This window comes from Hylobates moloch, unplaced genomic scaffold (genome assembly GCF_009828535.3).
Source record: "Hylobates moloch isolate HMO894 unplaced genomic scaffold, HMol_V3 SCAFFOLD_16, whole genome shotgun sequence".
Classification (NCBI taxonomy): Eukaryota; Metazoa; Chordata; class Mammalia; order Primates; family Hylobatidae; genus Hylobates; species Hylobates moloch.
The window spans coordinates 28,337,824-28,408,230 of NW_026652291.1; the positions used below are offsets into that span (position 1 = coordinate 28,337,824).

Here is a 70,407-nt window from a genome sequence, read left to right on the forward strand (position 1 = left end):
CTATATTGGTTGGAAAAGGGGATTGGGGGACCCCTGACCATAATTTATTAATAATAGAGCCCAACACCTCCTGCCTCTTCCCATCCCCTCTCTCCTTGTTCCCACTAGGACAGCCTCTCTGACCACGCCTCAGTATCTTTGAATTTGCCATTTCCTCTGCCTGGAACGCTCTTCTACCAAATAGCTTCATAGCTCACTCTCTCATCTCGTTTTGGTCTTTATTTAAATGTTACCTTTTCAATGAGACGTTTCCTGACCACCCCATTTAAAATCCCCCACTTTGGCCGGGCGCGGTGGCTCACGCTTGTAATCCCAGCACTTTGGGAAGCCGAGGCGGGTGGATCACGAGGTCAGGAGATCGAGACCACGGTGAAACCCCGTCTCTACTAAAAAATACAAAAAAATTAGCCAGGCGTGGTGGCAGGCGCCTGTAGTTCCAGCTACTCGGAGAGGCTGAGGCAGGAGAATGGCGTGAACCCGGGAGGCGGAGCTTGCAGTGAGCCGAGATTGCACCACTGCACTCCAGCCTGGGCGACAGAGCGAGACTTTGTCTCAAAAAAAAATAAAAATAAAAATAAAAAATAAATAAAATCCCCCACTTGGCCGGGCGCGGTGGCTCCTGCCTGTAATCCCAGCACTTAGGGAGGCCGAGGCGGGTGGATCACGAGGTCAGGGGTTCGAGACCAGCCTGACCAACATGGTGAAACCCCGTCTCTACTAAAAATACAAAAATTAGCTGGGTGTGGTGGCGGGCGCCTGTAATCCCAGCTACTCAGGAGGCTGAGGCAGGAAAATTGCTTGAACCTGGGAGGCGGAGGTTGCAGTGAGCCGAGATGGCATCACTGCACTCCAGCCTGGGCGACAGGGTGAGGCTCTGTCTCAAATAAATAAATAAATAAATAAAATAAAATTCCCCACTCATTTTGGGGCACCCTCTTTTTTGCTTTGGTTTTCTCCATAGCACATATTACCCTCAAGCATCATGTTTATGTTACTTGCTTATTTACTTTTCTATCCCAGACTCCACCCTGCTCCCCCACACAAATGTATGCTCCAGTGGGGCAGGATTTTGTGTTAGTGTCTGTCTATTTTGTTTGCTAATAGTGCCCTAGTACCTGGCCATAGCTCAAAGTTTGTTATATGAGTGTGTACAAAAGCACACACACCCACACATATCCTGAGCGTGGGGTGATACTATGGACATCTTGAAAGAATAAGCTGGACCCGACTTGGGTTGTGTGTTGATAGGGGTGTTAAAGCATTCCTCTAGCATCAACTGGCTTCCAATCCTCACCTTTGCTGTGTGTGTGTGTGTGTGTGTGTGTGTGTGCGCGCGCGCATGTGCAATGAAGGCCATGGGGAGTAGAAAATTGGATGTTAATAAAAAGTCATCAAGAACATATTTCCTATCCTCTTCAAGCCCTTAAAGCCCTACCAACTGTGAAGGATTTGCCCAGTGGTCTGGGGAAGAACAGGAATCTGGGCAGGCAATGCTTCCTACCAGGTTGGCACTGGGGCTAACCAGTCCAATTAATTTAAGGAGAAATACCCATGTGTCACCTGGAGAGAAAGTTGCAGGGTAACTGCACGATCCTCCCACATCCACTCTGATGACCTCTCATTAGAGGTAAGGGCTCTATCATTGCCCTGGAGCAGAATGGTTTGGGGCAGGGGTCTTCTGGGGTTCCTGGTAGATGGAGAGCTTGGGGAGATTGGCATGACAGGGTCCCTTCAGAATGAACCAAATGAATGACAGCCCAGGCTCAGAGGGATGAGGTTTCCTTTGAGAAGAGATGGCTGTTGGTGGTGACTGTTAGCTCCCTACTAATGACAGCGACCTTGAAATCCATACCCAGGGTCTCTACCCTCTGGTTTGAGGGGAAGGAGTAGAGAAGTCTTCCATGCTACAGATGAGAACCTGAAACTCTGAGGGATTATGTTCTCTGTCTAAGATTACTGCAAGTCCACGATGCCGGGACCTTTGTTCATTGCTATATCCCGATGCAGAACCATTTCTGTTGAATGAATGAACATTCAAGCAGATATTGATAGTCTCTGGGCTTGAACCCATGCGTGGTCGACACCAAAACTAGCTGGCTCCAAAAACCTAGCTTATCTTTCACTCATTTTGCATCCCTCCCAAAGCCTGGCGGGGTACCTGACACCTGGGGGGTGCTCTGTGAATATTGGGTCAATTGACCCGGCAGCAGCAGGTGGTGCTAACATGAACCACCTGAAGACCCCCGGCGGACATGCGGGACCTCTGCTTGCAGCCAGCAGGGGGCGCGCACACATTGTTTTCCAGTGGGCTCACCTCCCCAGGCCCCCTTTGCAATCCTGTCCCGACGAGTGGTGTGTTAGACAGAAAGGGCCCTCCCTCAACCAGCCTGTTTTATGTCGGGAAGCTTCAAATTATGCGGTCTTCCCCAGCAGGCAGCCCTCTGGGACGTGTGGCTCCTACACCAGGCGCTGTGCTAGGCCCTTGACACACATTATCTCATTTAATCATCTGAGGTACTGATATCAATTTTACAAATGAGACTACTAAAGTGCTATTTTTACCCATTTTACAAATGAGAATACTGAGGCTTGGGGCTGTTCAGGGACTCGTACCCCTCTACCCTTGAGGCCTCACCTCTTTGGGGTGGTGGGACCCTAACAGGTCCTGGCAGAGGCCTGAGCTTCTGGAGAGGGCCAGATGGGAAAGACCACTTCTCAGAAGAGGAATGGCTCCTGCCCGGGTTCTTCTCCAGTTCCTGCCTCCTCATGGTTTGTCACTGTTTCCCAGAGCTCTGGGCAGACACCTTGGGCAGGCCTGCCAGCTCCATGCTGTGCCACAGGGCACCCAGGGACACTCCCTCCTGGTGTCAATTCCAGACACCTGGCACACACTAGGGAGTGTTCTGGATGGTGTCGTTGGTGGTGGGAGGAGAGAAGGCTTCCCAGCATGTCACAGTAGGGCCAACTAGCCCACCCTCTTTGCCATTTTACATGCAAGGAAACCGGCCCAAAGGGGAGGCCCCTGGCCCAGGGTCCCTTAGCTTGTCACGGCAGAGCCAGGGCTGGAACCCAGCTCTCTGGATTGCCAGTCTTTCTTCAGGCGCTAGCAGACCATGTTCTCTGAGGCCTGGAATTGCCTCCTTCCTCACATCCACCTCTCTCCCCACCCCTGCCATGTGCCATCCCGCCCATGCTGCCCTAGGCCCGGCCCCCTGCCCCTCTTCCGGGGAGTCTTTGCCATCCTGAGTTAGAACCACTTGTTCTCTTTAGTCTGTAGCAAGTGTGTCTGTCTGTTCCTGGGTGAATTGCCCCATCTCCCCAGCTGATCTCTGAAACAAGTGCCAAGGGGTAGGGCAGTACAATGGACGAGGCACTGGGCTTGACTTTGAACCTGACTGGGCCTCCAACTTGCTGTGGGACTGGGGGAGGTCATTTCACCTCTCTGGGCTGCTATATCCCCCCCTGGTCTGGGTCAGGGCTGTTTGGATGCTGTCCATGGAGTCTCTGACTCAAGGCAGAGTGGACAGGACCCTATCCCTGCCCTAGATTAAACTGCAGCAGTCTAACTTTTTTTTCTTTCTTAAATACTTGGGCTTTGGAGTTCTGAGGCACACAAGTTTAAAGGCCATTCTGAGGTCCTTTCTACTCTGATCTTGCTCTCCCTATCTCTCACCCCACCCCACCATTAGCCAGGAGGAATATGGCATCTTACATAAAGTATTCTCAGTAAAGATTTGGTGAACAGACTTGAGCGTCAGTGGCCAGGCGTGGTGGCTTATGCCTGTAATCCCAGCACTTTGGGAGGCTGAGGTGGGTGGATCACCTGAGGTCGGGAGTTTGAGACCAGCCTGGCCAACATGGTGAAACCCCGTCTCTACTAAAATTACAAAATTGGCCGGGTGTGGTGGTGCATGCCTGTAGTCCCAGCTACTTGGGAGGCTGAGGCAGGAGAATCACTTGAACCCAGGGGGCAGAGGTTGCAGTGAGATGAGATCATGCCACTTCACTCCAGCCTGGGCAAAAGAGCGAAACTCTGTCTCCAAAAAAAAAAAGAATTGAGCATCAAAGCAGGGCTGTGCTGAACCCAGCTCAACAGGGGAGGGGCAAGCAGGAAAGGAGACCCTGGAACAAGCTTCTAAGGTGAAGGCGGCCTTTGAGAAGGCGGCTGAGGCTGCCTTGAGTTTGTGGCTTCTGCTCCCCATCTCCTCCACGTTCCTTCCTGACTCGTCCCTGAAGTGAGCCACCGCCTCTCCCACGCCCTGCTGTGGGTGCCACAATGTCCTTGCACAAACCCTGCCCTGTCCCCTGCTGCCAGGGCCGCCCACACGGCTGGACGGACATGAGTCTGGCAGACACTGGTGTGGCTGAGCTCTCCTGGAACGAGGTTCGAAAGGGCCGTGGGGCTGGCAGGGAGCAAAACTCCGTGGCCTGGTCAGCTGGCCAAAAGCCAGGCAGCCCCACCCGAGCTGGAGAGGTCTGCTGGGCTTCTCTGGGCCTCTCAGGGAGGACGGACTTGGTGTGCTTTTGGCAAGTCAAAGGCCCTGCTTTACGTTGTGTGGGTATGATGGTTCTGCTTTCAAATCTTGGCTCCTCCTGGAGCTACAAATTATACTCTAGAGTCTGGGCGCAGTGGCTCATGCCTGTAATCCCAGCACTTTGGGAGGATGAGGTGGGTGGATCACTTGAGGCCAGGAGTTCGAGACCAGCCTGGCCAACATAGCAAAATCCCGTCTCTGCTAAAAATACAAAAATTAGCCTGGCATGGTGTCACACGCCTGTAATCCCAGCTACTTGGGAGTCTGAGGCACAACAATCGCTTGAGCCTGGGAGGTGGAGGTTGCAGTGAGCAGAGATCGTGCCACTACACTCTAGCCTGGGTGACACAGCGAGACTCTGTCTCAAAAAAAAAAAAAAAGTACACTCTTGCCTTTATCCTGCAGCAGGGCTTCCATGCCCCAGGGTAATTAAGGACCACCCTGATTGTACAAGTGTGGCCACTTACAATTAGAAAAGCCTATACATGCAATGTCTAATTCTGAGCCGGGTAAGAAAAGGCATGAGAAGTAAAAAGGAGAACAATTGTTACAGCCCCAAGAAGTTCCATTAGGACATTTACTAACATAATGTTTGAATTTCATCGTCATTGTCATCTTCGTCATTCTAGCACCCACCCACTTCTGAACTGCTCTAACCTTTATTACCATCTGCCATGTTCTCTGGACTACTCTTCACAGTCATTTGTGCATTCCAGAACATCTCAGCAGGAAAGGCTTTAATCTTTGAGAATCTCAGGAGGAAAGTCTTTAATCTTTGAGAACCTACTATGTGCCAGACCCTGTCAGGCACTTTTTCAATTTTTTTTCAATTTTTTTTTTTTTTTTTTTAGACAGAGTTTTCCTCTTATTGCCCAGGCTGGAGTGCAATGGTGTGGTCTCTGCTCACTGCAACCTCTGCCTCCCAGGTTCAAGTGATTCTCCTGCCTCAGCCTCCCAAGTAGCTGGGATTACAGGTGCCCATCAGCATGCTCAGCTAATTTTTATATTTTTAGTAGAGACGGGGTTTCACCATGTTGGCCAGGCTGGTCTAGAACTCCCGACCTCAGGTGATCCACCCATCTCGGCCTCCCAGAGTGCTGGGATTATAGGCGTGAGCTACCTCGCCTGGCCAATTTTATTTTATTTAGTCATCACAGCAACCCTGCGAAGTTTATCGTTAGGATGCTTTTGGCTGCAAGTCACAGAAACCTTGGTTCCACTGGATCGAGCCAGGGGTCCCTCATTGAACAATGAAGGAATTGATGGAAATAGTCCAGATGTGGGTGGCTCCAGGACAGAGTAATCCAGCTGCCGAACTGTGCCACCAGACTAACGTTCTTTCCACATTTCCTTCCATTCTATCATCATTTTTTTTTTTTTTTTTTTTTGAGATGGAGTCTCGCTCTGTTGCCTAGGTTGCAGTGCAGTAGCGAGATCTCGGCTCACTGCAAGCTCCGCCTCCAGGGTTCACGCCATTCTCCTGCCTCAGCCTCAGCTGGGACCACAGGCGCCCACCACCATGCCCGGCTAATTTTTTGTATTTTTAGTAGAGACGGGGTTTCACCGTGTTAGCCAGGATGGTCTCGATCTCCTGACCTCGTGATCCGCCCACCTCGGCCTCCCAAAGTGCTGGGATTACAGGCGTGAGCCACCGCACCCGGCCTCCATTCTGTCATCTTTAGTGTGTTGACTTAGTTCTCTGAATGGCTGCCTTCATCATAGCAAGATGGCTGCTGTAGCCCTAGCCATCATCACTGCAGACACACATACAGTTACAGAAAGACAATTGTTGGGCTGGGCGCGGTGGCTCATGCCTGTAATCCCAGCATTTTGGGAGGCCGAGGCAGGTGGATTACCTGAGGTCGGGAATTCGAGACCAGCCTGGCCAACATGGTAAAACCCTGTCTCTACTAAAAATACAAAAATTAGCTGGGCATGGTGGCAGGCGCCTGTAATCCCAGCTACTTGGGAGCCTGAGGCAGAAGAATCGCTTGAGCCCCAGAGGCGGAGGTTGCAGTGAGCTGAGATCGTGCCACTGCACTCCAGCCTGGGTAACAGAGTGAGACTGTGTCTCAAAAAAAAAAAAAAAAAAAAGACTGAGAAAATATTCCCTAAAACAAGCCCCCAACCCCCATGTCTTATTCACCAGAACTGGGTCACAGATCCATCCCCAAACAAAGTGTTAGCAAGGGGGATGGGATGCTAAGATTAGCTCAGACTAATTGGGATTTCTCCCCATGTCACGTGGAACTGAGGGGTGTGGGACTCCTGAAACAAATTCAGGGCACTAAGGAAGAAAGCAGCAGTGACTACTTTTTAACAATCAACAGTGTCTGCCTCATGGGTAATTAATGTTATCTTCATTTTACAGGTGGGAAAACTGAGGCTGAGATAAAGTAATGACTTAATGGCACAGTAAGAGACCAAATTATGATTTCAACCCAGAAATACTTGATTCCAAAGCCTCAACTCTTTCTACTGCATGATATACTAAGCACTATTCTATCTCTACTTCTGAGTAGAATGCTCCAAGATTTTGCTGGGACAGGAAGGGTATAAATAGTACATACATACATACACTTCCATATTATTTTGGTGACAATAAAATTACGTCATAAAAATGTATATTTAGGCATGTTTATTTGACTAGCCTTTATTTAGGATGGAAGGCCCACCTTGAACATGATCCCCAAGGCACTGTGAAAGATAATACAATCTTTTTTTTTTTTGAGACAGATCTCACTCACATGCCTGGCTAATTTTTGTATTTTTAGTAGACACGGGGTTTTACCATGTTGGCCAGGCTGGTCTCGAACTCTTGACCTCAGGTGATCCATCCGCCTCAGCCTCCCAAAGTGCTAGGATTACAGGCGTGAGCCACCGCGCCCAGCCAACTACAGCTCTTTGTGATAAATGCAGATTGCAATTGAAGCACAGAGCTGGGAAATGCCAGAGACTATTTTCACAAGAAAGGTAAAAACCGAGCTGGGTTTTGAAGGATGCATAGAAGTTTGCTCAAAAAACAAGAGGGAGAAAACATTATTTGTAGGTAGAGAAAAGACCCCCGTAAAGGCATGGGGCTTCAAAGTTCATATTGTGTTTAAGGAACAAGAGGAATTTAATGTGGTTAGAAATTAAGGAGAAGGAAGAGGCAAAAAGAGGAACGGAGGCAACTTCCCAGAGGCCTTCTGTTCCAAGCTAAGGAGTTTGTCTTGATCCTGTAAGGCGCCTGGAAGATTTTTATTTATTTATTTTTATTTTTTATTTTTTTGAGATGTAGTCTCGCTCTGTCACCCAGGCTGGAGTGCAGTGGCGTGATCTCAGCTCACTGCAACCTCTGCCTCCTGGGTTCAAGTGATTCTCCTGTCTCAGCCTCCCAAGTAGCTGGGATTACAGGTGCCCACCACCACGCCCGGCTAATTTTTGTATTTTTAGTAGAGATGGGGTTTTACCATATCGGCCAGGCTGGTCTCGAACTCCTGACCCTGTGATCCTCCCGCCTTGGCTTCCCAAAATGCTGGGATTACAGGTGTGACACAACCGCTCGAGGCTTGGAAGATTTTTAAGCAGGAAAGTAAAATGATCATACTCGAATGATTTAGAAAAACTTGGAACACCCTAAGGAATCTAATTGAACGTGAGTGGGCAACATAGAAAGGAGGACTTGTTGACTCAGATGCAGATGCGGCTGCTCAGGACATGTGAATTCTGGCATAAGTTAAGAGAAGTCACAGAGAAAGAAGGAGAAGGTATTTTCCCCAACATCAGTGCCACGCCCAACTGTACTTGGAGCCAATATACCTGTATAGGGATGTATGGGCCTTTCCAAGGGTTTGAGAAGATCCACAAAAATGGTGACTAACTTGATCAATGTATCTGTGCTGAAGAAACACAAAGCTATCGGCTGGGCACAGTGGTTCAGACCTGTAATCCCAGCACTTTGGGAGGCCGAGGCAGGAGGATCGCTTGAGTCCAGGAGTTCAAGACCAGCCTGGGCAACATGGCAAAACCCCGTCTCTACTAAAAGTATAAAAAATTAGCCCAGTGTGGTGGCATGCACCTGTAGTCCTAGTTACTCAGAAGGTTGAGGTGTGAGAATCACCTGAGCCCAGGAGGTTGAGGCTGCAGTGAGCCGTGACTGCATCACTGCACTCCAGCCTGAGAAACAGAGTGAGAACCTGTCTCAAAATAATAATAATAATAATGATAATGATAAATAAAATAAAAGCTAGCATCCATTGAGTACTTACTATATTTTGGGCACTCTGCTAAGTATTCTAAATGCACTATCTTATTTAATTCTTAAAGCAATCTTTTTCTTTTTTTTTTTGAGACAGAGTCTTGCTCTGTCGCCCAGGCTGGAGTGCAGTGGTGCGATCTCAGCTCACTGCAACCTCTGCCTCCTGGGTTCAAGCGATTCTCCTGCCTCAGCCTCCTCAGAGGCTGAAATTACAGGTGCACGCCACCACACCCAGCTAATTTTTGTATTTTTAGTAGAGACGGGGTTTCACCATGTTGGTCAGGCTGGTCTCAAACTCCTGACCTCGTGATCCACCCTCCTTAGCCTCCCAAAGTGCTAGGATTAGGCCGGGCGCCGTGGCTCACGCCTGTAATCCCAGCACTTTGGGAGGCCGAGGCGGGCGGATCACGAGGTCAGAAGATGGAGACCATCCTGGCTAACACAGTGAAACCCCGTCTCTACTAAAAATACAAAAAATTAGCTGGGCGAGGTGGCGGGCGCCTGTAGTCCCTGCTACTCGGGAGGCTGAGGCAGGAGAATGGTGTGAACCCTGGTGGGCGGAGCCTGCAGTGAGCCGAGATCGCGCCACTGCACTCCAGCCTGGGCAACAGCGAGACTCTGTCTCAAAAAAAAAAAAAAAAAAAAAAAAAAGTGCTAGGATTACAGGCGTGAGCCACCACACCCTGCCTTAAAGCAATGTTGTAAGGCAGGTTTAGGCTAAATTACATGAAATTGCCAATATTTGATGTGTCTAACAATGAAAACAGATGAGGAAGCCTGGAGGTGCAGAAACTTGGCACAGGTCACACAGTCTCATGAGTCAAGATTCAAACCCAGATCTGTCTGATAAGGCCTCTAGAGTCAGGGAACCCTGAGTTCAAACTTCAGCCACCACTTACTAGCTGTGTGTCCTAAGATACGTTATTTAACCTTTCTGAGTTTCAGTTGCTTCATCTATAAAATGGGGACGATAACTGAATCCACTTCATTAAGTGTGGATTAGAAGAGATAATGCATTAAAACACCCAGCACAATGTCCAACACATAAGAGGTGCCCAATATTTGCTATTAATATCCTAAAGTCTGGGCTGTTAAGCACCTTCCCAACCTGCTGTAGGAAAGATGCTTTCCGGAGTCAGTATGTCCCTGGGTAGAAAGGAAGGAGATTTTACTGCCAGAACCACCACAGTGCTGCTGGTAACAGTCTTCAAACTAATGGGGCGAGGAGAGCTGGGAGCTGTGTCCTCTAGTTTCTATCACCACAAGCTTCTGATTGTTGCACCTCTCCTGAGGTTCTCCTGGCCCCAGGGGGTGCAGCAGCCCTACCACTGCAGAGTGGCTGGCAGCTGTGCCTTCACCCACGGCATTCTCCTTAAGGAGCATGCCTTTGCTGTCTCCTTTGCCTGTGAACCAACCTGAATGAAGTGTATTTCTAGGAAATATAAGCTGCCTTTGCTTTCAAGAGTCACATCTGGCCAGGTGCAATGGCTCACGCCTATAATCCCAGTACTTTGGGAGACCGAGGTGGGCAGATCACCTGAGGTCAGGAGTTTGAGACCAGCCTGGCCCAATGGTGAAACCCCGTCTTTACTAAAAATACAAAAATTAGCTGGGCATGGTGGCATGCACCTGTAATCCCAACTACTCGGGAGGCTGAAACAGGAGTATCACTTACGCCCAGAAGGTGGAGATTGCAATGAGCCAGATCATGCCACTGCACTCCAGCCTGGGCGACAGAGCAAGACCCTGTCTCAAAAAAAAAAAACACATCTATCAGTGATGGGTCCTGCGGGTCCCCTTTGCTCTTGTACCTCATCTATGCACACCTCCCCAGCAGCTTTTTGGTTTTGTGTACAGACAGATGTTTCTGATATATGTGTGCATGAAGCTCTGTGTGTGTTTTCTGGGCTCAAAAGCATCTGCACTGGCACAGGCTGAAGGTTGGCACCACCCTTGGCAGCAATAGCCCAAGGACACTTTTTTGTCCATTGCATTCCATGTCTGGGTGGGGCCCCTGCCTGCTGGGTAAGTATTGACTCCCTGCACTTTTCCAACTATATCTTGGAGTGTTCTTTTGGCAGAAATTACAAGTGCTGCTAACTTGAGAATGAAGTCCAAACCCCAGCACCCAGCTGTTCTCAGCATATCTCCCTGAGATGGGGTGCTTCGGCTCACAGACTGACATCATGGCAGCTGCCATAATAAAACGCTGAAGGGGTGGGGAACAGGCAGGATCACTAAGCCACACCTTGCTTTCAGAACTTTTGGATGCCCACAGATCTTTTTAGCACTGTCTGCCCTCTTTTGTGGCTGCATTCTTGCACAAGACCTGGTTGCCCCTAGCTTCGTCTCTCTGAAAAACATGTTCAGCTCCCTCCAGAGAAAACTCAGAAACTCCTATACATTTTCCTGGAATCATTCTATAGCTCCAGCCTGGGAAAGCTTCCAAAAGTTTCCTGAACCAAAGATAATAATAATAAAAGAGGTGAGGGAGGGGAGAATCGTGGGCACACAATTCTGTTGATTAATGTGCAAGGGAACAGACTTGGATTGTAGGGAAAGGAAAAAGAAAGGCTTTTCCAGGTCAGTTTAAACATTTGTGTTGTCTTCTTTAAAGGCAGTTTCAAAATAGTTGGCCTCCCCAAAGCAATTTTTTGGAATCTACCCAGAGGGCAGAAAATGAACCCTTCCTTCCCCCATCTGGAAAGTCTTCACACCAGAGGCCCCACTCATTCCTGAGCTCAGGCTTTAGAAGGACTTTCCCAACCTTCCAAGATTCCCTGCCCTCCCTCACCCGCTGACCTATAGGGAGTTATGTTTGCTCCACCCCAAGCAGCTGCATTCCAGCTGTGGAGCTATTATGAAACATTTAGGAATCCTCTGGCTACAAAGGTAAATGAGGAATATGTCCTAATGACAGCTGAAGGCTGGCTAAAATCTGTAAACAGAGAAGCAGCAAGGAACAAATGCTTGACATAGGATTCCCTTTACAATTCTATTGTGTAGAAGAGTCAGCTGTTAACTTACAGAAAACCTTCTAGATGGTCTCACCGATAAAAGTGCTGATCAGCCTGAGCCCCTACTGTGAATCGCAAGAAATGAAATTCAAACCTATTTGTGAAGATTCAAAAATATTTTCACTTACTCGTGATCTCTAATCTTTTTAATTAAAGCACAACATCTTGCTCAAAACAAGCCTTTGGAACAACAAAATAAACAGAACCTTAATTTAGGGATTTGCCAACTGATCTTGACTACTGCTGGCAGGTTATAGCAGCCAGTTAGAAGCAGAAGATGGGGTTCCCTGCCCTTCCGAAGATGGTGTCTGCCTCAGGATTCAGAAAAGAGGGGGGCCACAGAGACCCATGAGGATCCATGAAATACACAGAAGTTGGCCAGACAGGGCAAGGCTGAGCAAATGGCTTTTTAGGCAGCTGAAGCCCTCTGCAGCTGTCAGAACAACTGCCACCAAGCTCTCCTGGTTGAGGTTGCAGCAAGTGCTGCAGTGTTGACCTTATCTTCCGAGACTGCGTTGTGGACACTCAGGTTAACGGCAGTCCACCTTACTATCTAGTTCTAGAACAGTCAGCGGCACCTGCCTAGCTACACACTGTCTTGCCCAAACCATTTCCTGGGTCTTGCGATTCTGGACTTTTCCTCTAGCAACAACTGCCATCTAGCCAGACAGCAACAATGAACCACCACGAGTATGCTTTGAGAATCCAGTATCCAGGGTGGGGAACTCCATGTAATTCTCCATTCACGCATGGTGCTAAAAGCAGATATGGAGAATTAGTAGAAGCTGTGCCCTGTGTCCCAGGGGGCCGCCCAGCTATCTCTCTCTCCCCACTTCTTCCTGCTCCAGTTGTTCTACCTCAAACACTCCCTACAGAGCACCTTTTAACACCTCTGGAGCCACCACTGCCACGTCACCCCTCACCCCCACCCACTGGCCTAACCACCCAATTCTCAGCCAGGTCTTTTGCAGAGCACAGCCTCCGTGGTTGCCATGGAGAGTTCCTCCCCCCAGCAGTACCCCTTGGGGCTTTGAGACCCTATAAGGAAAGCACCAGGAAACCCCAAAACGTTCTCCCTCCTGAAAACAATTGTTCCCAGTGTCTATGCCAGACACACTCACACCACCCAAAATAGACTCATTGTCCTCTTGCACAACATCCAGGAATTTGGTGAAACTCATCATTTTTCAGGTTACCGATAATGCAAGTTTGGAAACTGAAACAGGAAGGAACACAGGCTGAAAAGCTTTTATCCAGCCCACAGCATTTCTCTCTCCAGATGCAAGATAGTTTTTTCTTTTTTTTTTTTTCCAGCAGTACTTTGGTGGGGTTAAAATTAGCTGGCAGCATTCTGGTCACATGCTAGACAACAAAACAAAAGGGAGTTGTTCCCGCTGCCGCTCCTGAACTGGCCCACGACAGAGCTTCCTAATCCATGGATTTCTGGGAAGCTGGCTCTCCGGGCCCTGGTATGGAGGGGCTACACCGAGGACTCCCCTCCGGTTATCATCCCTGCTATAAGGGGGCGACACAGACGAGGTCAAGGCTGTTTGGAATCTTGGGGTTTGCCTCGATCTGGGAAGGCACTCAAGGGTCCAAAATGGCTTTTGTAAATCTTCTCACCAAAGCCAACAAAGAAGCAAACACTACAAAAACACTAAGAGAGAGAAGGGTAACATCTGACATATGAACACGGGCATCCATTGACTTGTGGGGTGGTGGCTGCTCTTGGCATGATTTAAAAAAAATAGCCGGGCCGGGCGCGGTGGCTCACGCTTGTAATCCCAGCACTTTGGGAGGCCGAGGCGGGCGGATCACGAGGTCAGACGATGGAGACCACGGTGAAACCCCGCCTCTACTAAAAATACAAAAAATTAGCCAGGCGTGGTGGCGGGCGCCTGTAGTCCCAGCTACTCGGAGAGGCTGAGGCAGGAGAATGGCGTGAACCCGGGAGGCGGAGCTTGCAGTGAGCCGAGATTGCGCCACTGCACTCCAGCCTGGGCGACAGAGCGAGACTCCGTCTCAAGAAAAAAAAGCCGGGTGTGGTGGCTCACGCCTGTAATCCCAGAAACTTTGGGAAGCTGAGGAGGGCAGATCGCCTGAGCTCAGGAGTTCGAGACCAGCCTGGTCAACATGGCAAAACCCTGTCTCTGTCTCTACTAAAAATACAAAAAGTAGCCAGGCGTGGTAGCACACGCCTGTAATCCCAGCTACTCGGGAGGCTGAGGCAGGAGAATTGCTTGAACCCGGGAGGCGAAGGTTGCAGTGAGCTGAGACTGCCCCACTGCACTCCAGCCTGGGCTACAGAGCAAGACTCCACCTCAAAAAACAAAACAAAACAAAAATAAATAAATAAATATAATACATCTGGGCTAGAGGTGGCAAACATTTAGGATAGATTCTTTATCTCTTGACCTTGATGATAGGGACATGTCAGGGTCTGCTTTGTTCATCCAGCTTAAAACTGTCACCAGAAGCCCTGGATTAAAATGCAGCCTCTGATTCACACACCGTCAGGAAACATGGCTTGTGCTCAGTACAGAAACATGTCCGTCAACCTGGGAAAGGAATCACCACCACAAAATATGCTTTTGGCTTGCCAAAGCTTAGCAGCTGCGAGAGCCAAAAACCCAGCTGCCTGGACTGTCTGGGGAAGTTGGCGGGGGGGAGGGGGGGTTGCTTTCTGAATCACCTGATTTCTGCCTCTAACTCTAGTTTAATTCCAAGCTGAAACCTATCTTGAAATGTCTCAAGGGCCTACTGCTCCTAAAAATTGTAGGTTTTAGCTAACCCTTCAGCTCTGTGCCTGCTGGCAAGGTGAAGCAGATGGCGTTTGTTGATTATTTATTTGGAAGGGGCTACTTTGGAATCAGGAAATTCCAGCGAGACAGAGTGCATCGCCTTGGCCAGAGCTGCCGTGACAATCATGAGCAGACACCCAGAGACAGTCAAATTCAAAGAAATTGCAGCTAAGCCCCAGGAACTTGAGGCATTTTCAGTCTTTCTCCTCTCCTGGCCTCCATGTTCACCACGCACTTAGGCAGAAATGTTTCGTTCAGTTCAACATTCTGTGGTCTTCAAGGGTTTGAATACAAGGGCCCACATTCAAGGTCCCGCTTTGTCAAAAGGGCTTCACGAAGCTAACAGGCCTCTGACTTGTGTTTCATCCTGAAGCCCCTCATTATACAGACAGATCAAAACAGAAATCCCCCCTGCCTTAATGCCCAGCACATAAAGTCCTCTTTAATTAACATACACCATTTTTCAGTGAAACAGCCTCAAGGTGTTAAAAGTGCATAAAGGTCTGAAAGCTGAAGCCCAAGATAAACAGTGTGCCGAAATATATTTAGCAGAAAATATTGAAAGCCACAGGAAAAATAAGTTCCCTTCCTGGGATGTTAACAAAGGTTTAGGTTCAGGAAACCTTCAGGAAGTAGTGAGCCGAGAAGGAATACTGCTCACCGTTTTTACCCCCAATGTAAATAAATCACTAAACCTCTTTGGTTTCCATAGGCCTGGGCTGGAGTGGAATATTTCATTTTTTCCCCATTAAACAGGCCACCCGGAGTGTTGGCATTACAGGCCTGAAAATATACCAAATCTGAATGTGCTATTTTGTTTCTGTACATTAAATCAGACTGTGTTTCAAATGGCAGTTTGCGCTAAATGGGGGCCGATGATCCAGACTGTGCACCCTCACACACCTGAAATCGGCGCTGCGTAAATGATAGATCTGTTTCACCTTGGATCTCCCCGTGTCTTGTCTCCTACAGGAACACACCCTCTGTCGTTGTTGCCCAAGGTGATGTCATGGTCATTCTAAAGGCCGCGGTTCCAAGGGGACTACACCACAAGAAGATGCCTTCAGAAAGACCCAGATTTCCTGCGGTCTCAGGTAGGCGGCAGGGAGCAAGAGAACAAGGAAAGGACCCGCCACCACTCTCCCCAAGATGGATGCTGCATGATGTAAGTGGCTGGCTAAAATATCTGGCATCCTTGCAGTTTTAAGTTGCCAGCTAAATATTATTAAAAAGATAAAATACACGCAAACTGTGCAGAATGCAGGGCTGCTGTGTTTACATCCGGGTTTTGATGACTCAAAGACTTACACTTGGGCTTGCTGAAAAGCTCTATTAAAAACACCGCTTTGTGAAAGCCCCCAGGGAGCAGGAAGAAAGCTGGGGGTGTGAAAGAGGAGAGCGGGAGGATGGTGACCCACCCAAGGACGGCGCTGAGACCTGTGCTCTGGGCTGGCACTTAAGGCCAAGGAAGTGTTTAGAGGTTAACCTCCTCTCAGCCTCGGAACCAGAGCGGGGAGGGTTAACCTTTTTCCAGAACATTTATTTCACCATCTCACTGACTAGAAGGAGGAGGGGCGGGAGGGGGAGAACGAGAGCCTGCCGCGCAGAGAGGCTGCGGATCACAAGGCCATTCTGATAGCCTCCTGTCCCCATGGCAACTGCAACGGCATTTATCAGTTCCTTCTGCGCACAGGCACAGCAAATCTGCATTGCACATGGCAGGCTTCCAGCATTTCAAATGAAAGAGCACTTTGAACGGCTGCCAAGTTTGGAAGGAGCAGAACTGTCAGGGCTGCTTAAAGCTGGCAGTTTATACTGGGGAGGTTTTCGCTTCCCAGAATCCTCCGGGCCTGGCGAGCCGCCAAGTACTTAGCGGAAGCTAAAAAGTAACTCGCTCCCCTCCCTCCCCTCCCCTCCCCTCCCCCTGCTCACGCTCCCCCTCCACACTATTCACCGCAGTGCTCTCAAAATTTTCCACATGTCCTGTGTCACCAGTGCAGACTGTACAATGAAAACCAGAACGCCGGCTGCCCACGACCAGGCTTTTATTAATAAATAACGGAGGGAGGGGGAGGAGGGGTTGGGATCAGACACTGACAGCTGGGGCACCGGGTCTCCGCGTACCTGCCAAAACCCCATAACCACTGGGTGTGAATGCGTGTGGTGTGTGTGCCTTTCAGCCTTAAAAATACATTAATAAAAATAAAAATAAAGGGAGCCTCAGAGCTGTAGACACCCTGAGTACCGGGCGAGGAGGGGTGGGTTTCGGTTGGATGGTTTGGCGCTTTATTTAGGGTGGGAATGGAGGTCTTGCAGGCAGCGTTGTTCAGATCCAGCCTTTCTAAGATCTGTAGGGAAGAGGGTTGTTATTGAGAGCTAAGCCTGTTTCTGGAGCTTTCCTTGAATCTCTCAGATGTCACGGTGAAAGCTCTGAGGCCATAGATGGGGAGGGAGTTCGGAGATGGTTTTCAATGCAAAGTTTACCAGATAACTTCTGACCGTCACGCACAGCCCAGGGCACAAGGGCTTCTATGGGCAGAAAGTGGAAATTGGCGTAGTATTCACTGTACTGTTGTTTTTTTTTAAATGAAAATCTACACTAAGATCAAGGGCTTGGGCTTTATTTTCCAGCACAAATAGAATGAAAATTGTCTGCCGCTTAGGCGGTTGGATAGAGTTCAGGAAAACTATGTCTGGCATTAATTCCAAAGTGGAGGTTTTGGTTCAAGCGAGGCCCATTAATTTCAGTAAACTGTTTTCACTAGTCCAGACCCTGCTGTGCGAGGACTATTTATTACCTTTTGCTAACCTGATGTCTGCAGAGTTGTAAAGCAAAGGGGAAAAAAATCCAGGGTGAAGATATCTATATTTTGCATCAAATGGGTTTTGCACTTCCCTTTGGGGGCCGTGTTTTATGGGGAGTTTTCTATCCCTGGCTTTTCTTTATCAGTGCCAATTTTTTTTTTTTTTTAAAAAAAGCTCCATCTTGCAATGAATTAGAAAAAAAAAAAAATCCTGATGGAGAGGAGCCTGATGAGAGCAAATACCCATCTCCTGCCTCCTTCAGAAGGGCACCTCCCAGCCACAGGGATGTTTCATGTCCCTGTCTTCAGCTCCCAGGCTGCAGGTCCACTGCAAAGCCCTGACATGATTCACCCTGACGATCGGGTCTAAAATACACCAAGACAGTCAATTTTGGCATTTGTTCTCCCTTAGGAATTTTACTAGCTGCCTTAGAAAAGCACATAAATTACTTCCCCCTCCCTCTCTTTTTTCCGTGCCTCCTCTCTTCATCCCTCCCCCCTACAAGTCCATCTTGATGTCATTTCAAAGAGAAGGATGAAAAGGGGGGATTTGTCAGGCAGTCCGGTTTGAGTGTGTCTTGCCAGGCCCCAACGCGTGCTCGCGGGCGCGCGCGCACACACACACACACACACACACACACACACACGCACCACCAGCTGAGAATGTTAATCAGAATTAAAAGCCAGTCAGTACTATTAAAGCATCAAACATGAAGCCCTAGAGAAGGAGGAAGGTAATTGGGGGTGGGGGTAGAGGGAGTGGGAATGAAGTAGAATTCCGTCTTCTGCACTGACTTACTAAAATAAAGGAGGGGAGAGGCAGCGGTAACCCCGATTTGGTCACCTTGTCAAATTTATTGGTCTTTCCTTTTAACTACCCCCCCACCCCACGTCTCCCTACCTCCCTACCCCCTACGCCTCACCCCGCCCCAACACAGTCAAGTTTTGTGCCATTCCCAAGTGTGATTAATCTCTGGCAGAGGCCAGAAACAGGAGTAGGTTTCTTGGCTGCCCGTTCTGATAAACAATCTGTTCTTGGGAAGAGTAGGTGAAGGGGACTGGCGGGGGAAGTGGGGGCGGTAATCTGCGGGCATGATGTGGGGTGGGGGTAGGAGAAGGAGGAAAAGGAGGGGGTAGCCTCCAGGCCGGCCCCAGCTAACCCTAGTAGAGGCCCGCCCCTCCTGCCCCGGGAAGTGCCCGTGCCCCTCCTTGGGGCGCGTGGTCTGGGGGTGGGTCAGGTTTCCTGCCCTTAAAAGTGTGAGCAGACAGTATATCCTTTCTTGCTTGTCACTTCACAACGTCCAGGGAACGTCGGAGGGACACCAAGGGCCCAGGCAGAGGGAAGGAAGAGGAGGGGAGGAGACAGGAGCCCGCGCATCCCTAGGCTTTGAACCCCTTTCAAACGCTCTGGGCTTTGCAAACCAGGTGCGCTGGTGCACAGACTGCTTGTCCCAAAAGGAAACCGAGGCAACCACGGGGGAGGCTGGGTAGGGATGGTGGTGGTAAGAAGTATTTTAAAGCGGAACAAGGAAAGCCAGAAGATGTTTAAAACAAAAGGAGAGACTATTGTTCAGCGTCGGAGGTCGCTGGCATGGAAGCTGTAGGCAAGAAAGCTGGCTGTGGATTTTGCAGTGGGTTTATTGTGTGGGCAACCAGGCAGAAAGCGGGAATATGAAAAAGTGGGGAGGGGGAGAGTTGGCGCGAAAGGAAAATCAGTGCCTAGAAAGCTGCGCACGCTGAAAATGTCACCAAGGAGAGGGCAGTGGCACCAAATAAAAGATGAATAATCGGCTACCTTTTGGAAAAAGCAATGTAAAAATATTAATAAAGGCGAGAAGCCCGCTTCTTCTCAGCCTGAAAAGCAAATCCATTTCTCACCTCCTGCCTCTCCTCCCCATCCCAACACACACAAAACACACACATACACACAGCTCTTGTCTGCCCTGCATCCAAGAAGCCTCGGCTAGGCTCGCTTTCCTTTGGATTTAATTACTTGAAAATGCTGAACAAAAACCTGTAATTACACCCTTAGTCCCTGCCACTCAGGCCCAGTACACTTCCTGCCTAGTTTTGTTTTTTAAAGAAGAGGTCATTGCCTCTTTTCTTTCCAAATTGGCCAAAATAAAAAAAAAAGTAAAAGCCCCAAATAAATCCAACTGCTCCGAGCTTCACTGCCACCACTAGGGATTTGGGGAGGGGATATCCTTGTCTCTCTAGGAGCGATGAGAAAAAAACAGCCTAACCTTGCTATTGTCTTTCTCCAGCTCTTAGGCCTAGAGCCTGTCATTGCTTGTTTGTCTGTCAGCCCAGAAGGACACGGACATGCTAGATAGGCCCCCAAGAGGAGGCCCTCCAAGGGCAAGATGAAGAGAGTGGACAAGGCTTAGCAACAGGCCTGGCTTTCCACCCATTTTACCTCGAAGGGCTTAGCGCTGGAAAAAAGATTTGTCACAGTGTCTCGCCTTTCTACAGCCCTAGGCATTAACATGCAGAATTTCATAGCAAACCCCTGAAGTAGGGAGAACAGGTTTTAATATCAACCTTTGACAGGTGAAGAAATGGAGTCCCAGAGAGAATAAATAGATTGCTCTAAGTCAGTCATGTGGCTGGTGGGAGTATTGAACAAGTTCTGCCTCTTATGACTTTTGGGCTATTGCATCAGGAAAGTAGGACACCTAGGAGGAAATGGAAGCTTCTAGATTCTGGGCTACAGCCAGTCTGGCTTGGTTCATCCAGCACTGAGATAGAAAGTGCTCCCTAAATAGTTGAGTAACTGAATGAATGGTAAATGGAAGGGCACTGGCTAAGGAGTTGGGGAACAGAAACCCACCAGGCCATCTGGTAGCCAAGTTTCAGCTTCGAAACAAAATATAAGTACTGAGAATAGTTTCACACCAGGGACCTATCAAGCTTACTCTTCTGTGTACGGCCAGAGAGGGGAGTTCAGGTTAAAGTATGGTGGTCCTCTAGATGTGATGGAGGGGTCACTTTGTTTCCTGGCTTTCTTGCTCCAGTGATGCCTAGGCCAGGTTTTATGTCAGGGCTATACACCTACCCTTGGCTAGAAGTGCTTTTCCTTTTTTTTTTCTCTTAAGAGATGAAGGCTGGGTGTGGTGGCTCACACCTGTAATCTCAGCACTTTGGGAGGCTGAGGTAGATCACCTGAGGTCTGGAGTTCGAGACCAGCCTGGCCAACAGGGGTGAAACCCCATGAAACAATATATACAAAAATTAGCCAGGCATGGTGGCAGGCACCTGTAATTCCAGCTACTTGGGAGGCTGAGACAGGAGAATCGCTTGAACCCAGGAGGTGGAGGTTGCAGTGAGCCGAGATCGCGCCACTGCACTCCAGCCTGGGCGTAGAGTGAGACTCCATCTCAAAAAAAAAGGTCTTGCTCTGTCACCCAGGGTGGAATAGTGGAATGCAGTGGTGTGATCATAGTTCACTGCAGTCTCGAACTACTCCTGGGCTCAAGTGATCCTCCCACCTCAGCCTCCCAAGTAGCTGGCACTACGGGTGTGCACAACTGCACTGCACCTGGTGGCCAGAAGTGCTTTTGAGGACTGTAGCCTGCCACAATCAAGTGGCCCCTAGCCTAAGGACAGGACGGTACATGTTGGGTGAGTGTCTATACAGCTGGTGTGAGCCATATAAGGTGGCGCACGTTACTTGTGTGATATGACTTTTGGGTATGAGAAGAGGCTCCTTCCACTATAAAATGCACTCTCTTCATTTTCCTCCTTGTTCTTTATTGTTCAGCCTGGGGTCTTTCTCAGGAGTGCACAATTAAAATGCTGCTGTCCTTGGTAAGGGTATCTCAGTAAATTCCTAAATGCTTCAGTGAGTTCTAGAACTTCAGATTTTCCTCCATCACCTCTGCCAAGGACTAGGGTATAGAAAAGGCAGGAAGAGACCAGATGTGGTGGTAATCCCTGTACTTTGGGAGGCTGAGGTGGGAGAACTGCCTGAGCCCAGAAGAGACAGGCCTGGGCAACATAGTGAGATCCCCGTGTCTACAAAAAATAAAAAACTAAGCTAGGTATGGGGTGGTGCATGCCTGTAGTCCCAGCTACTCTGGAGGCTGAGGTGAGAGATCGTACCACTGCACTCCAGCATGGGTGACAGTGAGACCCTGTCTCAAAATAAATAAATAACGTGTTTTTGTTTTTGTTTTGGCAGGGGCTCAGCACAGTTGCTCACGCCTGTAATCTCAGCACTTTGGGAGGCGCAAGCAGGTGGATTGCTTGAGTCCAGGAGTTTGAGACCAGCCTGGGCAACATGGCAAAACCCCATCTCTTTTTTTCTTTAATACTAAAAATTAAAAAAATAAAAAATGAGTTAGGCGTGGCGGCACGCACCTGTAGTCCCATCTACTTGGGAGGCTGAGGTGCGAGAATCATCCGAGCCAGGGAGGTTGAGGCTGCAGTGGGCTGAGATGGCACCACTGCACTCAGCCTAGGCAACTGAAGTGAGACCCCCTCAAAAAAAAAAAAAGAAAGAAAGAAAAAGAAAAAAAAAGGCAGGAAGAAAGAGAATGGTCTTACAGGATGCCAGGAAAGCATAACTACTCAATTTTGCTTCAAAGCTGGATGGCGATTTTAACTCCAAAATAACCTGTGCTGATTTATGTATAACCTTGCATCTACTGGGACATGAACCTGTAAACTCCTATGGGGAGAGAGGTTTTAATTTCTTGCAGTTTCTCAGGAGCATCTGAGACCCTCAAAAAGCTATAACAACAGGCGGGGTGAAAGAAGAAATGCCAGTTTTACCGCCAGGGAACCTGGTTTCCAGTAATTCTGGACTTGGCTTTCCTCACCTATACAGGAGGTTGATGAAAGTAACACCTACTTCACAGGGTTGATGTAGGGATTGGTGAAATAATGTCTGGGAATGCTCTTCGGAGCCCTAGACAGATGTTGGTCATTGTATTGTTAATAATTTCTTACATTTTATTAAGCACATTATATTGTCTTCCACACAGATCAACGAGGCAGGCAAAGGAAGCAGTGTAACTTTTTCCCATTTTACGGATGAAGAAACCGAAATTCAAGTGATTCGCTCAAGTTCACACAGCTGTTTAGGGTCAGCCAAGTCCAAGTTAAACAACATAATGTAAATATGTACCCAAATGCTAAGCGCCCTCCCTTCCTCCCTCTCTCCTGAGTTTCGGGTTGAACTACTCAGCTCACGCAAGCCAAAATATTTGAAGGTCCTGGCCCATCCATCCCAACCAGGCACAGCAGTGGAAGCTGCCCCGTGTACCAGACCTGACCGAGGGATGGCGAGGCTGCAGGGAGGGGCTTCCCGCTCTGAGGCCCCGCCTTCTGGCGGCCCCAGCAGGAAAGCGCCGGCGGCAACGGGTCTCCGTAGCCGGACGGTGGAAATCCCCAGGTCGGTGCGGGCCAGTGGGAACTGGCTGGAACTCCTACTCCCTGCTGAGGCCAGGCGCGCGCCCGGCGGGGTGGAGGGTCCAGGGGTATGCGCACCTGTGGCCTGGTCGGCCGCCCTGCCAGCTTTCTGCCTACTCTTGCCGTCCAAGGCTTCCTTCCTCTCCAACCCCCCTTTCTGGGGTGTGGGTATTTGTTTTAACCCAACCAGGTCAGTGAATAGCACCCTTGTCTGGCTCTTCCTTCTTTTTTTTCCTCTAGGCCTGGTCCCTGGGCGGCTCATTCCAGGGTTCCTTTATTTTTGGACCTAAAAAAACCACACCAGCTTTTGCTGAGGACAGCGCTGGGCTCCCCCATCCTGGCACGCGGGCAAAGAGAGGAAGCGGGGAGGAGGCAGGAACCAGACGCGACTCCCCCCGCCTTTCTTCCCCTCCCTGTTCCTCTCCTCTCCCTGTTCCCCGCCCCTCCACGAAGAAATCAGTCAGAGATCCATCGCTCGCTGTGGCCACTGTGCCTGCACCAAACACTACGTCCGCCCTCCTTTTCCTTCCACCCGATTTTGCACGGAGAGCCCGGCTGCCCGCGCGCCCCAGGCTGGGCAGGTCCTGGCAGGCGGTGCAGCCTCTCCTCCCCCGGGGCTTCTCAGCGAATCACGTTGTTCCTAGGATTTCATGCTCTAGTGGCTCTTGCGTAACCCTACGCCCTGGCCTAAGTTAATACTTTTTTTTTTTTTCAAATACCGGGATTACTCCTTTAGGGAAAGGGAAATACTTCCGCCACGGAATGGGCCTGGGAGTAAATGTGTAAATCATCTTGCTGTCTCCCTTCCCCCACCCTCCACAGCCCCTTTGCGCGTCTCTACAGGCCCAGGGCTCAAACTGCGCCTCTGGGGTTCCTGGCGCGCGGCGATCAGGGGCCATCGAAAGGCCAGAGGAGGGCCCAACGCAGACGTTTGTTTTCATCTTCTCCAAGGCGGATCTCGCAGGCCAGAGAAGTGGGTCCCGCTTACCGCGGGGCTGTTACCAAAAAAGGCCTTTCTCTCGCTGGAGCGCTTGGCGGCGCGCGTTGCAGCAGGGTGACGCGAGGTTCAGCCCGGGCCTCCTCGAAGGTTGAGCCAGCTGACTGCAGGGCTGCCAGGCCAAGAGCACCCCCCCCCCCCCGCTCCGCAACACACACACACCCGCGCCCCGTCTCTGCCACAAAACAACGGGGGCAGGAGAGAGACTGCAGGGAGCTTCGAAGTGCGCGCCTGGCGACCTTCTCACCACTAGTAACCTTGGGCTATGGTGCTCCGGAAAGGCCAGGTGGAAAGCTGACCTTTTGCTCCAGTTTAGAGCAGGGTTCTCTGAGGATGCCAGCCCAGATGGCAAGCTGGGTGGGGAAAGCGACAGTAGGAAGGAACTTTGGGAAGATGATGCCGCCGTTTGGTGCCCGGCTCTGCTAGTCTCTGCTTGTCTCCCAGACTCCATGGACAGAGTTCTGTGAGTCTCTGCACCTGACAGTTTACGTTGAGGCGCCTCCACCTCCACCACCCCCCTCCCAAATCCTTTCCAGTTCCTTTCCAGCGTTGTCATAGTTTTGTTGCACGGGACTCTTCTTCAGGGAGAAAACCCACCTCCAAAACATTGGAGTTCTAGCCTCTCACCGTCTCTCACACATCCCCAAACGGCCATCTCAGGCAATAAGAGATACCACAAATGATGGTGATTCTTTTTTTTGGGGAGGGGGCAGTTTGGAAGAGCTGTGTTTTATAAATTAAAGGATTATGAGTCTGTAATGGAAGTCTGTTTAAATACACGTTGATTTCTAACTCAGTGTGTCTGAAGGCACCCCGGCATGTATGTGTGTATATATATCTCCTTTAGTAACAGTGAAGACAGAGACAGACAGGGAGATGGAGACATATGTGTGTGCATACCAAACATAACACCATGACATAGAATCCAACTTGCTTTCTCTAGCAGCCTGGCTGGAGGGTTGTGGCTAAGTTGCTATTTCCCCAATATTTTTGGTTTAATAAAGGGAAGGGCTGAATAAATATTAATGTAAAGAAATGGGTCACCCAGCCAAGCCAAAGCTAAGGAGCCCCAGGCTGGCGGGGATGTCAAACCATTTCCCACCCCTATGTTTTGACTCACTCCAGGGTAGCTGTAGTGTGGGGAGGGCTGAAGTCTGGGAGAGTGAGGCAATGCTCCCCAAGCAGTTCTTTGCAGAGGAATCACTGCAAAGTGCCAGCAGGCCAGAGAAAGTTTATTATTGCTCTGGAGTGCACAGTGAGCTCACTGTTATGCAAAAACAGAAATCTGGCTGCTTTGAGATGAAAGAGGGGCTCCCTAGGGCTCCTCCTCCTCCTTTTCTGTCCTTAAAAACTCGCCTTTCCTTTGCACTTGGGGGCCCCAGAATGAGTGGGAGATTGGGGCTCTGGGGAGTGTTGGATAGGGGAGTAGGCTCCGGAAGTCAAGTGTCAAAATAAAAATAAGTATCTCTTGTTGCTTCCACTGAACTTTATTGCAATTACTAGTAATAAGAGTGATAAGAGTAGTGATCCTCACATTTTATGTAGTTTACTAAGTACTGTCACATGTCAACCAGCAATAGTACCAACACTAGTATCAATACTAAGTAACACTTACTGTGAGTCCAACACTGCTCTCCATTCTGTATGGTGTATTTAGGTTACAGTCTGGTAGTGGCAGATCTACAACTTCTGTATATAGAACTCAGTGGTACAAATGCACTTGGAAGGGGAGGCTGGGGGTTGGTTACGAAGGTGTATTGGCGTAGTACTTACATAAGATTATATGTAACACCAGATCAACTGGGGCTGATGGGAATTTTGAGCACCCCAAACCACCTCTGTGAGCCTGAGCTTGTCAAAGACACCTCTCAAGTCAGATTTACTGGATTCAAATCCCAGCTCCATCACTAATGGCTGTAGGCAAGTTATATAGCCTCATTACTTTCCTGGTTTGTAAAATGGAGGTAAAAGAATCTACCCTGTAGATAATATTAAGGGTTTAATACTATAATAGGCCGGGCACAGTGGGTCATGCCTGTAATCCCAGCACTTTGGGAGGCTGAGGCGGGAGGATCACCTGAGGTCAGGAGTTTGAGACCAGCCTGGCCAACATGGCGAAAGTCCTTCTACTAAAAATACAAAAATGAGCTGGGTGTGGTGGCAGGCGCCTGTATCCCCAGGTACTCGGGAGACTGAGGCAGGAGAATCACTTGAACCTGGGATGTGGAGGTTGCAGTGAGCTGAGATTGCGTCACTGTACTCCAGCCTGGGCAACGGAGTGGACTCTGTCTGAAAACAACAACAAAATACTACAGATAATATCCCCTCAATAATGTAGATGATATTAAGGGTGATACAAGTAAGCCACCTAGTTTACTAAGGGTCCCACGGCAAGTCTAAGTAAGTATTATCTCTTATTATGACAAGAAACAAATTGATGCTGGGTGAGGTGGCTCATGCCTGTAATCCCAACACTTTGGGAGGCCAAGGTAGGTGCATCGCTTGGGCCCAGGAGTTTGAGACCAGCCTGGGCAACATGGCAAAACCCCATCCCTTTCCAAAAATACAAAAAAATTAGCCAGGTGTAATGGCACATGCCTGTAGTCCCAGCTACTATGGAGGCTGAGATGGGAGGATTGCTTGAGCCTGGGAGGTCAGGCTGTGGCCAGCCACGAGTGTGCCACTGCACTCCAGCCTGGGCAACAGAGCAAGATCCTATCTCAAAAAAACAAAAAACCCAAGTTGAAATCTCAAACAACCCTAATAAGCTGGGAGCTATCATTCCATTCTCTTTTCCATGGAAAAGAGAGATTTTGTGAGTAGCTTAAGGGTGCAAAGCCAGTAAGTGATGGAGAGGAAATTTCAATCCGGTGGGCCAGACTCCAGAACCGGAAATCCCATTATATTGCTTTCCCTTCTCCAGCCTTCCCTGGGATTATCTCAGTTTTCATGAAATAAAAAAAAAAAGCAAACCCAATAATTAGAATAATCAATAGAAATGCCCCAACTAGAGTTATGACCAACATATCCATTGTGCCATAAGCAATACTGATGAGCAGTGATCTTGTAAGGCAGAAGAAATCACGGCCTTGGCCAGGCGTGGTGGTTCATGCCTGTAATCCCAGCACTTTGGGAGGCCGAGGCGGGAGGATCACCTGAGGTCAGGAGTTCAAGACCAGCCTTGCCAACATGGTGAAACCATGTCTCTACAAAAATACAAAAAATTAGCCGGGTCTGATGGCGGGTGCCGGTAATCCCAGCTACTTGGGAGGCTGAGGCGGGAGAATCGCTTGAGCCTGGGAGGCAGAGGTTGCAGTGAGCCGAGATTGTGCCATTTTGCACTCCAGCCTGGGCGACAGAGCAAGACTCCGTCTTAAAAAAAAAAAAAAAAGAAAGAAATCACGGCCTTGTTCCGCCTTTTGGGGCAACATGGAGTGAGATCACAGCGCCTGAGAAAGAACTTTGAAAACTGCGGCTGTGCTTTACAAAAATATATCAGTATTATTAAATGCTGCCCCCACCTTTTAAAAATCAAACTCTAGAAAAACCACTCACCTGTTTGGCCTCTCCGGCCCCTCCCCCTCCCTGCCCTCAACTGCAGCTGTGCGCAGCCGGTTGACTGTTTTCCTTAAAGGCCTCGGGGTGCTCGTATCTTCTTCAGACGTTCAGCCAAAATTTTTAGAGTGCGGCTGGGGGGAAGGGTAGCGCACTCTGAATTCATTTAGCTCCATCGTTGAAACCCGGGTTCCTAGATCAGGGCACAAAAACAGATAGAAAAGACAATTTCTGGAAGACTGGAAAACAGCTAATTTTGCAGGTGCTTCGGCATCAGTGGTGGCGATGAATGTAACATCCATGCCGGGGGGGGGGATAAGGTTCAATCGCAGATGAAATGGTTAATACCTTATACGAAATTCACGGCGAAAAATCTTAAAACAGGACATTTAAATTCACTGCCGAGGCTTGGGGGTGGGGTGGGGAGCAGGGATCGGAAACGACGCTAGTGGTTCTTAAATGCGTTTTTACTTGGGAATGCCGGGCAGGGAAAGGAAAGGTCATCGTCTGTTTAATTTCCACCCCCAGCTCTGGACTTCCAGCTAGCTCGCCGGGCCTCAGCTGTTGTACACACACGGCGAGGGGGGAAGGGAGGGCGGAGGGGCGGAGGAGGGGCCGGCTGGGAGGAATCTGGGCGTCCTGCCGCGCATGCGCCTTTCCGGAGCAACAAGTGGGCTCCACAGAGGAAGTGTAAAGGGGAGGGGGGAGAACTGGTGCAGAGCATGGCGGTGACGTCAGCGCTCCGCCCGGGCGGCATCCCGCGCGGCCAAGCCGGGGACAGCGCGAGCCGCAGCCGGAGCAGGAGCGCCGAGACGCGCCTCCGGAACGTAGAGTAACAATCACAACCCCACATTCCGGGCGAGCGCGAGCAGGAGCGGGAAGGGATGCGACCCGGGCCCAGGCGCCGCGCGAGCGCCCTGCAGCCAACGTGAGCGCCGCCAGCCGCGGCGGCCCGGGCGCCGGCCAGGCCTGGGGGCGGCGGGAGCCTGCGTGCGTGCACTCCTCTGCTCTCGTGCGTCCTGGAAGCAGTGGCCGCGGCGGCTCCCTCCGGGGTGCAAACCCAGTCGCCGCCAGCGGAACGGCCGACGCTGCGGAGGGGAGAAGGTCCTTTCTCGGCTGCCACCCCCTCCCCCGGTCCTCCGGGGAAGCAGCGGCTTCAGCAAGATTGGACCCGGGCACCGGGTGGCACTGAACGAACCCTCTAGCCCTCGCCCCAGGGGGCCCGTCGGGGAGAGGACACAGCTCGTAGGGGAGCCCCCGGGGAGAGGAAGAGACAGCCCCTTTCGAGCCTCCACGCACCAGCCACTCCGGGGAGGGGGCCAAGAGGCAACGGCGGCCAGCACCGGGCACCCTCGCCCCCTCCCCTCGGGCCGGGAGCTTCCAGCCCAAGTCTGCAGCACCAGGAAGAAAGCGCCTGAGCTCCCCTCGCGACGAGACAACCGCAGTAGGAGGTGGGGGCGAAGAGAGGGCTGAACCCGTCCACTGCCCGGGCAGTGGAGCCCCCACGGCGAGGCGCTGCGCCGGCGGTGGAGACTCGCGTTCCCTCCAGCCCCTGGGGCAGAACTTTCTCGCCCCCCCCTCCTCCCTCCCCCGCAGTCGGACTCCCTCCCCAGCCGGCCAGTCCTCCCGGAGGAGAAGGCGCCGCGGAAACAGCCCCGGCGAGGGCCTACCTTCCTCAGGGCCGGCATCATGTCGGCGGCGCAGGTGTCCTCGTCCCGGAGACAATCTTGCTACCTGTGCGATCTGCCCCGCATGCCCTGGGCCATGATCTGGGACTTCTCGGAACCCGTATGCCGCGGTTGCGTCAACTACGAAGGCGCCGATCGCATCGAGTTCGTGATCGAGACAGCGCGCCAGCTGAAGCGGGCGCACGGCTGCTTCCAGGACGGCCGCTCCCCCGGGCCGCCGCCGCCCGTCGGGGTCAAGACAGTGGCCCTGTCGGCTAAGGAAGCGGCGGCGGCGGCAGCAGCAGCAGCGGCCGCCGCCGCCGCGCAACAGCAGCAGCAACAACAGCAGCAGCAGCAGCAGCAGCAACAGCAGCAGCAACAACAGCAGCAGCAACAGCTCAACCACGTTGATGGTTCCAGCAAGCCTGCGGTGCTGGCGGCCCCGTCTGGCCTGGAGCGCTACGGCCTGAGCGCTGCCGCTGCGGCCGCCGCCGCCGCCGCCGCCGCGGTGGAACAGCGCAGCCGCTTCGAGTACCCGCCACCGCCGGTGAGCCTGGGAAGCAGCAGCCACGCCGCGCGACTGCCCAACGGCCTGGGGGGCCCAAACGGCTTCCCTAAACCAACACCAGAGGAGGGACCCCCAGAGTTGAACCGCCAGAGCCCCAATTCGTCTTCAGCGGCGGCGTCGGTGGCGTCTCGGCGTGGGACGCACGGTGGGCTGGTGACGGGGCTGCCCAACCCGGGGGGTGGCGGAGGCCCCCAGCTCACCGTGCCCCCCAACCTGCTGCCGCAGACGTTGCTTAACGGCCCGGCCAGCGCTGCAGTACTCCCCCCACCCCCTCCCCACGCCCTGGGCAGCCGTGGGCCCCCGACGCCTGCTCCCCCAGGGGCTCCTGGGGGCCCCGCTTGTCTCGGGGGTACCCCGGGTGTATCGGCCACGTCGTCCTCCGCGTCGTCTTCGACCTCTTCGTCGGTGGCAGAGGTGGGCGTGGGTGCTGGTGGCAAGAGGCCTGGCTCGGTATCGAGCACAGACCAGGAGCGCGAGTTGAAGGAGAAGCAGCGCAACGCCGAGGCCCTGGCCGAGCTGAGCGAGAGCCTGCGCAACCGTGCCGAGGAGTGGGCCAACAAGCCCAAGATGGTCCGCGACACGCTGCTCACGCTGGCTGGCTGCACGCCCTACGAGGTTCGCTTCAAGAAGGACCACTCGCTGCTGGGCCGCGTTTTCGCCTTCGACGCCGTCTCCAAGCCTGGCATGGACTACGAATTGAAGCTGTTCATTGAGTACCCCACGGGCTCGGGCAACGTGTACTCCAGTGCGTCTGGTGTGGCCAAGCAGATGTACCAGGACTGCATGAAGGACTTCGGCCGGGGCTTGTCCTCGGGTTTCAAGTACCTGGAGTACGAAAAGAAGCACGGCTCTGGGGACTGGCGCCTGCTTGGAGACCTGCTCCCCGAGGCCGTGCGCTTCTTCAAGGAGGGCGTGCCCGGCGCCGACATGCTGCCTCAGCCCTACCTGGACGCCAGCTGTCCCATGCTGCCCACTGCGCTGGTGAGTCTGAGCCGCGCCCCCAGCGCACCCCCGGGAACCGGGGCCCTGCCGCCTGCCGCGCCGTCGGGCCGGGGCGCAGCCGCCAGCCTGCGCAAGAGAAAGGCCTCTCCCGAGCCCCCGGACTCAGCCGAGGGCGCGCTGAAGCTGGGCGAGGAACAGCAGAGGCAGCAGTGGATGGCGAACCAGAGCGAGGCGCTGAAGCTCACCATGTCCGCCGGGGGCTTCGCGGCGCCAGGGCACGCGGCAGGGGGTCCGCCTCCGCCGCCCCCACCTCTGGGACCCCATTCCAACCGGACCACCCCACCTGAGTCAGCCCCCCAGAACGGTCCGTCCCCCATGGCCGCTCTCATGTCGGTGGCAGATACTCTGGGCACAGCGCACTCGCCCAAGGATGGCAGTTCGGTGCACTCTACCACTGCGTCCGCGCGGCGCAACAGCAGCAGCCCAGTCTCGCCGGCCTCCGTGCCGGGGCAACGCCGCTTGGCATCACGTAACGGGGACCTGAATTTACAGGTGGCGCCCCCGCCGCCTAGCGCCCACCCGGGCATGGACCAAGTGCACCCCCAAAACATTCCGGATTCCCCCATGGCCAACAGCGGACCCCTCTGCTGCACCATTTGCCACGAACGTTTGGAGGACACGCATTTCGTTCAGTGCCCGTCCGTCCCCAGCCACAAGTTTTGCTTCCCTTGCTCTAGAGAGAGTATCAAGGCCCAGGGGGCCACCGGCGAGGTTTATTGCCCCAGCGGAGAGAAATGCCCCCTAGTCGGGTCGAATGTACCTTGGGCCTTCATGCAGGGCGAAATCGCGACTATCTTAGCTGGGGATGTTAAAGTGAAAAAGGAGAGAGACCCTTGAACCACTGGGCAGCCACCTCCTTTGCCCTAGACCAGCTCCTCTCCAGTCCTGAGGGCCCCTCCCCCAACCCACCTCGACTCTCCCCCTCCCCTCACCCCCAAGGTGTAGAATTGTGAATATAACAAAACTGCAAAAAGTTAGTCTTATGTATAGACATTATTTTCGTCGTATGTTTCTATATTTTGAAACAAAGGTATGTAACTTCTTCATTTGAAGGATAAGCTGGTTTCTGTTAAGCAGTGAAATATTGGTTGGGTCATTTGCATCATATCGTTAGCATTTATTTGGTGGCAGAATGTTTGCCTAGGTACAGAATTAACAGCCCTTAGCAACGACTGCTGCTGGTGTGTATTTTTGTAAATGTTATGCACTCTCTGAAAGGAAAAACACACACAAAAGAAAAAGACATAAAATGGTGAAAGCTTCCTTCTAAACTGCCCCAAGTGTTGAAGTCTTCACTTTATTTTGTTCTGTTTTGTTTTGTTTTTCTGTTTTGTTTGCAAAATGGTAAGGGGGTGTCGGGGGGGATGGGGTGTTTTTTGTTGCAAGTTTGTGAGGGGAAAATGGTTTGTTTCTACTGACCTGAATGTGTTGGATCTACACGTGTTGTTTTGTTTTTGCTTTATTGATGCACGGATGCTTTTGAACAGTAGAGCGAAATGCTAGACATGGAGAATCTGCTCTGTTTGTCCTTTATACATTTCTGTAGTTAACAGAACACTGTAATGTGCCTTGGAGCTTAGTAACTTGTAATAAATTCAATTGATATTAACTGCGCTGAGTCAGCAAGTTTGTCTTTCTAGGGCTAAGGCCACACAACTCCGACGCAGGGGACACCCTCCCTACCTCCAGTATAGGACGAAAATCCTAGTGCCTTTGAAAGCCCTGGGAGCTGGCCTGTGGGAAAGGCGCTGTGCTGCTTTGCTGCCCCTCCCCCTCGGTACCAGGCTATTTACATTCACCTCTTGGGGACGCGACAGTTGCTGACTAAGCGATTTCGGTTTACTCTTCAGCATCTCTATTTTCCCCCCGGATGCGGGCCCAGCTGCAAATGGCATTGTCAGGAATGCTTTCTGGTGCCTTGCCCTGTGGCGGTGAACATAGGCTGACACCCAGTGCAGCTGGTGACTTGACAAGTGGGCGAAAAAGTCTAGGAGAAAAGCTAGGATGCTTTGCTTAGATATGACAGACATCAGTCTTTGCATATTTAAAACAAAAGTGCCACAGAGCTGGGAGCAAATGCATACGCTCAGCCTGGAGAGTCCGCAGTAGCTTCAGGCTGGTGCCTCGGAAAACCAGTTTTCACCTCATTCATTACAAGTTTTCTTTCCTCTATTTTAAATAATTATTTGTAAAGGCAGAAATAATTCTAAAGACTTAGTTGATTACAGAGAGTTTCCGAGGATGAGGAAGAGGGGGGAAAACCCCAAACTTAGTTCCTGAAGCAAAGGTTTACTTCCAACATCAAATAAAAATCCATTTCTGCTGGTGAAGCAATGCAATTATTCATCTAATCAGCTTTTGGCGGCGTTTGTGAGGTGCAGAGAGGCGGGGAAGCGGACAGAAGACTAATGCCCTTTAGAGCAGAGCCCCTCCAGGCTGAGAGCAGCCTGGAGTCCTCCCAGTGGTAGGGGAAGGCAAACAAACCTGATCTGAACCTTGTACTTTCCTAGGAGGCAAATAGAAGAGCAGAAAACGGGAGGGAGGAAGCAAAACAAAACCCGGCAATCCAGTCAAATTGATTTCTGGCCACATCTCATTCCTGGGCGGGGCGAGCTGGACCCTGATAGTCCCCTCCAAGGCTGAAGGACTATAAGAAATTTGGAGCCCCCACTCCACTCCCATCAAAGGAGTGGGAAGACTGGGAGGTGGGGATGGGTACAGGCACGTTTGAGGAGAAACAAATCACTGGTTTGCCCAGAACTCCGGTGTGGAGGCTGGGCTGGTGTCGGTACTTGTTAATAACACCCTTTTAGTTTCTGTTCCTGCTTTGCCACTGCCATCACTGAAGTGGTGGAAACCAGGACCCTGTGCACACGCACTCACGTGTGTGTTTGTGGGTGTGGATAAGTGGCAATATTGATGGATCTGCTGCAGCCTCTTAATCCTGGTACATGGGAGGTGCCTGCCTCACCTCTTTAAGAATCTCCCCACATATAAATAGATATTCATGTCAGCTTCCTGCAAATGTGTCCTTGCATTTTCATCTGCTGCCAAGTGTTGTATTGGTGCTTATGAGTCATGAAACCTATTTTCATCCGCAGGGGTAATTAACTTGGGGGTGATAATGCATAGCAGACTGTAGGAAGAGTTAATTCCAAAACCCATCCTCGCCTGGCTACCAATCACACATTTCACTTAAAGGTCTGGGTTGGCTTTTTGTGTAAGTTCATTAATAAAAACCAAGCATGTTTTGCCTGGAAGATACTCTAAGATGCTCCCAACTCCCACTCCCAAGGCACATACTCTTAAAATTGGTAAAGCTCAACAGCCTGAGAATACAGTGTCACGGGTATAATTTAACCATCATTGAAGGAAGGAGCGGTGAGTGCAGCCACGGCATTGCACAGTGCATGTGAATTTAGATATGTGGATCACCTGTCTGGGTGTGGACCATATGAGTTGTGTCTGGTGGCTCCAGCTGGGAGTTGTCCCTGTTACCGGTTTCTGTGCACAGCTGCTCCTGCCGGCCTACAACTGTCTCTTCATCACTATGGTATTATGCTCAGGAACTTTTAGGATTATAAGACCCTTGATTACTAGTGCACATAGGTAGGAAAGGGGGGCCTGTCATTAAGCACTGAGAACAGCATCGTTTCTTTCCTTCTTGTTGCTGGGTGCTATTATGAACAGTAGAAGCAGCAGCTGTAATAATGAGGCATCCAGCCATGGAGGCCAGTTTGGTTTCACTAAGGAAACCCGACTAGAGACGTTGGGGAGAGGAGGGAGGGAGTGGGAGGGAGAGAGCAGGTTGGGGTGGAACCCAGGCTAGAAGTGAATTATAATAGTGCAGTTAATTAAAGTTTATCATAGCCGGGGGCCACTTGTTAAATGGAGGCTTTTTTTTTTTTAACCATGTGAACTTTTCCTTCGCTGGGACCCATTCAGCTGCCAGTTTGGTTGCCTTAACCAGCCTTTCTCTGATCCCTCAGCTGGATTCTCCTTTCCCTGAAGCTTTCCACATTGGACGCCTAGGAAGCACTTTTCCTCTCTGGCATGCAAGGATTCTTGTGGGTTTCTGAGATTCAGCCCAGGCCTCTGGATGAGCCGAGGCTCCATTCATCTCCATTTTACCTCCATTTCTTCCTACCCTCATTTCCCATCCTTCTCACTCCCTTTCCCCTCAGAGCCAAAGTGGCCAGCATTTAAAAATTCATATTTATTTATGTGCATCATTTGTGCAGCAAATCCAAACGACATATTTAAGTAGGCAGAGTGGTGGGGCAATGAGGACTCATTTCAACAGCTTTAAGAGAATAGGCCAATGGGAATAATTTCTTGACCGTGATCTCTGAAGGCAGCACCATAGTCCACCATCGAAGGCGGCTCACCGTATCAAGTCCTCAGTGTAAGATTCAAGGTGCGTTTTCACTTGCATCCAGCCCAGACTGGCTGATGTAATAAATACTGAAATTCACTTTTGTTTTCTGTAATACTTCATCAAGTCAGGAAGTTGGAATTGGGGCTGGGCACTTTGGGAGGCTGAGGCAAGCGGGTCACCTGAGGTCAAGAGTTCGAGACCAGCCTGGCCAACATGGTGAAACCCCGTTTCTACTAAAAATACAAAATACAAAAATTAGCTGGGCGTGGTGACGTGTGCCTGTAGTCCCAGCTACTCCGGAGGCTGAGGCACGAGAATTGCTTGAACCTGGGAGACAGAGGTTGCAATGAGCTGAGACAGCACCACTGCACTGGGAATGACTCTTAAGGTCATCCTTAAGATCCTAGTGAAATGTTCTGTAAACCTTTCTGGGGTCAGAGACACCTTAGAAAAATCTAGCAAAAATTATGGCTCCTCCCCAAGATATACCAGTGCCCATATACACAAGGATTTGTATATATTTTTTTCTTTTTTAATATACATCTTATATATTTGTTTTTGAGAAGGTAATACATTCCTTTGGTTCAAAATTAAAAGAATGAGGCCTGGAGTGGTGGCTCATGCCTTTAATCTCAGCATTTTGGGAGGCTGAGGCAGGAGGATTGCTTTAGGCCAGGAGTTCGAGACTGGTCTGGACAACATAGTGAGACCTTTCCTCTACAAAAAAATTTTAAAAATTAGCCAGGCAGGCTGGGCGTGGTGGCCCACACCTATAATCCCAGCACTTTGGGAGGCCCAGGCGGGCAGATCATTTGAGGTCAGGAGTTCAAGACCAGTCTAGCCAACAAGGTGAAACTTGTCTCTACTAAACATAGAAAAAAATCAGCCGGGTGTGGTGGTGCGCGCCTGTAATCCCAGCTACTCAGGAGGCTGAGGAGGGAGAATTGCTTGAACCTGGGAGGTGGAGGTTGCAGTGAGCGGAGATCACACCATTGCACTCCAGCCTAGGCGACAGAGCTAGACTCCTTCTCAAAACAAACAAACAAATAAACAACAACCAAAAATTAGCTGGGCAAGGTGGTGCATGCCTCTGGTCCCAGATACTTGAGAGGCTGAGGCGGGAGGATCGCTTGAGCCTGGGAGGTCGAGGTTGCAGTGAGCAATGATTATGCCATTGCCCTCCAGCTTAGGCAACAGAGCAAGACCCTGTGTCAAACAAACAAAAAAACAAAGGATGCAAAGAGGGGAATATACAACTGGCCCCTCTGCTACTCAGTTCCCTTCTGGGATGCAACCAATACTACTCAATTTCTCAAGGCATTTATGCACATCTAAAGCCCATTCCTGAATTGAGGTTAGAACTTATGTCTGGTCTGGCCAGGCACCATGGCTCACGCCTGTAATCCCAGCACTTTGGGAAGCTGAGGTGGGCAGATCACCTGAGGTTGGGAGTTCGAGACCAGCCTGACCAACATGGAGAAACTCTGTCTCTACTAAAAATACAAAATTAGCCAGGCATGGTGGCGCGTCCCTGTAATCCCAGCTACTGAAGAGGCTGAGGCAGGAGAATTGCTTGAACCTGGGAGGCGGAGGTTGCGATGAGCTGAGATCGCACCATTGCACTCCAGCCTGGGCAACAAGAGCGAAACTCTGTCTCAAAAAAAAAAAAAAAAAGAACTTATGTCTGGTCCATCCACTTTGTAATGATGAAGACCCCAAGCCACAGAGAGGTGAAATAACTTGCCTATGGTCACACAGTGGCAGAGTCTGGGCTAGATTCTTATTAGGGAACAGATATAATAGCCTTTTTTTTTTTTTTTTTTCGAGATGGAGTCTCGCTCTGTCGCCCAGGCTGAAGTGCAGTGGTGCAATCTCGGCTCACTGCAACCTCCGCCTCCTGTGTTCAAGCGATTCTCCTGCCTCAGCCTCCCGAGTAGCTGCGACTACAGGCACGTGCCACCACACCTGGCTAATTTTTTGTGTTTTTAGTAAAGATGGATTTCACCTTGTTGGCCAGGATGGTCTCGATCTCCTGACCTTGTGATCTGCCTGCCTCAGCCTCCCAAAGTGCTGGGATTACAGGCGTGAGCCACCATGCCTGGCGACTTTTTTTTTTTTTGAGACGGAGTCTTGCTCCGTGGCCCAGGCTGAAGTGCAGTGGCACCATCTCGGCTCACTGCAAGCTCCACCTCCTGGGTTCACGCCATTCTCCTGCCTCAGCCTCCCGAGTAGCTGGGACTACAGGTGTGCGCCACCGAGCCCAGCTAATTTTTTGTATTTTTAGTAGAAACGGGGTTTCACTGTGTTAGCCAGGATGGTCTCGATCTCCTGACCTCATGAGCCGCCTGCCTCAGCCTCCCAAAGTGCTGGGATCACAGGCGTGAGCCACCGCACCCATCCTAGGTTCTATGTTCTGAGGGAACACAGTGGAGCTGTCCAAGCAGTATTTCCAGTCAGGGATTCTGGAGCAGGGCTGTTCTTCTGAAGTTGTCCTCAGTTGCCTCCTACCCTCAAACTTAATTTAAAAATGAGCTTACCTCTGTCTCATTTTTGATGGAACAGAGAGATGACAGGAAACAGGCAGTGGTCCTGATTTGTAAGGTATATTGCTTCTATGGGGAGCATCTACCCCACTAGCTGGTGTCTTCCTTCCCAGTCTTGCTTGTTTTTAAAACGGAGTTTCACTCTTATTGCCCAGGCTGGAGTGCAATGGCACAATCTTGGCTCACTGCAACCTCCGCCTGCCGGGTTCAAGCAAGTCTCCTGCCTCAGCCTTCCAACTAGCTGGGATTACAGGCACACACCATCATGCCTGGCTAATTTTTGTATTTTAGTAGAGACGGGGTTTCTCCTTGTTGGTCAGGCTGGTCTCGAACTCCCGACCTCAGGTGATACGCCTGCCTCAGCCTCCCAAAGTGCTGGGATTACAGGAACGAGCCACCGTGCCTGGCCTCAGTTTTGTTTTTTTCAGACTGAAATGCTGGTTAGTTACCTCTTGGGCGTAGCTTGATTGTCCTGCCTCTGGGGGTCACAAATGTGCATCCACCAGGTCTGGGGTGCTGGATTCAGGAAAGCTTACCTCTCTACATGAGAACTATAATTGTGGCTCCCAGGTTTAGGTTAGACTGAAGAGAAGTGTCCCAACCTCCCGATTGGTCTCCTGTAAGCTCTGGTGTCTGCCCACTTCAGGCCATGGCTTTGTAGCAGAATCCATTTTTTTTCTACATCTGAGCAAGTCAAACCCTTGCTTAGAAACCTCCCTTGGCTCTCTGTTGCCTACAGGGTAAGTCCAAATTTCTTAGAACAACAATCAAAGCCATCATCCACCATTTTGCCATTCCAGGAGTTTGTTTATTTATGTATTTATTTCAAAACAGAGTCTTGCTCTGTTGCCCAGGCTGTGCAGTGGCACAATCCTGGCTCACTGCAACCTCCGCCTCCCAGGTTCAAGTGATTCTCCTGCCTCAACCTCCCGATTAGCTGGGACTACAGGTGTGCGCCACCACGCCCGGCTAATTTTTTGTATTTTTAGTAGGGACAGGGTTTCACTATGTTGGCCAGGCTGGTCTTGGACTCTTGACCTCAAGTGATATGCCAGTCTCAGCCTCCCAAAGTGCTGGGATTATATAGGCGTGAGCCATCGCGCCTGGCCCCAGGAGTATTTTAAAAAAGGTATTAGATACACATGGTAAAAGAAAAAAAAAATCAAAGAGCATGAAAAGATACTCAGAGAAAAGTAAGTCGGTCTCCTTCTCATTCCAAATCTCCAGTTCCCCTGCACTGTAGGCAGTTATTTCGTGTACATGTTCAGCAGTATTAAAAGCACAGAGAAGCTTAGATCTATAATATACGTCTCCTGGGGGCAGATCTTAGGACAAGCCAGGGACAAGCAGAAAGGTGCAGGACAAGGAACTGGGCTTGGGTCAGAGAGAGCCTCAATCTGGGTCTGGGGGCTGATGCAAAAGTCAGCAAGATGTCCCCTGCCCCTACAGCCAAGGATTGGTTCTGGTGCGTCCTAGGCTTCTGGGCAAGGAGTGTGAGTGAGTGAGTGTGTGTGTGTGTGTGTGTGTGTGTGTGTTTGTGTGTGTCTTTGGCCCACAGGCCCACACCCAGGGCATTCACATCCCTGTGGTTAGCTGGGTGCCCTGAGCAGCCCCTGGATGGCTGGACATTCTCTGGAAGGACTTGGGGGAAGAAGTGGGGCAGTGTCTATGGAGGCCAGCTATCCCCCACAGCGTCCAGAGCCTTCCTTACCAATAGCCTCATTCCCCCCCGCTCCCACCAGCCGCAGTAGCTCAAGGAGGCTGTCAGAATTGTACTCCTAGGTCACAGACGGGGATGCTGTGGCTGAAAGAAAAGACTGAAAGAGAGACATTATTATTATTATTATTTGAGACAGAGTCTCACTCTATTACCTAGGCCGGAGTGCAGTCACACACTCTTGGCTCACTGCAGCCTCTGCCTCCTGGGTTCAAGCGATTCTCCTGCCTCAGCCTCCTGAGTAGCTGGGATTACAGGCAAGCGCCACGATGCCTGGCTAATTTTTGTATTTTTGGTAGAGACGGGGTTTCGACATGTTGGCCAAGCTGGTCTCTCACTCCTGGCCTCACGTCATCAGCCTGCCTCAGCCTCCTGATATGCTGGGATTACAGGTGTGGGCCACCATGCTCCGTGGGAGAGAAATTATTGACTGTAGACTTTGGAACTGACAGTGGGCGAGACACTGTCATATATGACTTCTCCTTCATTATGGTAAATGTTTGAGGCCGGTCGTGGCCATGATTCTCCTTTGAAAGGAAAATCCCCACAGTGGGTCCTATTATTGGTCCCATTTCATAGACAGGCAATCGAGACAGGGGTAAATAACTCACCCCTGCCTGGCTTCACTCCTCTTTGTCACCTGAAGGACAGTTCACACCCTCCCCTCACTCTGCCCCCACACCTCGCTCTTCACCAGCACAGACCCTGCCAGCTGGGGGTGGTGTTTTTGAGGGGAGGAGTAAGCACTTGGAATCCCGGAGTGCAGTTCCAGGAGGTCTGGGTGCATCTGAGAACAGGTTTGGGTGGCTGGGGGCGCCGGGGGCGATACTAATGGCCAGCACCCTGGGAGAGGCGGCTCTGGAATGTAGGGCCATGTGAACGTGAAGGAATTAACTCTGTGCCCCTGGTTCTCAGCCCAGACGGTCATGTGACCACCTCCCACAATCTCCCCCCTCCCTTGTGTCTGCCTGGAGCTGGAGGTTCACAATGCCCTGTTCCGCTTGGACTGGAGCTGGTGGCAACTGATCCCTGACTTGGGGAGTTGCCAACATGCCCATTCTTCTGGGGCCTCTGGAAGTAGGATAGTTTCAAGGGTGGGAGTTTCAAAGGTGACCTTGGTAGGTGACCTTGGGAGCTTCCCAAGGTAGAACAGAAAGGGGGAGAGCTGGATGGTCCAAAGGAGGAGCTGCTGCGGAGCCTACCACCTCGCCTGGGGCTAAACCAACAGGCCAGGCCACTTGCCAAAAAGTGGCTTTTCCGGCTCCAAGTCAGTCCTGCCCCAGAAGGGCCTCCAGCTCACCTCAGTGAGTGTGGTGACCCCAGTGGGGCTGGGAGAGAGGCAGGGCTGGCCCTCAGGCAAGGAGCCAGAACCTGCAGCTCCACTTTAGGCCCAAGGATCCCTTGCCTTGTACCCGCTACCTGGTCCCAGCCTTGCCCTGCCCATGGAGGCAGAAGTAGGGGGTCAGGAGGTGTCCACCAGCCATAGCTGGTGCCTCCCGCACCCTGGGTGCAGGCAGTGCCTCTAACAGCTTCCACCTCCTTTTTCTTTTTCTTTTTGAGACAGAGTTTCGCTCTTGTCACCCAGGCTGGAGTGCAATGGTGCGATCTTGGCTTACTGCAACCTCTGCCTCCCAGGTTCAAGCGATTCTCCTGCCTCAGCCTCCCGAGTAACTGGGATTATAGATGCGTGCCACCACGCCTGGCTAATTTTTGTATTTTTAGTAGAGACAGGGTTTCTCCATGTTGGCCAGGCTGGTCTCTGTCTCTAACTCCTGGCATCAAGTGATCTGCCCGCCTTGGCCTCCCAAAGTGCTGGGATTATAGGTGTGAGCCACCGTGCCCAGCCTATTGCAGGGCTTTCTTTGCCCACCGTGGCTGAGTGCTTGGGGCAGGGTTCCTGTTCCTGGGGATGGCAGAGGTGAAGGAAGTCTGGAGCAGGCTGCGGAGAGTACTCAGCCCGGGCTGTGCTTCTGCCCGACACGTGGCTCCCTTCTTTTGCCCACCTATCATGCCTCTCCTCCTTCAAGACTCATCCAAGCTCCACGCCTCCATGAAAACGTGCTTTCACTCAACATACATCTATCAATTGATGTGTGGGTTCAAATCCTGGCTCTGCTATTAACTTTGGGCAAGTTACTCGATCTCTCTGGGCTTGTGTCCTCCCTGGGAAGGAGGACTATCCCTCACAAGGTGGCAGGAAGAATCCAAAGAGACAGTGGTGCATGTTCTGTGTCAGCACCAGCCAGCTTGTTGGCTTCCAGTGACTGTTAGCTGTCTCGTTGCCCTTATTCCTGCCGGGCTCAGGGGTCTCCTGCCACCAGGACTCTCAGCACTGGGGGACGGGGCAAAGGAAAGTCAACAGCAGCACTGGTGATGGTGCTGTGACCGTGGTGCTCAGGAGCACGGGTCAGGGCCACGGGGAAAGACCTCTTTCTGGAGATAGGGCCCATAAAGGACGAGGAGCGAGGATGATAGAAAGGAGCTCCTGGTGGAAGTGAAATTGGGGAGGCAGGAGAGCAAGTTTCCTCCAGAAAGGCAAGGAGTTAGTTGGGTTTGGCTGGAGAGTAGGGAGGAGGCGAGGCAGGACCAGCCAGCAAGATCTTCTGTGCGAAAAAAACGTGGGTCTTGGAATTAATCACAAAGGGCCCTTGAAGGATTCTGTGAGCTGGGAGGGACGTGGCCTGATTTGCCATTTGAAAAGATCTTTCTGGCAGCAGCATGAGGACTGGATTGGAGGGGAGGGAAAACCAAGATTGAGAAACCAGCTGGGAGGCGACTGCAGTTATCCAGGCGAGAGGTGGTGAAGCCGAAGGAGGAGGGGGCTGTGGCGCTGAGAGAGGCTGAGCGTGAACACTGTGGGGAGGAGAGGTCCATGGGCCCTGGTGCCCAGGCTCAGGAGGGTGAGGCAGAGGGAGAAAGGGGGTAGGGTCATCCCTCAGCTTGGGTGCCCAGGGAATGCCGCAGGCCAAGGAGGGTTAGGGGAAGAGGCCCAGCTCTGCTCTGGACACCGGGGTTGGGGCAGGGAATGAGATGACGGATAAGCAGGTAGACACGCAGGTCTGCCTCTGCATACAGGTCTAAGCAAGAAGTGAGAGGTGTTGTCCTCTTTGTGGGTGGTAGGTGGAGGTGTGAGTTTGGAAGAGGGCCCTGAAAGGAAAGTGGGTAGAATGAGGAGATAAGATGGAATGCCAGGACCTAGTGCTCCAACATCCCAGGCCTGGGGGAGCAGCCCGGGAGGAGAATGAGTAGCAGGAGGGGTGGAAGGACGATCCCAAGAAGTGGTGTCCGGTCTGCTGAAGGAGATCTGTGGACCGGGCTCAGGGAGAGAGTCAGGTGCTGGGCTGAGATGGAGGAAGGTAAGGCCGGAAAGATGTCTGTTGGACTTGGCAATATGGAGTTCCTGGAGATCTTAGCCAGGGAAGCATGGCTATACTTCCCACGTTTCAGGCAAGAATGAAGGAAGCAGAGGCTAAGACACACTGTGTCGAGGGGTCGGTGGGCAAAGTGTGGGGACAGCAGAAGGCCCAGTTTGTCCTAGTCTCTTGGCTCTGACAGGAAGGAGAGAAATGCAACCAGGGGACAGGTGGGGAGAGTGTCCTTGATGCCAGCTGAGAGAGACACAAGCATGTGTTCAGGAAAAGGGCTCATCCAGGAGAGGCTGAAGACCCTGGAAGGGGGATGGGAATGAATGAAGTGGCAGCTTTCAAGAGGGAGGTGGCGGTATAGGTACTGGAAAGTCATAATATTAACAATAGCTCTCATACACATAGCACTTACAATGTGCTGGGCACCCTTCTAACTGCTTTATGTATACTGCCCCACCCAATCTGCACAACAGCTCTACAAAGTAGGTGCTTGTATAGGAAGTGCACCTGATAGCAATCACTTCAGCACACCCTGAGAATGACCCTGTATGGCAGACGCACCTGCACGTGTGTTCCAAGCTAGGGGGTCTGGGAGTGGCCAACCTGGAGATTGGTTCCTTGCCTATGAGGAATATCTGAACCCCTAGCCTGCCCTATGGAACATGGGCCATACAGAGATGGGGGCCCCAAGTTTTGCACTGAAAGAAAGTTGCCAGGTGGAGGTTGTTAGGGAAAGGGTGCTAAGTGACAATGCTCTATAAACTGCACGCCTTTTGCAAGCAGTTGCGTTTCTTCTGCCCAACCCACTGCTGCTGGACTCTCTTCCCTGAATGTAAGTCCCCAGTAAAGCCCCAGGCACTCTATCATTTGCTGGTGCTGGGTCTCTGCTATGGCCTCTTGAACCTAGTGCCATCCCCACTGGAGTTGACAGGGGATTGGCACAACAGTGCTATCATAGTCCACGTTTTACAGATGGAGGAATCCACACGCAGAGGTTAAGAAACTCGCCTAAGTTTACACAGCTGATATGTGGTGTTGCTGGTGTGTCAGGCTTTGAACCCAGGCAGGGGGCATCCAGAAGTGCGTAGTGGTCAAGAGCATAGATTCTGGGGCCAGACTGTCTCTCAGTTTCCCCACCAAGAAAATGGGCATGAGAACTGTACCTACTTCATAGTGCTAGTGGTTGGATTATACGCATAAGTGCCCATAAAACTCTAGAGTGGGGCTTGGTACGTAGAGAGCTTAGGAGGGGGATGCACCTGGGACAGAATTGGGGCCCCCACTTACACTAGGAGCAGAGGGAGGAAGCCAGAATGGAGAGATGGAGAGACCCCATCTCTGCAGGGACCCCTCAGGACTTTTCTGTAATATTTATTTATGAGTGCTCTCCTGACCAGACAGGACTCCTTGCAGGAAAGTTTAGGAGCAATTTGTGGTAGAGCTGAAGACCAGACCCTGGTCTCTTTGCTCTACTCAGTAGCTATGGAACCTTCTGCACATTACTCTGAGAGCCTCAGCCTCCTCTTAGGCCCAAGGCGGCAGTAATGCCCACCTTGCCAGGCTGTGGCGAGGATTAAATGAGACCATGTGTGTGAGCTGGTGTGCCCAGCTCAGCTCATTGCCTGACACCAGGTGACACTCATCAGACAGCTACTTCCACCACTTCTACAAATGCTGATGGAACTCCCAGCAGGGGCCAGTGCTGTTCTAGAGTGAAATTAGTAGTATTAGTCCTGAAGCCTTAGCACAGTGCCTAGATGCTCAGTAAATGTTGGTCAGATGAGGAAAGAGGTTATCTCCAGCAAGGATCAAGGAATGGGTCAAGGAAGAGGTGCTAGGATTAATTAGTCAGAAAAGGGGAGGAGAGTAGAGAGGCTCAACGCCTCACCCCATCCAAGTCAGTTCTTTAGGGACGACAGATTGTCAGGGACTCTGGGGTAGCCCCTGGTTACATGCAGATGTGATCTGGAAGATGAGAGGTGAGGTCAAGAGTACCTGAGGATGGTGGTGGGGCCTCCAGGTCAGTGGAGGACTTGCTTCCCAAGGCCCATGGCAATCGTACTTGCCTTATGTCTGGGATATGTAATTTCCCAGGTAAGGGAGGAGTTTATTTGGGGGACAGTGTGGGTTCTGTGCGGGACTGCCTTCATGGGTGTGGACCTGTGCACTCACAAGGGGTCCCACATTCAAAAGAGATGGTTGAATGTTCTGCTATCACTGTCTTGCAATTCTTGATCATTTGGAACAAGGGGCCTTGCGTTTTCATTTTGCATTGTGCCCAGAAAATTATGGAGCTGGTTCTGGGACCTGGAGTGCTTGTCTGTCTCCTCACTCATAATGTTGGAGGCTCCTCGCCGTGGCAGAAGTTGAGAGGTGCCTGGCTAGGCAAAGAGAGTGGAAGCGGGAGAGCTTGTGGCTTTGCCCCTCTGGAGGCCTGAGCAGGGGTGAGACCAGTGGGTGTGGAGTAAAGCATGCTGGGCAGAGTCAGACAACTGGGTTTGTATCCTAACCCTGCCGCCAGCCAGCCGTGTGCTCTTCAGTGAGCTCAGTGTCTCGGAGCCTGTTTCATCATCTGAACGTAGGGTAGCTCAACCATACCACAGGTAACATGAGGGTTACAATGAGGTACAAAAAGTGCCTGGAGCAAGTAGGTGCTTAGCAAACATTTGTTGTTGAGTCTCTGGCTGGGGCAGGAAGGGAGTTGGGTTGTGAGTAATATGCTCCATTGCAGCAGGCTATGGGGGAAGATGCATTGAGCCCTGCCCTGCCTCCAGGGGCTCAGAGCTGAGTGGCATCCTTGGAACCATCTTCCAGGAAATGGGCTGCCAGCTTCCCCTCAAAAGTGACCACTGTCTTTGGCCACCTCTGGCCAAGAGGCTTACCATTTCCAGAGTGACCAAATCCCAACTCTGGCCCAGGGGTGGCAATTCCAGGCTGCCAGGCCTTGTTCCTAGGCCCTGAGTGCCCCTGCTCCTTGTTCCCTCTGCAAGAACTCACACCTTGATTTCCCGAGATCCTCTTCACACCAATGCAGGCCTCACACTGCACACCTCTGGCTGGGCTAGACAAGCTCTCCTTTTAAAATAATACGGCAGTGTCCCCTTCTCTGCAGAAAGCCTTCCCCTCTAGGGGATAGAGCTACAGGTTGAGGCCACATACTCCCTCCTCCTCAATGCCACAGGGTCCCCGCCCCCTTTCTGATCCTTGATTTTCCCTGAGCTGGATTAAGACCTTTAGCAGCCTTAAGAGTTTAAGGATTAAGGTGTACCTCCCCCACTCACTCACACACAAATTCCAAATAAAATAATCCTAAGCCTTAAAATAAGTGTCAAGAAGTCCAACGAAGTTTTGATTTTCCCCAAGATGACTACTTCCTTGCTATTTTTGAAGTATGAAATATTAGCTCTTAAAAAAGCAAAACCAAACCAAAACACTTTGTTGATGGCCTTTTGCTGCCAGTGCCCTGAGAACACACTTAATCTGCCTACCGGGGAACCTGGCCTCGCCTGCCCCCTCCCTGGTGCCCAAGAAGGAGAGGCCTGGTTTGCAATAGCAGGGCATTGGGCCACTCTGCCCAGAGATGTCCCCAGGGAGAGAGGGAAACCCTGGGCCAATCAGTCCCCATAGGGGAGGAGACATCAGCAAAGCCCAGAAGGTTCTGCTGCTTCCACCCCTGCCATAGGGCAACCTCTCCTCTCCTCCAGAGCAGCCAGGGTCAGTCTGGGCCCCCTTCCAGTCCTGCAGCTGGCAAGGATGGCTGGGCTTTTAGTCCCTGGGCCTGCTGCCCTTCACCCACACCTGTTGGGCAGGTCTCCCTGCCTGGCCAAGGGCTGCCTGAGCCACTCACCCTCCCGCTGTGGGGGAGGGAGCCAGCCAGTGCTGGAACATCTTCCACAAACTGGCTTTTCCAGATCCTGCCTGTAAACTCTGGTTAAAAATAAAACCCTCATGTCTGTGAAGGAGAGGGTAGGAGGGCACAGTGGTGGGGGACAGAGGAGGCAGGCAGAGGGCTATGGACAGGCGACAACAGCCCACCTTAGCAAAACGGTGAGGTATCCCAGAAAACAAGGCTGGCCGGGGAGTATCCTGCATAATTCCGGGTGGGAGGCATCTTCCAGAGCCCTTTGTTTCGCAAAGAGAAAACAGGCCCAGAAAGGGGCAAGCGGTGTCACAAGGTCTCCAGCAAACAAGCACAGATGGAATGGAGCCTTTGGCCTTGTTCTGGCTGCCACCTTTTCCTCAAGAGCAAGGCATGAGGACCGCCCTCTCTCTTCTTCCCTGCCAAGGATCCCCTACTCGCCAGGAGCGCTTCCCGATCATGTCAGGGCACCTTCGCCATCCCCTGCCCGCCCAGCCCTGCCCATGATCATGTCAGGACGCACCTTCGTCATCCTCTGCTTGTCCGACCCCGCCCACTCTCTTTTTCTGTTTTTCTGCCTCCCAGCGTCCATCAAGCTGGTCTCCCTTTCGCCTCTCCAAGAGAACGGATGTTTATTGCGCGTCCAGCTCTGTGCATACTATGCCATTTATTCCTCTTGCCAATAAAGCAAAGCTTTCCTACAATGTTTTCTGAAGGAAATGTCACGTTGCAGGGGAGAGAAGGAAAGGCTTTGTGTGTCCTGAGTACTTTGCAGATGCAGGGTACTCCCTCTACGTGATGTCCAAGCCTCGAAACAGCCCTGCAAAGTATTCTGAGGCCTTCCATAGAGAACAGACCTGGAGGCTGAGAGCCTTAATGAACTGGCTTAAGGCTCAGTCCAGCTGACCCAGGGCTGACCCGTTAGTCTTCCACCCAATCCCTTGCTCCTGCAGCCCCACAAGCTCAAGGACTGAGCTCTCAGTATATGGCACAACTGCAGCAACTGAGGCAGGGGATCACGAGCCCAGGAAGTAGAGGCTGCAGTAAGCCGTGATCGCACCATTGCACTCAGCCTGGCCAGCAGAGCGAGACCATGTCTCAATCTCATTCCATCCTCCCAGCACCCATCAGTGGATACTAGTGCTCCCCTATTTTACAGAGAAAGGAACTGAGGCACAGGGTAGTTAAGGAACTATGTCTCCGAACCAGGAGGAAGTAGAGCTCGCTTTTGAACCCAGGGTTTTCTGCTGCAGGCCCATGCTCTTAATTACGGCCCAGGCCGGGCACGGTGGCTCAAGCCTGTAATCCCAGCACTTTGGGAGGCCAAGGCAGGTGGATCACGAGGTCAGGAGTTCGAGACCAGCCTGGCCGACATAGTGAAACCCTGTCTCTACTAAAAATACAAAAAAAAAAAAAAAAAAAATTAGCCGGGCGTGGTGGCAGGCGCCTGTAATCCCAGCTACTTGGGAGGCTGAGACAGAAGAATCACTTGAACCTGGGAGAGAGATGTTGCGGTGAACCAAGATTGCACCCGGGCCAGGCGACAGTGCGAGACTCCATCTCAAAAAAAAAAAAAAAAAAAAAAAAAAAAAAATTGGCCGGGCGCAGTGGCTCACGCTTGTAATCCTAGCACTTTGGGAGGCCGAGGCGGGCGGATCACGAGGTCAGGAGATCGAGACCACGGTGAAACCCCGTCTCTACTAAAAATACAAAAAATTAGCCGGGCGTGGTGGTGGGCGCCTGTAGTCCCAGCTACTTGGAGAGGCTGAGTCAGGAGAACGGCGTGAGCCCAGGAGGTGGAGCTTGCAGTGAGCCGAGATCGCGCCACTGCACTCCAGCCTGGGTGACAGAGCAAAACTCCGTCTCAAAAAAAAAAAAAAAAAAAAAATTATGGCCCAATCTGGACACTCGCACAATCCCATCTTCAAGGGATTTAATCCAACCTTCCATCTTTTACGTCCAGCCCCCTCTGCAGTCTTGGGCGGTGGACTTCAGGCCAGCTGGCCTGGTGTCTCTCTGGGGAGCGCAGAGCCTGTGGGTTCACATTCTGAAGCTGAGGTCGGTGGTTGGGCTCAAATAGTGTTAACTGACAGCAAAGCTGGTGGAAGGCTTAGCGAGGGAGAAAGTGTGGACGTGGGCTGAGAGTGGTGTGTGAGATTGCTGTTTTTTCTTCTTCTGCCCTTTTTGGAGTTTTAGCTTTGTCCCCGTTGCCCTGGTAGTTTAAGGTTGAATGTTTCTTTCCTAAGCAAGTGCTCCCCCAGAAAAGGCTGTAAAATTCAGAGATGAGGTGTTTGGATTGGATTCGGGCATTGGGATTGGACACAAGGAGGTTCAAATTTTTTATGTAGGCCAAGTGCAGTGACTCATGCTTGTAAAACGAGCACTTTGGGAAGCCGAGGTGAGAGGATCACTTGTGTCCAGGAGTTCGAGACCAGGGTGGGCAACATAGTGAAACCTCATCTTTACCAAAAATAAAAAATTGGCCGGGTACAGTGGCACACACCTGTAGTCCCAGCAACTCCAGAGACTGAGGCAGGAGGATCACTTGAGCCCAGGGAGTCAAGGCTGCAGTGAGCTGTGATTATGCCACTGCACTCTGCCTGGGCAAGTGAGTGAGACTCTGTCTCAAAAAACAACAAACAAACAAAAACACACACACAAATTTCTTCTGTACTAGTGACCCTGGGCAAGCCACTCTGAGCCTCGAATTTCTCTTCTGTCAAGTAGGAAGACCACTGCCTCCTTGAAAGCATTATAAAGGGGATCAAATGAAACAACAGATAATTCTGAATGGTAAAGTATCTGCAATGTCAATTATGATGCTAATGCTATTGCCTTCCTAAAGGAAAAAATCAATGTGCAGGTTATTGAGGGTCCTAGGGGGAGTGATGGCTGAAGGCAAGGAGGCTGCTGATAAAGCGAATGTTGTCCTGGAGCCCTGATACTCCTGAGCTACGGAGGGAGGCTACAGGTGGGTCCGTGAATTGCTTTACCGGTGCCCTGTTCCTGTGTCTGGGGAGTAGGGCAGTCCCAAAACACTGACCTTGACTGGGCTGCTGAGGGAGCAGCAGGTGCTCACATTGCCCTAGGGTGGAATGCACCCATTCACCCTTCCAGAGCACAGGGCCCTAGGGCCTGTGGCCAGAAGACATTCTCTTCTCAGCTGATTCTACTCCAGGGTCTCCGAGAGAGTGGGGGATCTCCGATCTGTCCGGAAAGGTGACAGGTTGAACCTATCAGGGGGTCTTGTCTCCCATCAACTTGGGTGGCTGTGGGGACATAGGATGTTGGGGACAGATATGAGGGAGCTTCTTGTAAATGGAGCTGGGTGTCTGTGGCTACAGGAGGAGGGGCTGCTACAGGCTCACACAGTCTCCTTGGGTTATGTAACCATTTCCCTTAACCTCCAGCAGTAAATGCATAAATGATGACTTAGAATAGGTACCAATTTGGTCATCAAAACCTGGAACTGTCCCTGCCAAACAGGAACTTCTTGCCCCCTCAGCTGAACAGACACCTGGACTATGGGGGAGGAATGCAGAGAAGTAATCAAGTTCTCAGTCAGAAAACCTGGATGCTCCTTGCTTTGTTGTCATTTAGTCAATTATAATTGATTCAGCATTAGGAATGTAGTCATAAGTTAAAGTCTTTGTGGCTATGCTCACAACCAGATAGGGGGAGAGTACCAGAAACATACAACTTGGTAATGGAGAGGCAATTGCTTCAGCTTGGGCATTTTGGCTTGTGTTTTGTTGAGTAAATAGGAATTCACTGAGTAGGGGTGGGAAAATCTCAAGCCTCACTTATCCACAGGTTTAAGATAAAAAAACTGCCCCAACACCGAGTTCATGAGTCTGGGAGGTGCTCTAAGGTTACAGGAGAGCATGACTCAGGAATGAGGCCATTCTGGGTTTGATGGTAAATCTTCCTGATACTGTGATTTTGGCCTCTGCCCCACTGGCCAGGCCTCCAGCTCTTCCCTGGGCTCAGCTGGAAGGAAACTTGGCCCAAATCACATTTCTCTCTCTGATTGAGCCATCCAGTACCTTGCTGGCTAGGTGTGCAGCGGTCAAAGAAGGACAGGGAGTCAATACACAGACTGGAGCCCCTTCCCCCAACCCCCAACTCAGCAGGCAGAGAGGCCCTTGGAGCACAGGGTCTGCATTCCCATTCTTCTGCATTGGCCAACCTCTCTGCAGTTTCCAGCCCTCTGGGCCTGCCCCGACCACGCCCACCAAGCACCTTCCACTGTCTTACCCCACTCTTCCCTGGTCCTGAAACACCCTAGCAGAGGCCTTGACCTGTCACTTTCTGGACCTCTGATTTGGCTCAATGGTTCAGGACCCATGACTTTTTCATGGTCACCTCCAGTCATTCCCTAGGTCCTGACCTTGCACGAACAACCTGATTGATTCTGCAGCCATCTTAGGGACCTGCAGATAAGAACTCTTGGACAGCAAAGGCCCACAGCCCCAGGACAATTGTGTGCCCACGGGCAGTCACACAGTTGAACATGGGAGAGCCCGTGTTCACCATTTCCAGGATAAAATGGACCATGGAGTGGGCACACCTGGGCTGTTTGCCATCATTGCCCTTCATTCCCTAAACAACAGGGAATGCAGAGCCACGTATGGATTTAGTCTTAGCTGAATTCATATGCATCTCTTTTTGGAAGAGGTAAAAGCATGTCTGATTATCACATGATATCCCTTTTTTTTTTTTTTTGAGACAGAGTTTCACTCTGTCGCCCAGGCTGGAGTGCAGTGGCGCCATCTCGGCTCACTGCAACCTCCACCTCCCAGGTTCAAGCAATTCTCCTGCCTCAGCCTCCTGAGTAGCTGGGATTACAGGCATGTGCCGCCATGCCCAGCTAATTTTTGTATTTTTAGTAGAGATGGGATTTCACCATGTTGGCCAGGCTGGTCTCAAACTCCTGACCTCAGGTGATCCACCTACCTTGGCCTCCCAAAGTGCTGGGATTATAGGTGTGAGCCACCAGGTCCAGCCCAAATGATATCTCTTTTCAAGTTAGTTTTCCCATGTGGCAAATGAGAGTGGGCCTTTCACCAAAGGGCCATGTAGGAGATGATGGAATTGGGAGGACTGCCTGGTCCACAGAAGGTTTGCGTCCTGATGCCAACCCCCGCTCTTCCAGCCCCCACCATCCTCTGCTGCAGAGAAATGGGCTCAGTGTCCACTATAGCAGGCCTATCCAGAGGGGTGAAGTCCAACGGACAATACCATCACGATCACTCTGCTCTGCACTCATCTCTGACCCGCCTGCCTCCCTTGCTCTCTACAGCTAGGGAGTGGCTCTTTGGAATAAAGAATATTTACTTTTCTTTGAGACTTCAGTTCTGAATATGATCCGAATGCTGTTTGCATGTTTCTGGCTCCCCTTCTGGAATGTCTTGCGTGACACCGAGTGCCAGTGCAGGAATAGTGCCTGGAACAGAGGAGAATGTTTGTTGACTGACTGACTGACTGCCCTGCAGATTAAGTGAATGATCGAGGACTGCAGCTGAGGTGGGGCATGGGCAGGGGGCAGGTGCTCATCCTAGGAGGGAGGAGGGAGGCAAGAGAGATCTCTCATTTCAATTTCTGGGGATGATTAGATGGCTGTGTTTTGGTCTTCTACAGAAAAATAATCGCAAACATCTACATTGTGTCAGCCACTGTCCGAAGTATTTTACATACATTAATGTATTGAATCATCATACAAACCATGTGTATGGCGGGTGCTATCATCATCATCATCATCCCCATTTTATAGGCCGAGATTCTGAAGCACAGAGAGGTTAAGTGATCTAGCCAAGGTCACACAGCTAATAACTGCCAGAGTCAGGATGTAAACCCAAATCCCTGCTCTTATCTTTCCCCCATAGATTTATATGCCATATTCTTACCCCATAGACTGCTCCCATAGCTCTTTAACCTATGGGGTGTTTATGCCCTCAGGGTCTCCGGGATGAGCCAGAGGGTTTTTGAGACTCAACTTTCAGGAAAATCAATTTTAAGCAAAGATTTCAGAAAAAAAGTTAACTGTTGAATTATAAATAATTTGAGATGATTGACATATATGTTATAGTGAATAATGCCAAAAGCCAAGTTAATTTTTAAGACAAAAAAGATGGCCAGATGCAGTGGCTCCTACCTCCCAGCACTGTGGGAGGCTGAGGCAGGAGGATCACTGGAAGCCACAATTTTGAGACCAGCCTGGGCAACATAGCGAGAGCCTGTCTCTACAAAAAAAAAAAAAAAAAAAGACAAAAAATTAGCCAGACATGGTGGTTTGCACCTCTAGTCCTAGCTACTGGGGAGGCTAAAGTGGGAGGGTCTCTTGAGCCCAGGAGTTCCAGGCTTGCAGTGAACTACAGTTACACCACTGCACTCCAGCTGGGGTGGTAGAGCAAGAACCCTGTCTCTTTTTTTGAGACAGAGTTTCACTCTTGTTGCCCAGGCTGGAGTGCAATGGTGCAATCTTGGCTCACTGCAACCTCCACCTCCCGGGTTCAAGTGATTCTCCTGCCTCAGCCTCCCGAGTAGCTGGGATTACAGGCATGCACCACCACACCTGGTTAATTTTGTATTTTCTTTTTTTAGTAGAGATGGGGTTTCTCCATGTTGGTCAGGCTCCTGACCTCAGGTGACCCTCGGCTGCCTCGGTCTCCCAAAGTGCTGGGATTACAGGCGTGAGCCATCGCGCCCGGCCAAGACCCTGTCTCGAAAACAAAAAAAGCAGAGTGATTTCCAAGAAATTTGCAGGGTTTCTGTCCGAAGGCCCAACCCCACCGTCAGCCCAGGGTAAGCTGCCACTGTTTGTGAATACCACTCATTCAGCACAAGAAGTGCGTGCACATGTGTGTGCGCGCACACACACACACACACAAATACACACTGCCTACCCCCGACTGTCTGGACGGAGTGAGTTGTGGGCCACATCAAGGCAGGGCTGCAGTGGGAAGTGCTGCTTTCTGATGATTGTGGGCCTGGGGGTGGAGGGCCAGGCAGGGAGAGAGGCTGGGCCTTGGGTCTCCATGGGAGCTTGCATGGGGCTCAGAGTTTCCACTGGCGCCTGTGGGATGGGGTAACAGAGGGACTGGCCCATAGAAAACTGCAAGACAATGAAACAGGAGGGAGGAGGAACTTCACCGCTGCACCATGAAATACCGCACCCGGGGCCTTTCGTGGAACTTGCAGAGCACATCCTTAGATGCTCCTCCCTGCAGGGGGAAAGGCATGTCCTGTGGCAGATGTTTCCTGTGTGTCTGTGTACGTTAAGCCCAGGGATACTTGTCGTCCCGGCCAATTGCCACAAAATGGGTCCCACTTGGGGAGGCAATGCCCATGGGACTCTTACAGGCAGAGCAAGATGAATGTGAGCTGACACATCTGCCAGTGAGCAACAAGGAGCTGGTGTGCCTCCGCAGAGGACAGGCCTGCTCATTAATGTGCCAATGTCTTCACTGACAAAGCAAAAAGGCAAACACGGCAGAAGGGAGTGAGCCACACAGGGAGACAGTGGTGGCGTGGAAGGCAAAGGGCAGGCGTGTGCGAGTGTGTCTGCAGGGATAGGAGGGGCCCGGGCAGGGTGAGCTGAGCGGGAGGGAGAGGCTGGACAGAAATGTCTGCATCTGTGAGGAAATGTATGCGTGAGAGAGAAAGAAAACATGAGAGGCTGTGTCTGAGAGGGAAGGTAGTGCTGTGAAGTGTGTGTGTGACGACAGAGGAGGGGACAGAGGGAGCCAGGAAGGGAGGAAGGCGGCAGAGAGGGAGGCCTCTCCTCCCTCCTTCAGCCACAGGCTCTGGAAGGCCCTGCGGTGTGGAGTGAGGGACAGGCAGGAGAGGTGAGATTTCATTACCTTTCCCTTTGTGTGACAGTTTCGAGTTAGAGATGTAAGACCGGAGCTATAAATAATCCAGTCACAGCTGCATCCTGGAGATTTATGGTGCATGCCAATGCCAGCCAGCTTCAGGCTGGGGAGGTTGGGTTTGCTTCACACAGCCAAGATGAAAGGCTGATTCCCCTAAAACTAGCTCCCCCCAGCCCCAGCTGGCCCCCACCCACCCCTGTGCCTCCCTCCTGGCCCACGGAGCCCAGAGGGGAGAAAACCTCACAGATGCTTAGACACCCTCTCTAGTCCTGAGCAGCCCGAGCCCCATGAAGCCTGGCATAATGGTGGCTCTGCTAGCTGGGGAGACCAATGGGGCAGGGGGAGCAGGGTGGGCAGAAGGTGCCTTACCAGGGTGGGTGCAGTGTCTCACGCCTGTAATCCCAGCATTTTGGGAGGCCAAGGAGGGAGGATCACTTGAGGTCAGGAGTTCGAGATCAGCCTGGCCAACATGGTGAAAACCCATCTCTACTAAAAATACAAAAATCAGCTGAGCGTGGTGGCGGGCGCCTGTAATTCCAGCAACTCGGGAGGCTGAAGCAGGAAAATCGCTTGAACCTGGGAGGCAGAGGTTGCAGTGAGCTGAGATTGTGCCGCTGCACTCCAGCTTGGGCGACAAAGTGAGACTCTGTCTCAAAAAAAAAAAGAAAGAAAGAAGGTGCCTCAGACAAGGGGCAGGCCTGGCTGGGCCTGGCAGGGCCTACAGGTGACCCAGACTATTCAGGCTTGATGAGGTCCCAAGGGGCCATGACCCTCACCCCCCCACCCCATTCCTATTCTTCCCAATGGGCTGGAACCCTGTTCCATGCCTTAGCTGCAAAGACTGCCAAGACGGGCTTGGTGCAAGACTCTGTGTGGGACTAGGGGGTCCTCCCAAGCCAGGAGAGGGTGGCTGCACATCCCATTGGCCTGGGGAGCAGCCCATTCCCCAACTATGCAGCCAGTGCGTCTGGGACAGTGGGAGAGTCACCTCCATGGATCTGTCTCCAGCGCTGCTGTGAGGGTGGAGGAAGAGGTGAACGGAGGCATCTGGGGAGCCCAGACATTGGCTTCTCCTCAGGTTCTGTGGGAGCTGGAGGAAGAGGATGACGGTGGGGGTCTCAGGAAGAGGAGCTGGTTCAAGGCACCCCTGTTATGCTTGTGCCTCTCTGCAGTTTTCCACCGGAGCATGTATCCACCTGTGGCCCCCACAAGCCCTAAGCTTTTGAGGGCAGAGAGCATGCAAGCTTTGCTCTTCCCGCAACCTGGGTACTGTGCGTCATTGTTTGCAGAACACTCAGGCCCTGGTGCTGCAGTGCACCCTCCCATGGGCTGAGCCCACAGGAGTTTCCTGAGAGAGAGGTGGCCAGGCCCGCCTGGATCTGCCTCCTGGGGTCTGAGGATCTCCTAAACTTCCCACCCTCCTCTCCTCCCTCTTTGGGAACCCCTAGGGCCTGCTGGGGCCCAGCTATATCAGGCAGCAGCTGCCACCTCAGCAGTTTCTGCTTTGCTTTTCTTCTCATTCCCTGAGCAAATATTGAACATCCAGAGAGACAACCAAATCCTGGGTATCTGGGTGGTGATGGAGGTGGTAGCTCAGCTGGTTACTCCTTGGGCAGCTCAGCCAAGACAATCCATACCTCAGGCCAGGCCTCTGGCGGAGGGAAGATGCTGGGAGGCTGGGCCCTTCCTTCAGAAGACTTCTCTGGTGTTGGGGGTTCGTGGGATGCCCGGGGCCTCCAGAACACTCACAGGGTCTTTTCTTGGGTGAGGAGGGGTCTTTTCTTGGGTGAGGAGGGCAGTCTGTCCTACTTCAGCCTCCAAAAGTAAACTGTCTGGGACTGGGGTACACACAATAGGATTTCTCCTTCAAGGGGCTCAGAGGCAGCTCAGCTGAAGACACAAAGCAAACTTGCCCAATTCAGTGCATGGCAGAGCCACAGGGTTCAGTGGGGGATCTGCAGGCTCTAAGGACCTACCTGACTGCAAATTGGATGCCTCTTCCCCTCCTGCATTTCTGGTGCACCTGTCAGGGGACCATCTTCCGCCATAAGCATTGTCTATCTGTCCTGGGTGTTTGTACCAGTCAGAGTTCTCTTTGAAAGCAAGAGAAATGGACTCTGATGCTCTTAAGCAGAGAAAAGATTTACGGAAAAGATTTGGGATGCTCATGGCATCCACAGAAAGGCTGGAGCCCCAGCCTTAAGGGATGCCTTAAGGGATGCAGGGCAGTCGGCATCACTGCCAAGGTCATGCCACAGGGTGGTCTGTTTAGGGTACCTTTGTTGTCACCACCTCTGTGCCTTCCATGGGTCTCACCACAGCCTGCCTCTCTGCCACAGCCCCTGCCTCTGCCAGGAATATCTGACCCTGTGGGTCTGAGCTACTTCCTTTTTTTTTTTTTTTTGAGATGGAGTCTTGCTCTGTTGTCCAGGCTAGAGTGCAGTGGCATGATCTTGGCTCACTGCAGTCTCCGCCTTTCAGGTTCAAGCAATTCTCCCACCTCAGCCTCCTGAGTAGCTGGGATCACAGACACACGCCACCAGTCCCAGCTAATTTTTGTGTTTTTAGTAGAGACGGGGCTTCACCATGTTGGCCAGGCTGGTCTCGAACTCCTGACCTCGGGTGATCCGCCTACCTCAGCCTCCCAAAGCGCTGGGATTATAGGTGTGAGCCACTGCCTGGCCCTGAGCTACTCCTTTCAGACTGAGTTCCCAGTGGGAATTTCTGAATGACATGAGCCCACATCCTGGCTGCCAGCAAGTAGAGGGAGAGAGAATCTCCAGCTTTGATTTCTGTGATCTGATTTCTGTGATTTGATTTGATTTATTCCATAAATACCCCTCAGGAAGGGACATTCCCATCCCCAGCTCCCAAACAGAATAGGAGCATTCTGGATGGCCTTCCCAATTGGTGCCTCCAGACTTCATCCCTCTCTCCCTCCCCCACTCTGAAGTCCAGGAGGCTGATCTGTATGGGCTGCATCAGCTGAACTCTCATGCTTCCTGGCTTCTGGTTGGGTTTGCCCAATGGGCGGCACCATTGGAGGAGAATGGAGGTGGAAGGTGGGAGGGGAGACGGTGGGATATTGTTCCCCTTGCTCCTTTCTTTTGCAGCTCTGGTTCTCTCCAGCTTCCAGTCACTCTGTCTCTGTCCCACAAGGTCCTCACAATTTTTTGTTGGTTTCCCTTTGTGCTGCCCACTTTTACAACTTGTCCCTTCTTGAAAGATCCCTCAATTACCCTATTTCAGGGTAACATCTGTTTCCTGCTGGGAACCCAGAATGATACAGGGGGGTTGAACAGTGAGAAGCAACAAAGCTCCAACGAATGCCCACGACATGGTGGAACAGATAGATGCTCATTGGAAGCTGGCGGCATGATGAATGGGCAAGAGCAAGGAATTTGAAGCCAGGCCTAGGAAGGTCTAAATTCTTAGCCCAGCTCTTACTACCAGTGTGAACTTGGCTGAATTCCTCAACCATGCTGAGTTTTGTTCTTTTTGAGAAGTAAAAGTTAATCCTTAACTCAGGGATTGGTTGTGACATGGATTTATTAAGCACTTGGCACTTAGGGGATCAGTGATGGCAAAAAGGGAGACCAGTGATCCACGTATGTGGATCCCAAGCTATCAGTAATGGCTCTTTGGAGCACTGTGTTGAGAATTCCGACACCTTGTTCTGGCCTGGAGGTGATGGGTGCACTCGTGATTGATTAGTGATGTTTGTCCCAGTGCAGCCTGGGCAGCAGCATTAGTCAATAATAGCTATGCCTTTTTACATTTTTTTGCTCCTTGGGAAGGGAAGCAGGATTCTGCTGGGGTCAAAAAGGCCAGGATCCATTCCCCTCAGCACTGCCCAGGTCCTGAGTCATGGAGTCACCTCTCCTGGTTCAGCACAGGCTTCTCAGCAGGGTGGACACCTGGCAAGCCCTCTCTTTTAATCAGCAAACTGCTTTAGCCCTATCTACGTTGTTTCAAGGTTGTTCTGCTGGGACCTCTGTTCATTTCAATCCCCAAATGCCCAGTCTGATCCTCCCTGCCAGCACAGGTACACCACACACATGCACACACACCCAGTCCCGCGTTCACATAGTAACTCGAATCTCATATAATAACTTGAATTTCTCGACTCCATGTTACCCCACTCCCCAAGCCTCCCCCATTATCTCCTGCCCCACCTCAGGGGGCCTGATATTATTCCAGCGACACACACCAGAGTTGGCTGAAGGTAGAGGAGATAGAAGAGAAACTATGCCATGGGCGTCCTGTGATGAGTGCTGGAGTCTTGGTGATCAGCAGGTGGTCCCTGGGGCAACCAAGAAGACGGGAGGGACCAAGGAATCCTTCCCCCCAAATCCTCCTTTCTAGTTTCAGTTGCACATAGGAGCAACCTTCATTTATTCAAGAAACATTTATTGAGTACCTGCTATGTGCCAGGCAGCAGTGCAGGAAATAGACATGCTCTCTGCTGTGAAGGGCAGACAGGCATAACCCAGTGCGGCAAAGTGCTAAGTGGAGGCAAGCACAGGGGGACCTCTGATTGGGGTGGCATGGTGGGACAATCAGGGAGGACTTTCCTGAGGAGGTGGCCCCTAAGCCAAGTCAGGAAGGATAAGGAAGCTGTTGCAGGTGGTGTGGTAATGGCAGTGTATGCCAAGATTCTGAAGGTGTGTGTTTGAAGAGCTGCTGGTTGCTGGCAGGTCACCATGGCTGGGGCTCAGAGCTGGAAGGGAGGAGATACTGGAGCAGAACTGGCTGGGGGCTGGGGGAGTACAGGGGACACGTCCTACAGGGCCTTGAAAAGGGGCCAGGATTTTCCCAAAGCAGAACCCACCCCACCCCAGGCTGTCCTCTGCCTGCTTTGGCAAGTGAGGCCCTGAAAGGACACACCTTCCAATCCCCTCCTTTCTGTGAGCTGTGTGGCTTCCAAGGCAGTTGGGGGCAGATTCCCACCTTCCCTACCCCCCTCAACCCTTCATGCCCTGTGAGTCATTGGGAGAATAGTGAAAACTGACTCAGGCAGTGGCGGGTGGGCAGGTGGGTGGCAGTGGCTGAGTGAGGAGGAGCTACAGAGCAGGCCTCCCACACCCAACCTGCTGAATGAAGTCTTTAGTGCAGTCCCCATAATAACTGGCAGGCCCAACCATCAGGTGCGATACAGAGTAAAACAGGTGTTCAGGCATTTTATTTCTCCAATGACTAAGTAGCTGTTACCTCTTCCTCTCATTAACCCCCTTGCCCCTTTTTCCCAGCCACCTCCCATGCTCAGACTTGCTTCCCTTTGGAAAATGGGAAATGATGTGTCTGTGAAGCAAAGTGTGGCTCTGCGTGTATGTGTATAGCTATATGTGTGTGTGCATGAATGTATTTCATGTATATGTGAGGAAGTATATAAAAGGAATATATTAGCCGGGTGCAGTGGCTCACACGTGTAATCCCAGCACTTTGGGAGGCCAAGGCAACCTGATCACCTGACGTCAGGAGTTTGAGACCAGCCTGGCCAACACGGTGGAAACTCTGTCTCTACTAAAAATACAAAAATTAACCAGGTGTGATGATGGGCACCTGTAGTCCCAGCTACTTGGGAGGCTAAGGCAGGAGAATCGCTTGAACCAAGGAAGGAGAGGTTGCAGTGAGATGAGATCGCGCCACTGCACTCCAGCCTGGGCAATAGAATGATACTTCAACTAAAAAAATAAATAAATAAAATAAAATAAAAGGAATATATGTACTTATGTGTGCATGAAAATATTTCTGTTGGTGCCATGCATGGGAGCACATGTGCATGAAACATGCATGGTGCTGTGTGTTTAAGTAGGCATGTCAGGAACATGGAGGCACACGTGTGCACAGGTGTGCAGGAGAGTGTGGGTGGTTACGAGTCGAGGGGACATGAGGCACATATGTGTGTTTGCAGTGAGTGTGCATGTGACTATCACTCCAGCTACTGTGGCAGTGATTGTCTTTGCAGAAGAGAAGTTATTGGGCTGGGATATTCCTATTAACCAAAGCAATAAAACACCCAACGGGTCTGGCTGCCTCCCCTCTTGCTTTTTTGTAATTCATTCTCCACCTAGCAGCCAGTGCGAGCTTTTAAAAATGCAAATCAGGGCCAGGCGCAGTGACTCATGCCTGTCATCCCAGCACTTTGGGAGGCCAAGGCGGGCGGATCACCTGAGATCGGGAGTTCAAGACCAGCGTGACCAACATGGAGAAACCCTGTCTCTACTAAAAATACAAAATTAGCTGGGCATGGTGGCACATGCCTGTAATCTCAGCTACTCAGGAGGCTGAGGCAGGAGAATCGCTTGAACCCGGGAGGTGGAGGTTGCGGTGAGTAGAGATTGTACCATTTGCACTCCAGCCTGGGCAACAAGAGTGAAACTCTGTCTCAAAAAAAAAAAAAAAAAAATGCAAATCAGATTATGTCACTCTAAGGCTGAAAACACTCCAGTGGCTTCCCATTGCATTTGGAATAAATCAAACTTGTGACAGTGGCCTGCAGGATGTGCCTCTGCTTTGAAGCTTTGCTGTCTGTTCTCCTCTCACTCTCTGGGCAGGCACGCCGTGCCTCAGCCACACATCAAGAGCCTTCACACCTGCTGTTTCCTCTCTTGGACTCCTTTGCTGTCGGGTGGTGTCCTGCCCTCAGGTTTCAGCTCAGCATGATGGCATCATCAGTGGGGGCATCCCTGACCCCCCGGTTTAAATTGGCACCCCCAGCCAGGCGCGGTGGCTCACGCCTGTAATCCCAGCACTTTGGGAGGCCAAGACAGGTGGATCACTTAAGGTCAGGAGTTCGAGAGCAGCCTGGCCAACATGGTGAAACCCCGTCTCTACTAAAAATACAAAAATTATCTGGGCCTGGTGGTGCATGCTTGTAATCCCAGCTACTCGGGAGGATGAGCCAGGAAAAACACTTGAACCCAGGAGGTGGAGGTTGCAGTAAGCCAAGATTTTGCCACTGCACTCTAGCCTGGGCGACAGAGCGAGACTCAATCTCAAATAATAATAATAATAAATAGGCCGGGCGTGGTGGTTCACACCTGTAATCTCAGCACTTTGGGAGGCCGAGGCAGGCAGATCACGAGGTCAGGAGTTCAAGACCAGCCTGGCCAACATGGTGAAAACCCGCCTCTACTAAAAATACAAAAATTAGCTGGGCATTGTGGTGCGTGACTGTAATCCCAGCTACTAGGGAGGCTGAGGCAGGAGAATTGCTTGAACCGGGACCCGGGAGGCGGAGGTTGCACTGAGCCGAGATCGCGCCACTGCACTCCAGCCTGGGCTACAGAGGGAGACTCTGTCTCAAAAATAAATAAATAAATACATAAAATAAATAAATAGGCCAGGCGCAGTGGCTCATGCCCGTAATCCCAGCACTTTGGGAGGCTGAGGCTAGTGGATCACCTGATGTCAGGAGTTCGAGACCAGCCTGGCCAACATAGTGAAACTCCGTCTCTACTAAAAATACAAAAATTAGCCGGGTATGGTGGTGGGCACCTGTAATCTCAGCTACTAGGGAGGCTGAGGCAGGAGAATTGCTGTAACCCGGGAGGCGGAGGTTTCAGTGAGTTGAGATCGCACCATTGTACTCCAGCCTCAGCTGACGACAGCGAGACTCAGTCTCAAAAAATAAAAATAAATAAATTAAATAAAATAAATAAATTGGCACCCCCAATCCATGTCCATCCCATCACTCTGACTTAGTTCTTCCCCAGCACTACGTTCCTTAGGTCTGAAGCTGGCACTGAGATGGAGTTAGGAGTGCATAGGGCTCAGTGGGGAGTGGCCCCTGTGACATGAACAGGGAGGATGCCGGATTGGGTAGGGGAGCCATCAGACCATGGTGCAGATCTGACAAGGTCTCTGCCGGCCCACCAGGAGGAATCCTGAGTTAAGTAGAAATGGCTGGACTCTGTATAATAGTCCGGCTCAATCAGGGACTGGAATCATCCACTCAAATAAAAAGGGGAGTCACAGACTGACAGAAAATATTCAAAAGACATATTTGATAAAGGACTGTCATCCGAGATAGACAAACAACTTGGGCCAAATGCAGTAGCTCACACCTGTAATCTCAGCACTTTGGGAGGCTAAGGCGGGAGGCTTGCTTGAGCCCAGGAGTTGGAGACCAGCCTGGGTAACATAGTGAGAACTTTTGTCTACAAAAAATTTTAAAAATTAGCTGGGTGGGGTGGCGCTTGCCTGTAGTACCAGCTACTGGAAAGCTGAGACAGGAGGATCACTTGAGCAGGGGAGGTTGAGGCTGTAGTGAGCCAGGGTTTTAGTACTGCACTCGAGCCTGGGTGACAGTGACATCTGTCTCAAAAAAAAAGAATATTATATACACACAATGAACTCTTACAACTTAATAATAAGAAAACAAACAACCAGATTTAAAAAATGAGCAAAAGACCCAAAGAAGACACCTTACTAAAGTAGATATATAGATAGCAAGTAAGCATATGAAAAGATGTTCAGCGTCATATATCTTTTTTTTTTTTTTTTTTTTGAGACGGAGTTTTGCTCTCTCACCCAGGTTGGAGTACAATGGCACGATCTCGGCTCACTGCAACCTCTGCCTCCCGGGTTCAAGCGATTCTCCTGCCTCGGCCTCGTGAGTAGCTGGGATTACAGGCAACTGCCATCATGCCTGGCTAACTTTTTGTAGAGACAGGGTTTCACCATCTTGGCCAGGCTGGTCTTGAACTCCTGACCTCTGGTGATCTGCCCGCCTCGGCCTCCCAAAGTGCTGGGATTGCCAGCGTGAGCCACCACACCCAGCAACGTCATATATCTTTAAGGAAGTGCAAATTAAAACAACACTGAGATTCCACCATACATCTATTAGAATATCCATAATCCAGGACACTGACAGCGCCAAATGCTGGCAAGGATGTGGAGCAACAGGAACTCTTACTCATTGCAGTGGGAATGCAAAATGGTACATTTGAAGATAGTTTGGCAATTCCTTTCTTTTTTTTTTTTTTTTTTTTTGAGACAGGGTCTGACTCTGTTACCCAGGCTGGAGTGCAGTGGCACGATCTCAGCCCACTGCAACCTCTACCTTCCGGGTTCAAGTGATTCTCCTGCCTCAGCCTCCCTAGTAGCTAGGATTACAGGCATGCGCCACTGCACCTGGCTAATTTTTGTATTTTTAGTAGAGGTGGGGTTTCACTATATTGGCCAGGCTGGTCTCAAATTCCTGACTTCAAGTGATCCACCCGCCTCAGCCTCCCAAAGTGCTGGGATTACAAGTGTGAGCCACCATACCTGGCCTCAAGTTCGGCAATTTCTTCTTATTTTTTTTTTTTTTTGAGATGGAGTTTTGCTCTTGTTGCCCAGGCTAGAGTGCAATGGCGTGATCTTGGCTCAACGCAACCTCCGCCTCCTGGGTTCAAGCGATTCTCCTACCTCAGCCTCCCGAGTAGCTGGGATTACAGGCATGCGCCACCACCCCACCTAATTTTGTATTTTTAGTAGAGATGGGGTTTCTCCATGTTGGTCAGGCTGGTCTTGAACTCCCAACCTCGGATGATCCACCCGCCTTGGCCTCCCAAAATGCTGGGATTACAGGTGTGAGCAGTTGCGCCCGGCTAGGTTTGGCAATTTCTTATGAAACTAAACATACTTTTACTATATGATCCAGCAATCATGCTCCTTGGTATTTACTCAAATAAACTTAAGTTTACACAAAAACCAGCACACAAATGCTTATAGCAGCTTTATTAATAATTGACAAAACTTGGATGCAACCAAGATCTCCTTCAGTAGGTGAATGAGTGAATGAACTGTGGGACATCCAGACAATAGGATATTATTTGGGGCCAAAAAGAATTTCACTATTGCCAGGCGCAGTGGCTCACGCCTGTAATCCCAGCACTTTGGGAGGCCGAGGTGGGTGGATCACGAGGTCGAGATCAAGACCATCCTGGCCAACATGGTGAAACCCCATCTCTACAAAATATGCAAAAAATTAGCCAGGCGTGGTGGCGGGCGCCTGTAGTCCCAGCTACTCAGGAGGCTGAGGCAGGAGAATGGCATGAACCCGGGAGGTGGAACTTGCAGTGAGCCGAGATCGCACCACTGCACTCCAGCCTGGGCGACAGTGCGAGACCCCATCCCCGTCCCCCCCCCAAAAAAAAGAATTTCACTATCAAGTTATGAAAAAACATGGAGAAGCCTTAAAAGCATATTACTAGTCTGGGCATGATGACTCACACCTGTAATTCCAGCACGTTGGGAGGCCAAGGCAGGAGGATTGCTAGCGCCCAGGAGTTCTAGGCTGTATATGATTCTGGCACTCTACTTGAGCCTGGGTGACCGAGAAGGAAGGAAGGAAGGAAGGAAGGAAGGAAGGAAGGAAGGAAGGAAGGAAGGAAGGGAGGGAGGGAGGGAGGGAAGGAGGGAGGGAGGGAGGGAAGGAAGGAAGGAAGAAAGAAAGGAGAAAGAAAGAAAAGAAAGAGAAAGAAAGAGAGGCCGGGCGCGGTGGCTCATGCTTGTAATCCCAGCACTTTGGGAGGCCGAGGCGGGCGGATCATGACGTCAGGAGATCGAGACCACGATGAAACCCCGTCTCTACTAAAAAATATATATATATATACAAAAAATTAGCCGGGCGTGGTGGCAGGCGCCAGTAGTCCCAGCTACTCGGAGAGGCTGAGGCAGGATAATGGCGTGAACCCGGGAGGCGGAGCTTGCAGTGCACCGAGATTGCGCCACTGAAACCCAGAAGGGGGGTAAGAAGGGGAAGAGGCCAAAAAAAAAAAAAAAAAAAAGAAAGAGAGAAAGAGAAAAAGAAAGAGAGAGAGAGGAAGGAAGGGAGAGAGAGAAAGGAGGGATGGAGGGAGGGAGGGAAGGAAGGAAGGAAAGAGAGAGAAAGAAAGAGAGGAGAGGAAGAGAGAGAAAGAGAAAGGAGAAGAAGAGAGGGTGAGAAAGAAAAAAAAAGGAGAAAGAAAGAGAGAAAGAGATAAAGAAAGAAGCATATTATTAAGTGAAAGAGGCCAATCTCTTTTTTGAGATGGAGTGTAGCTCTGTTGCCCAGGCTGGAGTGCAGTGGCTTGATCTCGGCTCACTGCAACCTCCGCCTCCCTGCAACCTCCGCCTCCCAGGTTCAAGCGATTCTCCTGCCTCAGCCTCCCTAGTAGTTGGGATTACAGGCGCCCGCCACTACGCCCGGCTAATTTTTGTATTTCTAGTAGAGACAGGGTTTCACAGTGTTGGCCAGGCTCGTCTCGAACTCCTGACCTTGTGATCTGCCCACCTTGGCCTCGCAAAGTGCTGGGATTACAAACATGAGCCACCGAGCCTGGCCAGGCCAAAGAAGCCAATCTTAAAAGGCCACCTACTGAATGATTCCAACTATATGACAGTCTGGAAGAGGCAAAACTATGGAGACAGCAAAAAGATCAGAATTAGAGCAATGAAGCTATTCTGTAGGATACTATGGTGGTGGACACATGCCATTGTACATTTGTCGAAACCCATAGAATGTACTACACCAAGAGTGAATCCTAATGTAAACTATGGACCTCAGTGATGATGGTGCGTCAGTGTAGGTTCAGAAATTATAACAAATGCACTCCTCTGGTCAGGGATGTCGATAATGGCATGGTGGAGGCTATGCATGTGTGGGGACAGGGGGTATATAGGAAATCCCTGTACTTTCTTCTTTTTTTTTTTTTGAGATGGAGTCTCGCTCTGTCATTCAGGCTGGAGTGCAGTGGTGCAGTCTCGGCTCACTGCAAGCTCCGCCTCCCGGGTTCACGCCATTCTCCTGCCTCAGCCTCTCCGAGTAGCTGGGACTACAGGCGCCCACCACCACGCCCGGCTAATTTTTTTTTGTATTTTTAGTAGAGACAGGGTTTCACCGTGGTCTCAATCTCCTGACCTCGTGATCCACCCGCCTCGGCCTCCCAAAGTGCTGGGATTATAAGCGTGAGCCACCACGCCCAGCCTACTTTCTTCTTAATTTTGCCAAATTGCTCTAAAAGATGAAGTCCATTAAAAAAAAAAAAAGAAGAGGCCGGGCCAGGCGCAGTGGCTCACGCCTGTAATCCCAACACTGTGGGAGGCCGAGGCAGGCAGATCCTCTGAGGTCAGGAGTTCGAGACTTGCCTGACCAACAGATGGAGAAACCCCATCTGTACTAAAAATACAAAATCAGCTGGGCATAGTGGTGCATCCCTATAATCCTCAGCTACTCGGAAGGCTGCGGCAGGAGAATCGCTTAAACCCGGGAGGCAGAGGTTGCGGTGAGCCAAGATCATGCTGTTCCACTCCAGCCTGGGCAACAAGAGTGAAACTCCGTCTCAAAAAAAAAAAAAAAAAAAAAGAGAGGTCAGGCACGGTGGCTCATGCCTGTAATCCCAGCACTTTGGGAGGCCAAAATGGGTGGATCGCTTGAGGCCAGGAGTTTGACGCTAGCCTGAGCAACATGGCAAAGCCTCGTCTCTACAAGAAATACAAACATTAGCCGGGCATGGTGCTGTATGCCTATAGTCCCAGCTACCTGGGAGGCTGAGGTGGGAGGATGGCTTGAGCCCAGGAGGCAGAGGTTGCAGCGAGCAGAGATCGTGTCTCTGCATTCCAGCCCGGGTGACAGAGAGAGACCCTGTCTCAAAAATAAAATAAATTCAATTAAAAAATAAAAGGAAGAAAGAAAAGAAAAGAAGATAATGGAAGAGAAAAGAAAAAAGAAAAGAAAAGCTTGTATTCCTTCTGGGCTCCCTTTCCTTCTCTCCTCATGGACATTCTTCTGCTGCCCAGGTGTTCTGACTTCCCCTCAGGGGAATGTGTTTGCTAGGTGTTTTCATCTGCCTGTCCTTTTCTCCTCTGGTTTGGCCGAATCCTATGTTAACAATTTTCTAGCTTAGGGGCTGGCCTGGCTGGAAGCTCCTGGATCTCTGTGGCTCCTCTGCCCTCCTTGCAGCTCTCTACTCCACCTTCCTGCGGCCCACTGTCCTGGAAAGAATTTCATAAACAAATGACAGCCACTGTAAGCCCTGTCCTGGTATAAATATGTACCCTGACACCCAACTGGGGAGAAGGAAATTCAAGATTGGAGAAAGAAGAAAATCCTGAGTAACTCATTAGCACCACCTCCAACCAAGCTTAATCTCGCCTCCGCCTCCTTTGGTGTCAGACAGCGGCAAGAGGAAAAACATCTTCCCTCCCCGCCCTCCAGGGATGAAGCTGTCACACAGAACAGACTTGAGGGGGCCCACCAACTGTGCGCCCCACTTCGGATTCCCAGTCCTTGATTAAGACTTTTAGAGGCAGTGAGCTCCGAAAAGATTAGGGCACCTCCGCCCCTGTGAATAGTACAAAATGAAATCAATATTAAGCCACAAAATAAGTGTGAGGAAGCCCTTCAACATTTTGAATTTTCCTGTGATGACAGCTTTGAAGTTGTTTATTTTTTGAAATATCAAATATGAAATACCTTTTTTTTTTTTTTTTTTTGAGATGGAGTCTTGCTCTGTCGCCCAGGCTGGAGTGCAGTGGCGCGATCTCGGCTCACAGCAAGCTCTGCCTCCCGGGTTCATGTCATTCTCCTGCCTCAGTCTCCCGAGTAGCTGGGACTACAGGTGCCTGCCACTACGCCCGGCTAATTTTTTGTATTTTTAGTAGAGACGGAGTTTCACCGTGTTAGCCAGGATGGTCTCGATCTCCTGACCTCGTGATCTGCCCACCTCGGCCCCCCAAAGTGCTGGGATTACAGGCGTGAGCCACTGCGCCCAGCCAATATGAAATTCTTAAATGATTTTCTCCTTCTTCGCTGGCTTCCTTCCTGTGGGTTTTGTTTGCATGTTGCTCTTATCTGTGATCAGCCCTCACCCCCAGCTGGCCTTCCTGCCTCCACCAGGCCTGCCCTGGTGCTGGACGTCAGGAGGGTGGTTCTAAGGCTGAGCTTGAGGACCCCAGGGGGTCATGGAAACTGGCCTGGCGTGCAGAAGGGAGGGTCGCAGAGTCAAGCCCCCTCTCACCAAGGTTAGTGGGCTTGCTGAATAGTCCAGGGTATACCAGCTTAGGGCTGATCAGGGCTGAGCTGAGCGGGGAGGGCAGAGTCCTGGGTGGCTGTCAAACTTGGAAAATCAAACTTGAATCAAATCAACAGACAGCTACTGCGGTCCATGTTGTAGGCAAAAAACAAGTTGGGTTGGACAGGAAGGCCAGTACTGGGGTCTTATCATCTGGCGGCCTTGGGCTCTTCTGACCTGTGGGTGGCTCAGATGGTGGAACAGAAAGGTCAAGAACCCACTTGGATGCTGCCCATCAGCTCAGGTACATTACTGTCTATAAGGACTGGAGGATCACCCGCATTACAAATAGGCAAACTGAAGCCGGGGTCCATGTCCAGTGATGGAAGAGCTGGATCTGTCTGTCTGGCTCGGTCTGGAGATTTTGCTCACAGTAAGCCTCCAGGGTCCAGAGCCTGGGGCTCCTCACTCATGAGTTTTATCATTGTCTGGCACCTTCTGTTGCTGGAGGGAGAGGTGAGAAGCCTACAGGCATTTTTGTCCTATCTGCGTATTTGGTCCACTATGTCTTGGGCGTTCACAAATCTGTTATCTCATCCAGGCTGCATCCCTGCAAAGTGGGCAGTGTGGGCCCCATTTTACAGATGAGCTCAGCAAAGGAGAGGGACTTGCCCAAGGTGGGGCATATGGTGGGGACTTCTGGCCCCCTGGAAGGGAATCTCCATGGGTGCAGAGCCTGTCTGGCTCCCAGCTATAACCCCAGACCACAGCCCCCAGCACAGCCATCAGTGCATTGTCAGCAAGCAATACATATCTGGTGAATGAGTAAGTCAGTGAATAGTGAATGATCGTTTGATTCCGTTTGGCCCCAAATCTTTGCCCTTTCCTGGTTTTCACCTAGTCTGGGGAGCTGCAGCTGAAAGCAGAATCCCTGGGCCTTCCTGGTGGAAAAGGCTCCCTGGGCTGTGCTGGTGAGAGCCCCTGGGTGAGAGGCCTCAGCAGTGCCAAGGCCTCCCAGCTTCTGCCTGCTCAGGGAACCCCTGCCTTCACCCCTGCCTGCCACAGCCATCCCTAGTGGCCACGTATAGTCCCAGAAGATGCAGGGAGGGTTTCACTGCAGAATAAACATATAGGCTGTACATCCAGGGATTCAGAATATCCTACTGTGCTGGCCTCCCTCTTCCCCAAACCATGCTGTTGCCATAGCAACAGTTGCCAAACCAGAGCTTGCTGAGGGCATCCCAATTAACCCCTTCCTGGTGCACAGGGCCCTCAGTACACCTGTCCACATGGCCTGGATGCCCACAGCACTGATGCCCAGGCTGAGAGACAATGGCATAGGGGCAACTTGTGCCAGACAGAGGCAGGGTGGTATTGTCTGCAGAAATGCAGGCTTTGGGGGTCAAAGGGCCTGACTTGAATCTCTGCGTCAGCTATGCGAACTCGGATACTCCAAGAAACCTTTCAAGCCTCAGTTGCAATATGGACGTAATACTGTGTCCACTCACAGAGCTGTTCTAACAGTCGGCTGGATAAGGAATGCATCATAATGTCCAATGGATACGTGGCATGCGGCTAATGCTCGTGACTTTGGGCTGGGTTCATGCTCTCTGCACAGGAGGAGCTGGCCAGCATGCCATGTGTACATATCCAGTCCACTCCTGTTATGCGGGGCCCCAGGGCATGTTAGGGGCGGGCACATAGTTACAGGCATACAGAACAGGGATTCATCTGGGAAAAAAGAAGCCAGTAGCCTCTCAAGCTGTACCAGGCCTGGAGCTTGCCCTGGGAGAGCTCTGTCAAACGGCCCATTCATTCCACCTTGAACTCAACCCTCTCAAGGCCCCACTGGGCTCTGGGACTCCCAGAGTGAGAGGTTTGACTAGAAACCAAGAGGGGTAGGAGGAAGCTGATGGAGGAGGGGGTGGGTCTGTGGGTCTCTGGCGTGCAGAGGGGAGGGCTGCAGAGTCAAGTCCCCTCTCACCAAGGTTAGTGGGCTTGCTTAATAGTCCAGGGCATACCAGCTTAGGGGTGATCAGGGCTGAGTTAAGCAGGGAGGGCAGAGTCCTGGGTGGATGTCAAACTTGGACT

The 70,407-nt window shown here is 51.2% G+C and overlaps 2 protein-coding genes across 2 annotated transcripts; both read left to right on the forward strand.

Moving 5' to 3' along the window:
* Positions 1-22,639: 22,639 nt before the first annotated feature.
* LOC131381543 (uncharacterized) lies at positions 22,640-25,291 on the forward strand. The gene is made up of 2 exons (XM_058429753.1): positions 22,640-22,999; positions 23,632-25,291. Exons 1-2 carry the CDS (start codon positions 22,680-22,682, stop codon positions 24,230-24,232), a joined length of 921 nt encoding a protein of 306 aa, XP_058285736.1. The 5' UTR covers positions 22,640-22,679; the 3' UTR covers positions 24,233-25,291.
* A 3,759-nt stretch (positions 25,292-29,050) lies between these two features.
* On the forward strand, positions 29,051-32,207 carry IRF2BPL (interferon regulatory factor 2 binding protein like). The gene has a single exon (XM_032180238.2). The coding sequence runs from the start codon at positions 29,051-29,053 to the stop codon at positions 31,433-31,435; it is 2,385 nt and encodes a 794-aa protein (XP_032036129.1). The 3' UTR covers positions 31,436-32,207.
* Positions 32,208-70,407: the final 38,200 nt, after the last annotated feature.

Coding starts and splice junctions, on each gene's coding strand:
- IRF2BPL (XM_032180238.2), top strand. CDS start 29,051: ATGTCGGCGGCGCAGGTGTCCTCGTCCCGGAGACAATCTTGCTACCTG.
- LOC131381543 (XM_058429753.1), top strand. CDS start 22,680: ATGGCGAGGCTGCAGGGAGGGGCTTCCCGCTCTGAGGCCCCGCCTTCT. Junction 23,000..23,631: donor ATTTGTTTTAACCCAACCAG/GTCAGTGAATAG, acceptor CACCCTCCACAG/CCCCTTTGCGCGTCTCTACA.